The following is a 72,089-nucleotide window of genomic DNA, read 5'->3' as shown; positions in this document are numbered from 1 at the left end:
TCTCAACACTGACGTGGCGGTTTGGTGTGAGCACGGAGTGCCTGATGACGAGTCGCTGGCGCGTAGCTGTGGCACGGGTGAACCTCCTCGGCAGACGAATAGGTTTGTCTGGGATGCAGCTTTACTTATCGGACTGGTGCTTATCACGTAGTATTTTCTATCACCACTCATCAACCTCCTCTACTTTCCTGTTTCTCTCCTTCCCCTTTACGTCGCTAAGGAGTAGCAGGCCAGAAACACGTTCCTCCGGCGCAGCTCTCCACATTTCCTCTTAATAAATATTTCTCTCTCTTTCTATGGGAGAAGGTTTCGGAGCATGTCCAGTTAAGTCACATTCGCCTTCACCAGGACAGTGTCCCGGTCGATGGGGTCGTCAGGCACGTGTCCGAGTGTCGCACGGGTAGGAGACAAGTTTCCTTGCCAGGGAGTCAAGTCATGTATTTTCCAGTGACCACAGCATTGCCTGGCTTCTATGCTAACCAGACACTGTGGCAAGCTTCGTAGGCCATTCGTGCCACACTCTGTATGCAGCATAGATGCCTATTTCGCGAGTCTAGCCGGGCACAAGATTTATTGGAGGTCAGTGAGTCTGTGCAAAATAGCGAGACAGGTTATATTTAAGTGCGGCTATGGACAGGAACGCAGGCACATTCCGCTTCTAGCCCTCCTGCATTTGAAATTGACCGCCTCAGTGGCCACCCATTTCTTGAGACACATTGCGCAGCATGTGCAAAAAGGCAAATACCTCAAAAATATTTCAAGGAAATACAAGCAACCTAAAGGCTACATGCGCCAAAAGGAAATGTAGGCCAACTGCATAGGAATCTTTCAAATAATTTTCATTTGTACGCATTTAGGCACCCTCGACACGGGTTGACAAGGTTGTCCTTTTTGTGCATAAAATCACATTTGCCTAGCAGGAGCCCATCTATGCACTGGTGTCACAGGTGCTCAGAATTATTCTCTAAGAGTAATGAAAGTCGTTTTGAATTAGATGTCCTTAACTGTTTCCACTTTATCTTATTGAAAGAGTACACTAGGTGAATGGAGTTGGACGTGAATGGTTCCCATTCTAGATGGGTTATGGGTTCCGATGTGTTTTTAGAACTTGTCGTGACTGTTGCCGTGCACCGCCCCAAGGGAGTCACCTCAACACAGTAGCTAGCTGGGAAAGTCGATGAGTGCTCAGACCAGATTGGGACCTGCTGGCCGACGCTTTCGGGTCGCGACCTCTCCACTAGGTCAAGAAATAAATAAAATGCTCTCTGCGAGCTCGAATAAATTTCATAATTTCTTCTCCTGAGTCATCTTCATGATTCAAAAGTGTGGCCTCTGACAACGGCGCTGGGTAGCTGGAAAACACTTTGCATTAATATAAATATTTATACGGGCAATTCAATCATGAACTAAATTTAAAATATTTTTTAAAATTAAACTAGCACACAATAATTTTTACATCTATGGTAATGATGTGCACTCGGGTCTTGAGGGAGCGGTACTCCTTTTACATATTAAAACTACTAGGTAGAACGGGTTGATTAGTCTGAACCTAGAATAAAAGAGAATTTCGAAATCGTGGGAAAACACGGGGAGGTGGTGGGAAATGGAAATTCAAGACGATGAGCAAATCGAAAACAAGATAAAAGCGCGAGCCGACGTTTCAACAAGTGGACTTATCTTTTTCAAGGTGACATATGGTTTGTGCCGAGGAAAGCATATGTCGCCTTCAAAAAGACAAGTCCACTTCTCGAAACGTTGGCTCCCGCTTTTACCTTGTTCTCGTTCTGCTCATCGCAAAATCGTTTATCATATGAGCGCCGTGACAATAGGTAAATAAAGTTTTCGAGAGGCGACACAATCTTATGTTTCATGAGAACCTGCAAAATCCAGAATTCAAGGATGTCGAGTTCAAAAATCGCGCACGTATGGTTACGACGTTCTGTGCATTTATTTCTGCGCTAAATGTTGTCGCTGAATTTTATAGCGGTAATTAAGCCGTACGACGCGGCGTGCCGTTTTAGCTTGTGCTTTTAGTTCCCAACACAACTTTTTGTTTAGCCATTATGCATGGGAACTTCTGGCTGCGATCGCGTGTACGGGGGTGTATATACGTGTGTGTTCTTTTGTATTAAAGTTCAGTTGGTAGTCAGTGCTTGCCATCGACGTTTCATTTACGTCTTTGTCTGTCGGTCGTGCTATCCACAGCGTCATAAACAGCCAGCTAGACCAGTGTCACACCTTGCTTCAACAAAATGAAGTAGGGAATTCAAGGTCTCTGGCTCCAGCAAAAAACAGCTGCCACGCGTCGAGGTGCGGTCAGACGCACCGCTGGAATCGGAGGAGCTACGGCATTGATCTGGGCCCAGAGTATGCCATTACAGGCGTAGATGTATGCAAGTTACCCCATCGTGAATGACCCTACTGCAGTTCGCTACTGAAACGGGAGGTGCAGCTTAGGCGGGAATTCTCGTGCCCGCCTTACCAATTGCGAGAATGTTGCTTGGTATATGAAGTGGAAGTTTTGCAGTTATCATTCAGAGTACAGCAATGCTTGGATGATATATATCTCGAAAAAGTAAGTAGACCTTGCAGTATTTAGAATGCTTAAAAAATGTCGCCCTGTCTGGCTGAGCAAGATAGGTAAACTTACCAATAAATGAGAGAGAATTTGTTAAGAGAAATACAAAAATTAACCATTAGTCACAGCCGGTAAATGAACAAAAGTAGTTGACAATTACGTTCTGCTACTATGTGCTTACAGATGTTAAGAAGAGTTCAATATACGAGTGCCGTATTTTCCAGAATAACGTCTGCTCCCGCAGTTTAGACCACATGGGCCAATTTGTGCTTAAATTAAAAAGATTTTCTTGATAGTTCGTATCCTGTGTATAGTCTGTAAGGATGAAATTCGAGAGAAGTGCCTGCTTTGTTATTTATTAATCCAGTAAACAGTAGGTAAACAAACATTTTATTGTTAATCTGTAAAACGTTGACTCCTATGTTGGACTAAATTTAAGGGTCAATACTAAAATACATCAAAATTACTCACGTCAGGTCTCCCAGAACTAAGACAAGTTAAGCACGTCGTATTCGACAAATACATCAAAATCATTCTCGTCAGGTCTCCCAGAACTAAGACAAGTTAAGCACGTCGTATTCGACGAACGACTGCTCGGTGTTTCATTGCCTTCAAAATGATTAGCTGGTGCGCATTTCCGACTACGCTGAACTTGAAAATGCCGCGTAGGTGCAGCACTCGCTGGCATACTGTCACAGTATTTCAGATCATCATCCTCATCATCATAATCATCATCGTGGCTACGCCTACTGCTGGGCAAAGGCCTCTCCCATACTTCTCCGACTACCCCGGTCATGTGGTAATTGTGACCATGTTGTCCCTGCAAACTTATAATCTCCTCCGCCCACCTAACTTCCTGCCGGCCCCTGCTACGCTTCCCTTCTCTTGGAATCCAGTCCGTAACCCTTAATGGCCACTGGTTATCTTGCCTCCTCATTACATGTCCTGCCCATGCCCATTTCTTTTTCTTGACTTCCACTAAGATGTCATTAACTGGAGTTTGTTCCTTCACCCAATCTGCTCTTTTCCCTTAAAGTTACACCCATCATTCTTCTTTCCATAGTATTTTAGATATTACAGCGCATATTTGGTATGTCCTAAGAATATCCGAGCTGTCAAGATGAGTCGGAAATATTGCTCGTGCGCAACAACGAACTTTACTGAACTAATTTTGATATGGTGATTTATTACGACAAACATTCCCAGGCGCAGCCTGATCTCGTTATCTTCAAGCGCGCATCAGCTCTTAAGAAAACAAACCAGGTATAGTCCGCGCCCATGGATCGTCCACATCCTGCAAAATTCCTTTCATGCTTCTATTGTCTGCGCACTATTGTCCGGAAAATAGGGTACACATTTGTTCTGGCTGTATGCCCAAGTGGGTGGAAATTCCGCACAGGAGTGACACCAGAAAAAATAACCGCACCACCTGATAGCTCGCTCCGGTAAACAGTTTTTATTCGCTTTGTCGCTTTGCGCTTGTGTGCGGATATGCCGATCTTGTTTGCTTCACGTGCACACAATCGTTAGCCATCGGCCATGGTATGCCAAGCCGAAGCTCTAAGGCGCGACTTGCCCGGAAGCATATCGCGTGTCTTCTTTGACAGCCAACTCATGGGACTTGGCGCACTTTTTAGGCACAGTACAGAATCTATAATGACTACTTTGAACTTGCAAGTACAAACACATGTCGCTCGTTTCTAACAAACGGGTAATTACGTAAGTATACAGTTGGCTAGTAAGTCATTTATTTGTTTCACTGATAGTGCTTATTCTTGTGGACACTCAAGGTATACTGCCTTTGTCCGGAGGTACAATTTAAGAATAAACGCATTTAATGTGAATGCTTACTCCCAAACCCATTAGAGCCGCTCAGTGAGATAGCACGATATTGCAGTGCAATTTCATTTCTACTTCCAAGTATTTGAGCAGCAAATATGTATGTCTTTTTGATGTATACACTCTCCAACAATGTGTAAGAGAAGATGTGTTCTGTCCTCAGTGCTGATTTTTGTAAAATTAAAATTAAGTACGTCAATTGTTGCTTAGTTGCTACACGCAAGAAGCGCCTTTTCCTAGATTCTATTCATTTCATATCTTGGACCGTTTACGGCCCACCGACATGGACGCAGCGAAATCCCGACCATTGACAGAAAGCCGAGAAGAATCGAAAGTGAATCGCTGCTTTACCCCGACATGCTTGCTATATGGACTGCGCGTTGAAGCATATCTCTGGTCGAAGGGTTTTATATATCTATTAGAGCACGAAAAGGTTAATTGAGCGAAATTAGGTAAATTGAGCACAATTAGGCTACCAGAGAACATTTGCGTCAATAATATATAGGAATTAAAGACTTGAAAATATTATTTTGCATCACGCATTTCACAGTGCTCTTTTCTTACTTCGAAAGCCTAGAAAAATAAAAAGAATGCTCGCAAATCTTACCTGAAACGTGTCACTACTGATTATTTATCTGCCTAGACGGACACCATTTCCCCAAAACACCAAAGCAATTCATTTCTTAATTAGAGTATTTAAAATATTTAACGTCTCAGTTGCTCCCCACCCCCAGTGTATGCAGCCAGCCTGACTCTTGACGGGTTAAGATCCCTGTTTTCCAGATATCTTTCTCCCTCTCTCTCTCAGTTAGGTTTGCGACCCAGGTTCGTATCGGAGAGTTGAAAGAAATTTTAATAAAAGTCAGGTTCGTGTTTCTACCTTTTAAAGCTATCATGCAAACTGAAACTATTACGGCGGAATTATTTGTTAAATTTACCTGATCATGCACGCAGCAGTGCGAAGTGCAGCTAAAGGTCTAAGCTCTGTGACGTAGTTGGACGGCGTAAAATGAAGCTTGGCCATGTGGCCCGATACACGGTCCGTCCCACCCTTGTTGCTGAGCTGACTACGCGTCTGATCTAGAGTTGCGCCAAGTGCCAATCGTACTAAGATCGTGGAAAGAAGGAAATGTGTGACGGGAATAACCTCTTGCACCAAGCATTTACGTCACAGAGCGGTTGGACAGAGACCCGCGTTTCGTGGTGCCTGGTGCGCAATGACGTAATTTAGGCGAATATTTCGACGCCACTTATTTCGCTCTGAATAGCCATTTCTGAACTCTGGAAACTCGGACTTGGACTTCGATAGTAAATCCCTTCAATTTTAGAGTATAAATAAGGGCAAGTATAAGAAAGTCCATACTTACTAAATTACTAAATGCAATTAGTTTGTTGTTAATTCAACTGCAATGGATACTCTTGCAAAAAAAATTGCCCGTCTGGGCAGATAATTATTCGGCTCTGACGTAATTTGTGTAACATTTGCAGGCTTACTTTTAGAAACGGTGGTTTGAGTGAAAACAAAATAGAAATTAAACACGCCGCATAGGTTAGGCGGATGCAAGTTACACGAATAACGGAGCCTGGCTGCAGCACACTCACCAGCCTGCGTCTTTATTACGATAGACTTTGTTGTGGCTGCTTCGTCACAGTCGTCCAGCTCGTTGACGAATGTGACGGTGCAGTTGTACTCTGTCGCCGGTTCGAGCCCCTTCAACGTGACCGTGGATGACTTCCCTCCGTGGTCATCGCAACTGAAGTGTCGTTCTTGGTCTGGACCCGACAGCGTGCCGTAGCATGAATCCAGCAGACCATTCTTCTCCTCTGGTACGAAGACGACCACTTCAACCGACCTAGCCCCAGTGGCGATGCCCCAGAGGTTGAAATCTCCCGGTGCTGCGTGCCAGACCCCCAATGCTCAGATGCGGACAAAGGCAATGCATGAGGCCGCGAATACAGGTTATATTCATGCCCGGTTTCACGTCGTACAGGCAGTGCTTAAAACAGTACCGGACCGAGTGATGTAGGCGGCAGATGCGGAGGGGGTTTCGTGGTTTTCAGTCTAGCGCGGTGCTTAGTATAATGTTAGACGTACAGAACGGCTTGCCCTAAAGGCCAATCGGCTTGTTTTATTTTTCTTCGATTTTAACATAACTGTTTAGGGAGCCTCTACGGCTGGAGGTTGAACAACTCGCAGGAGTACGCAGAAGAATCCGACCTTCGGCCATTCTTGCTAGATATGGAACTCAGCTGTCAACGTTTATGGATCATGGGATTCGAAAGAATTGGAATATTTCAGCGCTGGGAGAAAAAATCTCGTACTCGGTGTCGTGAGCACAAAAGCCTCTGACGCTTGAATTGTTTGTAAGAGCAAATATTACCTAATCCTGATGCTGGACATTTTGTCAGTAAAGACAGCCCGGCAATAACAAATGTCACTAACGAGTGAGAATTATTGGGAATTCTGCCCGAAATTTACTGCCTGTAGAAGTAAACGCGAGTAAAATCTTATTGAGCGGTTTTACTAGCTATGGTCATAGACTGCTCAAGAAATTGACGCGTCCAGCGCTGCCGCCATGTGTACACCATTTCGGCCGAGTCTACTCGAATAAGGTAGCATAAGCTGAAACCACGATCAGTTGGGAAATTAAATATCATGGCTACTGAAGGAAGTTCCAAAAGCGAATGGCGGGCCATCGTAACAGATTGATAATATCGCTTTGTAGGTACATTTTATTTGAAGGCTTTTTGTAGTGCGTAACGTGTACTGCACATGCTCAAATAATTATTTATCTTTGGTATCAAACCAAATCAAACATTTATTCATCATCTAAGATGCTGGTAGAGCCGAGAAAAAGCAAAATTACAATAGCTTGACGGGTTATTATACACATCCTGTCGCGAAAGAAGAATGCGTCTAATGCTTAAAAAATTCCTCCTACGAAACACAAGTAAAATGAATAGGCGACAAAATTGGGAAAAATTTACTTACCAGCCCGAGCTTCAATCTGGAAGTGGTATAAAAGAAAAGAAAAAACTGGTTTTTATCCGGACTGAAGGAGGCGAACCGCTGCCGACTGCAGCTGAACAAATTATCAGTCTAAAACTTCGTTACGCCATGTATTCTTGTGAAGGCAGTTTCATTTTTTATAACTTTTTTCTGCGTAGCACAATTGTATTCATTCAGCTAGGTTACTTAAGGAGGGGAACATTACTTTCACGAGAAATCGAAATGCATAATGAAATAGATAATACGATTAACTCTAGAAGTGTTCAGCTAATTATTCTACGGTACTTATTTCAACTTGCGAATTTTAACAAGTTGTGTCATAAGCCGTATCTACTAGAAACAAATTCTGAACATGGCACCACAATTTAGATATATTCAATCCAGTGTGTGTGATAAAGAGAACTAGTGTTGCGGTTACATTCGTATTTGAGTGCCGAAAACGGCGCTCTTTAGCAGATTAGGTGAAACAACAATGAATTTTCGCACCGTAATGGGTGGAACGTAATTCAAAATAAAGCCCACGTCTTCGAGTAATCCCCATCAATGAATAATATTGCTTTATGTTGCACAGCAAATGTTAAAAAAATATACGTTGTTAGTTTTCGCAATGACCCCGGATATATCTCCTCAATCAATGATTAGTGAGATATTTTCGTTCAAAGTGGCACCGCAACTGGCTTCCAATCGGCGAAGATTTACATAAAAAAAGACAGTCGTTGTACAGATCATAATCACCGCATATGAAGACTTGACTTTCCGAATGCAGTTCATCGCACTCAAAAGCACAGATGCACCTGGCTGTACTATGTACTTGACGCCGCTTTAACGTGCGTTGCCGTGCCAGAAAGCATCACTTATTATCAGAAGAAATTGCATAAAATGTTTTTTTTAACAGCAATGGCCTGTGCTTTAGAAGAAAGGCGTGCAACACAAAGGCCTACGGAAGGCATGTTTTGTTTCCTGTCTTGTCACAATCTTCCTCATGCGGTAATAGCCAGATGCAAACTTTTCACCAAATACTTTCTAAATGTCATTGCCAATATAAGTAGTTGTGAAGAATATCACCGACATAACTATGTGACTCAGTGCTTCCAAGTGGATATTGGCTAATGTACACTGTGATATTCCCACAAGTGACGGTTTTGACCATCGAATAAACATTGCGTGTTTGCTCATTGGCTTATTTTATTCTTAAGTAACATTTTTCTGTGTAAACTATTGAAACATTTTAGATAGTTCTACGTGCGCCTGTTCTACCTCTTTGATGATGCTACCATTATTATCATAAAATTATCATCGACTTACATCAGTTAGCTTACGAAATTTAAAAAAGAATGTGGCGAAAGTCATTGACTGAAATAGTAAAAGGGGAACGGGCCCAGTACGGACCCTTTGGCAGTTATTCTCGCATACACTAAGTAAATTAAGTTATGAGATCCATGGCCACTACTCGTTCGCGATTCCTAACTACGGAATAACTCGAGAACAGTTGGTGCGAAACCAATAGCTGCTTAACAGTAGACAGCATGTCATGATAACAATTATATACATGACTCAGTAATATAAAGCTAGCCTGGTTTCGTGATGTTTCCTACCTACGTTAATCTCACGTTGCTCAATTTGATCAATAACTTCACGTCACTGTTTAGATTAGCTTGATATTTTGAGGAGGAAAACATCTGGTTAGCTCGTTTGTCCCTGTCAAACTATTACCAGTATAAGCAAAACAAACAAAGTAGCAACTCACTTTCGAAGTTCTAGCAAACGCAACCAGTGCAGTCACAATGACACTTTTCGCAGTCCATCGTCGTTTCGCAGTGTCCCGCCAAAAAGCTGCCATGGCCAAGCAAGAGCTCAGTACACAGAGAAACGCGGTAGCTGTGCGGCTCCTTTGTCCCGACTGGAGAGCTCGAGTCGCCGCAACGACCAATCTTGGCGCGACGAACAGCGCGCGCGCTAGTGTCGGTTGTTTTTACATATCCGCCGACGATCGTCACACGTGCGTGTGACGAGGGCCTTGCTCATGTCTTGCGCAGCGAACGGCCCGGAAAATACAGCCGCCGCTACCGTTTATTGCTGCTTTTTCTTCCTTAACGCTATCTAATCGCCGCGCGAACGGAAGAAAATAAACTCGCCGATGTTTTTCAGTGGTGGCGCTGCGATCGGTACTTCAATGCGACGAGTCGTCATAGAGAAAGAAATTCAACAGGAGAGGACACTCGGCGGAAAGTGACAACACGAAATACGTCGCGGTAGCACTAATGTCGACAGTTTGCTGCCGCAAGCATGGAAAAAAAAAGAATGTAAAATGATGTTTGCAGGCATTGTTTTATTTGTTTTGTTCTTTCCCGGCAAAACTAAAAATATCTGCGTATAAATTAAGTTATACTTTGCGACTGATAACCCTGTCACACGGCACATGTAATGTCATTCGCAGCGAACGAGATTACGTGCGAATTCCATTTTTGTTGCTTCTACACAGGCACAGTGAATGACATTCACCGCGAATGGCATTCACCCATTGAATAAGTTTCCCGATCCCCGGAAAGCGCGGCTTAAGTGATCTCGACGACAGGGGCTAGGTAAAAACTTACGAAATCGCCAAGTAAAAACGAAATGTAATCAGAGCAAAGGCTGCTATATTTGCAACTATGAACTTTTTCATAATTTTACGACATACAGCACGATAGTTTAAGTTTGTGCAGCTATATTCTTATTCCCAGTCTCCGACTGTGCGCTAGACCCTTTTGTTGGCCGTGTTTACAAAAGCTCGCCTGCATTTTTTTTTTCATTTCTTCATATTGTTTTCAAAGTGGTGCCGCGCTAAAGCCTATCTACTAACCGCGGAAGCCAACTCTGCAGCTTCGTCCGCGGATAATGAGAAGCGAAAAGCGCGCTGGACCGGTGACGAGTCGCACGCGCTGTTGGAAGTGTGCATGGGAAGACCACCTCACCGGTTCGCGCAGGGCGAAGCGCAACCTGAAATTATACATGTCGATGACCGATTGCCTGTGTGGTGATAAACATCGCCATGAATTGCAAATGCCCTTTTGAATACCCGTGTAGGCAAGCACGCAAGACCGCAATGACATTCGGTACGAATGTCATTTGCTGTGAATGACAATACACATGCCGTGTGACAGATGCATTACTTTTCTTGCGTTACGTAGCGACAGGCCATTGACACGCCAGGTGCATGCGTCATGCGTCATACACGCAGCCGAAGCGAGCGGGGCCGGCTGCGCATGTGAGCGTTGGCCTGTTCATGACCTGTCTGTCTATTCTTTTTTTTTTATTTAGCCTGGTTTGTTGGGCTCCCGGCGTATTCTTGCGTTGCTTCTGCACTTCAACACGACACCACATAACTCTTGGACTAAAGCAAGAAGAGAAATTTTGTTCGACAGCCTGCGACACATTTGTAGCAATTAGGCTTACGGCACGGAACCTAGCTTGCGACGTAGTTGACAAAAAACAGCTCAACGTCTTGACGCAGTTGAATCAATAACTCGTTCTGGGAGATGTTTGCAACGCTTTCTGTGAGTCCCACATTACTATGGCTAATTTCGATTGTTTTTTGAGCGCGCTCGCCGCGCCTGGTATTGTGACGCAGTTACCGAAAAGCAGTTCGGCCGTGTGACGTACTTAGTTTAGCGTGTACAGAAACTTACTGGGACAAGTTCGTGAGGGCTTTTCTGACCCCGAGAATTATTGCAAATAATTTAGTTACTTTTGGAATACTTTTGAGGCAGGCTCGCCGCGCTTGGCGTTGTGACGTACTTAGCGAAAATCAGCTCGGCCTTGTGCGTGACGCAGTTAGTTTGTCGTCTTCTAAATCTTAGTGGGACAAGTTTGCGACAATTTTTATGGCCCCGCAACAACATGTACGGTCTTTCGGTACTCACGCTCGTCGAAAACGCGACGAGCGATTGCCAAGAGTGATAACACGGCAATGTGTTGCTTGCGCCGGCAGAACGCGCAAAATATAACGGCAAGCACCTCAAACACCAGGAACTTGTAACTCGAAAATTCTGTCTTCTGAACGACTGAAGCAGACTTTGCCCCCACGCATTTTCTTGAGTGCGAGCAGAAGGAATTCTGCGAGCGTTAGGATTATCTGGTTGAAAGCCTCTGTTGTTGCGAACCCTGTGTATACGTATAGCGTACTATCGCGTCAGGTTGAAGCCGAGTTCTTCTATAAACGCGCAGTCGCCAGCGCATTTGTGCTCTTAAAGTGCAGGAAATAAGGCCCGGGAATGGGGGAATGCTTGGAAATGGGATGTTTTCGTGATATGTACGGTATATCTTGCGATGGGTCGCCTATTTTCTACGTCATAGACATAAAAGCCAACTGCTTTTGTTTGAAATGCCGCCCATTCGCCACTTTCGCACGTTTCGCCTCTACACGTATTATTCCTATAAGACGTTAATACGAAAATGATGCATGCTTGTAATTTTTTCAGCTGCCCTCGTCTGGTGGAGCTTCGTACGGGAACTACTGCTGCTTACATGGTGCCACAACGCTGGATGAATGCATAAAAAGCCGGGAACGGGCATTTATATTCAGCAATATAAGCGTTTCCTCGTTTTAGAAGGCGTCTTTCGCCTTTATAAAATTGCACGTGGCACATATTCGATGAAGGCTTGTAAAGAGCGTTCGGAATCATTTTTGCCTAATGATAAAACAATTCTGCACCAAGATCGCGTGTGATTAAGCAGTACAGGCAAAAAAATAATAAAAGGCCGCGCCGATTAGCGCAGCAGTCGTAACGCGTTCCAGTTAGCGTTCAGTTAGCGTCCAGTTAGCGTTCAAAGCGCACGGCCAGAACCGAAACCGGAAGTGTGGTTAAGGTGTAAATGTCGGCGGCTTGGAGCACTACAGGCAATCAGTTGCTAGGCTCTGTATGAGTGTGCACTCTTGTTGAATTTCTTTCTATATGGGGTCGTGTTGTGTGATAACTAGCAGGGCTCTGTGCCGGCATACACCGCTCTCTCATTATGAGCGCTACACGGTGTTATTACTGTTTCGTGCAACATGCACATGTTTGTTTGAAACGTGGAGCTTCGGCTTCCCTTTAGTCTTGGCAATAAAATCTGCAATAAACTGCAGATTTTGTGTCAAGGGGAGCGCTTCGCGGCTACATTTGCCAGGCGCTTCGAGCGCCGTGTGATACAGCCATCTTTTTTTTATCTCTAAGGAATATCTTCAATAATTACATTACACGAAATTCTTTTCAGTTCAATATTTTGATACAGGTAGCTATCAATATTATGCGCCCACGTGATACAAAAGTTACGTTAGACATTCTGTGACGATGGTGCCAATGCAACGTCCCAGTGCGAGTTGCAACTTGAATCGCGAGATACATGGGGGGGTATAGCCGGCCCAAATTCACAGCTCAATGGAGAACCTGAGTTTCCACACATAGGCCGAACGAGACGCGTTAGCATAGAAAGCGAACACTGAGTGGTATAATAGACTGCATCGTCTTGAAGATATTGCGCACGAGGCACCTGATAGTGCCACGTCCGCTGATATGTTCATTACGTTTGCGTTCCCGTTTGGTTATACTGACAACAGACAGTTTTAGAATAGAGTCTTTTGCCTTATGTGCACTCAACGCAAGCACCTTTGTGGGTTGTTATGGTGCGCGTCCCTTCAAGACCTTTAGCTTAACGTGCGGGAACGCACACGCAAGGAAGCCGTTTAGAGTTTCTCTATATGCTCTCCTTGGGGAGGGACCATTTGCATCCGCGAGTTAGTAGCAGTACATTTAGGACCCCAGAGAACTTCCGGTCAGCCGTTTTCGACAATCTTGTTAGCCAAGAAAAAGGAAGTATTTTGTCGAATAATGTAGTGTAGGCCCATATTCTTGATGCTTTCAGATATAAAGGGCGTGCGCCGTGCGTCGAGCTTATGTATGGGTTTTTTTTTTTTGTTTAAAATTAAATTATGGGGTTTTACGTGCCAAAACCACTTTCTGATTATGAGGCACGCCGTAGTGGAGGACTCCGGAAATTTTGACCACCTGGGGTTCTTTAACGTGCACCTAAATCTAAGTACACGGGTGTTTTCGCATTTCGCCCCCATCGAAATGCGGCCGCCGGGGCCGGGATTTGATCCCGCGACCTCGTACTCAGCAGCCTAACACCATAGCCACTGAGCAACCACGGCGGGTGGTTTTTTTTTTTGTTTGTTTGGCTTGACAATTAAATTCACTTGTCAACCACTGCAACTATGCAGCAAAACTGGTGCCATCTGGAGGGTTCTATTAACTTTTAGGCTATTCTAACTTGTCTTCCAGAGGGTTTAACCGGTAATGTCCTGGGAACGCGGTTTGCAAGCATGAAAAGAGCCTGTACAAACGCATCTAAGCTAAGGATATTCGTAACAAACTGTCCTGATGTTGTCAAGTAGAGGCTTCTCGTTTAGGCATACGGACGCTGGAATCGCCGTATGATGACAGAAATTGGAGCCGCCATGCGCCCACTAGTAACGCTTCAGGTGAGTTCAGAGGAAGCGAAAGCTCATTACAATAGTCACTGGCGGCCAGTGAGAGCCAGAGCGTAGCCATGACGAGGATTCCTGCTGAAGCGGGAGCCATGGCTGCCACCCATGGCTCCCGCTCGGTAACACTATTTTTATTTGTGTATGTAAACATACGAACGCTAAACTCACCAAATAACGTATGTTATCACAGTGCACGTAAACCAGAGAAACCAAATAACGTTCGGAGAACAAGCAGTGATGACAACGTTATTTCTTTATGCACGGAAAGCGCTTACGTTTGGTTCCAAACGCTATTTTAAAACTGCCTATTATGCAAATCGCATGTACCCTTGTTGAAATGCCAATAGTTTAAACATACGTAAGGGACCATACATTTTCGTATGTTGCAGCTAATACAGAAAGAAAACTACACGAAGGATTTCCCTTGCGCGGACTTGTCGATTAGCAAGATGTCGTGTGTTCTTATTTGGAGACTGAGCGCCTTTACAGCAAACAATATTGCATAGTATAAGTTAATAAACTGTTACGTATTGATGTATATGTTTTCAACCGTATTCAGGAGAAGACGCCCGATCTAAAGGCACCTTATCAAATGCGATATTTAGGTCTCACATTTAGACGTCAGACCCGCCACTACGATACTTTGTGCAAATATTGAAGTGATTTTGCTCTGGCAACAGCGTCGCATTGCAACGACTTGCACGTTTCAGACGTAGTCTGTAACAGAGCAAGCTTGCTTCTTTAGTGACCAGCAGAAAAACCATGAAGAGAAATCAGACGACGCACCTACATTAAAGACAGCCGCCGCGAGTGTTAAGATGACGAGAATTCATGATTTATTGGGCTTGCAAATTTAATTACCTTCCAAAGCGGGACGTTGCAAGCATCGTTTGGCTATGCATAGCCCATGCGTTTGAAAATATCTGACATCGCGCAGTATAGTGTTAGAAGAAACCGCAGTAGAAAAATACTCATGCAGAGAAAAATAAAATTCCGTGATTCGTTAAACTTTATCTGAACAAATCGTACTGGGTGGAGCCACTGGGTTGTAAGGTTCCTTCTTACTGAAATCTTTCTCCAATTTGTCCACGCCACTGCGATTAACAGCTCAGGTGTGAATACTAAGTTGAGTCCATGCAAAGGCACATTGCAGACACGTTTAGCAACAGTGGTGTCTGTCTTGCTCAAACATTCTCTGAGATCTCAACGGCCAAATTAATTTATTTACAACAGCAGCAATTTTCATATCTCAATGATAACTCCAGGCAGTTACGCCGTGGAGCAAAAACTTCTACCTCTACCTTTCATGGGGTAATTCCTGTGGGCTAACAGAAGCAGTTAAAACATACCATCAGTGGTCTATTAAAAACTGACACTTTCTAGTGGACGAACCCCAGCATATGCTCCCTTCCCTCTATGCTCAGAACAGCGCTTTCGTTGCGCAGTTTAATGGCATGCGACTCCATTATGTCACTTACACCTTCTTTTTTTGGCACATTAGTTTTGGTTGGGTGTGAGCACAATGCCGGAAACAAAACGCAATCAACGTTTGATCATCAGACGAGCGAAGCTTGTGGCGACTCTGATCGCATCAACAGGGGTAGCCTATATGTTTTGCAGCCTAGAACCTTCCTGAATTCGGCACTTTAGAATAACTGAAGAAAGTGGTCGACAACGCCAGCCCTCAACCGAAGGGCTGACTACGCATCAGTCGCATCTTCCGGCGATTCATGACTAAAAATCTAACGATTGGTTCACCTTATTTACACCAGCGCATTAGAGTAAATATGCGTTACTCAACGAACTCCCTGTCAAAGAAACCACCGAGGACCATTATTGCGACGTGGTGTGTTCTCCAGCGCTATTTCACACAATTCAGAAACAACTTCCGAGTTGACGCATGCCGGTTTTGAGGTCCGGATTAATCTCGCTTGCTGTCAAACGCGGGGGCAAGATACTCGTCGCTCGTGCTTCTGTTGGTGCACAAGAACGCGCCATAAACTCACTACCCGACTTCATATGCATAACTCAGCGCGTATGATACCGCCGTACGGTAGAGTCATTACTTCCGACGGCGGCTACGATTGCTAGCAACTTTCGCAACTACATCGCAGCGCCTCCTTGAAGCGTTCACCTCTACGGTCACTAATGGTTTTCAGTTATAAGAGGCCAAAACGTCGAATAGGAGCAAGAGAGATTAGCTCAAAGCTGCAAACCAATCAGTCGCTCTTACTGGGTATGATTGCCCAAGCCTTTGCCCTCATTGGACGACACTACATACAAACCTTCCGCAGGCTATAACTAGATATGGGGACTTTTAGACAAGTATTTTATTGTGCTGGACCGAAGACCGTGCTAGGTAACCTGATTTAGTAATCACACACTCCTTTAGAAGGATAAGCCTAAATAGACCCTACATAACACGCCTCATTCCACATCATTCAGCTATACACGCATTACGCGACGATAGCATGATGATACAAGCTTCCTTAACGTAGATGCCACCCCTGATTTTTGAAATGTGCGCATTTCAAGAACAAATGGAGCAGCCCTTAAAAAAAGAAGAGATTTTTATTGAACTTTCACAACGCACTTTCTCATCAGTCATTGGTGAAATGGAAAAGAAGATATATGGGACACTGAAGAAAGTGCACTTCAGTTGGTCTCGCGTCTATAACGCCATTTTTGCCACGTTTATACAGCGCATGGAAGGCATATGTGGTAATGGTCTGACTGCTTCAAGTTATAGGCCCTTGGCATTTGTAATAACACCAGGTGTTCCTAACGCACTTGAAATGAATATTGAAAAAGATAAAAACACAACGTTTGCTAACATGTTTGAAATAAAGCACAATAAGTTCATTATAAAGAAAATTATCTGCCTCGGCAATGCCATGAGGCACATATAAAAAACAAGAAACTTGGTTGTCACAGAAGAAAGAGCTACAAAACAAACTACGACTCCACAATTGACACTCCATGTGTTATCTGTCAACTTCACCTATCGATCCACCACTCATCATTCTTTGCACGTCAATTAATAGCGCCAGATACAAGGCGGAAGGCCAATTCATTTTTCCAAGTGGAAACCGAAAAAGATCTTGCAGTACACCACTGGGCACAGTCGGTGAGCTGTAGAGATTTAATACTCTTTCACCATGAACATCCCCTAAGTGAAATATAAATGGGCTTCATACAACAACATATAAAAGTTCTGACGTAATTTGCTCTTATTCGTCTTTGCCTTCTGTGGAGAAGACTTCACATGGATATGAAATGGTGTCTCATGAACGAAAAAAATGAGAGAGACCCGTCAAAGTTGTTACAACGTCAGCGGACAAATCAACGTATCAAATAAAGCAAACGAAAACGCAAGGAGATCACGCCAATGACCCCCCACTTATGATCAAGGTCAAGGTTTTCCGGGTTCCTTGATCCTTCGATAGTTGTGGAACTGCGTCACTAAAGTCGAGTGCGAAACTTTTGTCTTTGGCAGCGTATTATATCACCCTTGTACATACCCACAATAAGAAGTGGTGCTTCTTCCTATATACAATGCAATCGCCATCGCAGTAGTGCCACATTCTTTCACAAGATACCTTCATCGCGCTAACCATTGTTACTAGCGCCACACTTAAAGGCCTCCTGCGGGCACAGCGATGCGCGGCTTCGATGACAATGTGTTCTCGTTTTGCACGCGTCAGCCTATTATCTTCGGCAGCGCATTCAGTGGTGCTGTAACTGTAGCCCACGCAGAGATAGAACAGCTGCTGCACAGACAAAGAGCACTGCAGGCACCGGGAGCAAAGCCACGCCAGCGGCCATGTAGGGTCGATCGTGGGACCGCGGCTCCCAGGTTTCTTGATTCCAATCACGTTCTACCGGTTCTGCGCACAAAGAAAGGGTACACAAATCGGGATAGGTTACTTGAAGTGAGCTAAAGACTGCTCCATCACTTCGTAGGATGATAGTAGGACGTGCATCCAGACACACACGGAACATAAAGGCGGTCAATGTGCCCTCACCGCAGTCGAGCCATATTCACTGCATAGAGTTTGCGTGTTGCACTGAAACATGAAAGGAAAATGCTGACACTTGCTTTAATCTTTCGACATGGGAACGCAAGGCGCAATGCTCAGGTATTGGATCCTGCACTTAACGACACGTGAACAACAACGATGTCGAAGAGGAATACTATAATCTGACAAACGAGAATATGGTAATAATGCCTACTTAAAACAGAGTGTGCTGGAATGCGGGCAGTTATGTGTAGCTCTGCCCGCACATCACTGGCAACGCTGAAGTCATGTATATGAGAGGGCTAGAACACACTTTACCAGACGGCCGATATTTAGATGAACCGACATATCAGCTAGCACTTTCAATAACGAAGTCGAACTTCAAGTGCTCGTCGAACTGGTGCATTATCATGTTAGATAAAAAAAGATCAAGTAAAGCGGAGAGGTAAGAAGCATAAACGTGACTCTAGCTTCTTATAAAACTAACTTGTATGGTTCTTTACATACGTAAACTCATCATTCATGAGTGATAAGCGAAGGACCAGAAGGTGCAATTTAAAAGTGAACACACTGCAATTTTTTTTTCGAGATTTGGCTGTCTCCTATCTTCCAGTTAGCTAATGAACGACATATCGACAATCTTCTAATATTGCTTTGCTAACCTTGACAACTTTCTTTTGAGTTCCTTCTTCGGGATGACCACATGAGTCCTTTATATTGACAAACTAAAAAAAATTAAGTTCGCTACTACTTTTTCCCTGCTACATGCGGACGCTGGCGATACAGTCTCTCGTTACAGTTTGGTAAACAGTTATTTTCTCCCTGGATTGGCCAGCAAAAATCAAATGACAAAAAAATTGCTTTCCTGTAGAACCTGGCACACAAAAAGGACTTCAGTGCGAACACTCGGTACCTATACGATCGTCAGCAACTAATTTTCTACTAGTTCTTCATTTTATTCTCCGTGGCAGGCAAGTAGCTGGAGAATTAGTAAAAGAAATTTGCGCGAAGACGCTGAGGCCACAAACGTTTTGGCATGTTCTACATACTTCCACGATTGCTACTGCTTACATAGCAGTTATTTTTTGCTGCTACACAACAATAGTGAAAGGTGCTACGTCTAAAAGTGCCACACTACAAAGTTGACCACTCAGTACAGCTTCTCCGTTAGACTAGGCTCTTAGGAATCTGATGGTGCATAAAGGACGGTAGTTCTTTGTACCGTGAATAAAGGTGCGGTGGTAGCCTATGATACTGCGTGCGAAGCAGCATATTCTCTTTGCGTTCACACCACGTACACTCACCTTCGGGCGTTCTGACAGAGATCGATTTCCGTGTGGCCATCTCCCGACCGTCGTAGAGGTTTGCAAATGTTACAGTGCAGTTGTATTCCGTTCCCGGTTGCAGCGAGCTCAGAGTAATCGTGGACGACTTGCCGCCGTATTCGTTGCACAGAAAGTTAATTTCACTTCCTGGGCCACGCATCGTGCCGTAACATTTCTCCAAGGCACCGTTCTTAACTTCAGGCACAAAGACCTCAATTTCCACAGTCCTGGAATCGGTGGCAGTGGCGTATATCTTGAAGTCCCCTGGTGCTGTGAGGAAGAGCGAAAATCACAGGAAAGGTTGGGATAGTCTCAAAATTAGCGCCTGCTCTAGTAATCTGCATCTCTTCTAGAAGATCGAGCTTCCCTTAAACAGCTAGGGGCACAGGTATAAATCTCGAATGCTGCGAGTATTTGGTTTACTTTGTGAACATCTTGATTGTCGGAAAAAAGGATCCCACAGTGTTTATCGAGTCGCCTTCATAATATCCAACTGATATTATGAAGAGCACTGCAGGCACCGGGAGGAAACCCACGCCACCGGCCACGTAGGGTCGATCGTGCGACCCTACTTTTAATAATTTATCTCTCTGAGTGCGAAAAACTTTAGACAGAAAAATGAAACAAGTCCCAACATGTTACGAAGTGTCTCAAGGCTACCTATGCAAAATATCATCTCGCACTGTACATTTACTATTCGAAAATACAGAATTTTTAGTGCACCATTGCGCACAGCAAGTAAGCATAGGCCTGCTCTGGAGCACCACTAAGTCATAAAAGTTCTGACTGGAAAAACGAGAAGTGAGAAAGCAACCCATGGGCGAATTACTCCAGTTTACAGTGTGCCTTCCCCGATCGTCTGAAGTGTACCGAATGAATTGCACGAGCCTGGACAAAGTTGGCCATTAACTGGGCTTATTTAGTATGAGTTTTACAGCTATGCATGAAACTCTTCTCTTTTATAGCGCACCTTCGGATAAGGACTATTCCCGTGGACTTGGCGTTAAAGTTGCTTGCTCGGCTTTTCCCTCGCCCTGGCCGAAATTGGAGCTGCGTGCCGGGTCAAACTGAGTGGGGGCGCGTTGCGCACCCACGTTGTTTATGTCTTCTTTCAAGCGCTCTCTTTGATTCTAGAGTTCGCTTGGGTTCAGGAATCACAGTTTAAAACTACAGCATATTCTACCACTTGTTAAGTAAAGCAGGGAGGTCCTCTAAACTCCTTATCTTCGCGGAGTGTTTAAAATCCGGTCCTGTAGGCGCTACACTACAGAAGCGCTTGTCTCAGTTCCCGTAGTGTTCTTACGCTGTTCCCACGCCTTGACGAATCAGCTAGCCCAATGTCTAGCCCTTTTGCTAACAGGAGGCTGACTCGTTATCAGTTCCTAGAAACCATAGATAACGGGATCCCTCTTACAATGTATTATTAAAGGTGATGATCTTCGTAAAAAATTAAAACACCAACCCTTTTTGTAACATTATTGTAACTCTAATGTCACGGTACATAAGTTATTCTAATATAATTACCAGGCTATTAAAAGAAGCCAAGTGCTCCTACTTTGAGAAAGCAATCCTTATATACAAAAGCAATAGCCACTAAATCTGGGATAACATAGGATCATTTCTTCATCGGTCTTCACCAAACCGCACACTGAACGAACTTAATACAGCAACAAGGGTGGTAACGGAAGCCACTGATATCGCAAATGAATTCAATGTTTTTTTTTTCTGTCTTACACATGATCATTCACCAGATAGTATACTAGATGTATTTGCATGCTCACATGATCTTGAAAATTGCTCTTGGAATAAGGGTACTAATTTTAAGGCGCTCGCACGTTGCACAAAACATAAGAACTTCTACATCATGACGCATTTACACATTGCACTTGTGACACTGCATCTCAGTTTGAGGAAACACACATTCCACGCACATGACACAACTACAACGTTTACAAAATGAAGCCTTCAGGGTCATCAAATTTATGCAGTACTGATTTTCACTTCCTTAAAGATACCAGCATTACGTTACATACTCCAGCTCAAATTGGTTGTACTAATATACCGCAAACGATTCCATGGAATTATTTTAGATATATTTATTGTATATGCTTTTACCAACACTAAGAATACGAGATTTCCCTTTAGCAACAATTTTTTTATTCGCTCGTATAAACACTAAATATGAAATGTGTACGGCCCTGGTTACGGCCATTAAATACTATAATAAATTACAACCCCATAATAAAGCCTGCCGCACATGAAGATTCAAGAGAGATACCAAGAAATATTTAGTTACAGCAATACTGGCTACATACTCATTACTATAAACCCATCAACTTTACAAAATTTTTTACAGCTTTCAATGCTTCTGTACTTGACTAGCTTCTGTACTTGACTAATGTAAAGGCTTTAATCTCTATCTTCCATTGTCGTCTTTATATTTTTCTTTAAAATTTTTAGTCTTTATTGCATAGCATAAATTTCACTTGTACTTCGCATATTTTAAGCATATTTCTCTTTCTAATTATCTGTTGCACTAACCTCCTGTCCTTTGATATACGTCATTCCTATGTTTCCTTAACGTGTCCATTACATTTTCATTTACTGATACACAGTATCTATTTCATTTGCTTGTGTTTGACTTGAACTTCAATTATTGTAAGCACCTTTCTTGTACTTGATTATCTGGTTCATTAATTTCGTGTAATATTATGTCTGTCACTGCTACTTTGCCGTAATGTATTGATTACTATATTGTTAACTGACTAATAGGAGGTACCCCAGACAGTTTATGTAACTCCGGTACCTCCTTCTGTAGTAATGATAAATGATGGAACAAATAAACAAATGGCTTACACTTGCTCAAGTAAAGACAAAAAGAATTATGCCACCCGCTATCACGCTCTCATGGCGACCAGGCAGAATCGTTCAGTAGTTCTACTTCAAAATATCATCAGCTCAACCATTTCATTTCGCCTCCTTTCCAAGTTTCGTGCGATGAAAGTTTTTTTTTTCCTTGAAGCATCGCGCATGATAGTGGATACAATATGAAAACCTGAGATCAGTGCGGCTGCCGAACATTCGCGCCTGCAAAGGCGCTAAAGTAATTCGTATTACAAGCGTCGCTATCTTCATCGTTCCAGTGGATCCTGTTGAATAGTTCCCTAGAAATCAAGTGATCCGGAATTCGACCAGCATATGCGTGAAATAGAATGCGCTTGCGACACATGAACTGGTGCACGAAAACTGTCTCGAAACACAGTTAAAACAAACACACACTGTAAGATCGCCCAGCATCAACGAGATAAATCATAGGCTCACCGAAAGAAGGGGTACGAATTTGGGCAACCTCCGGCGAGCTTCTGAGGATGTCGTTGCCGCAGCGGGCGGTAGTCGTTACAAGGACGCAGTAGGACGTGTCGACGGTGCTCTCGAAGTGTAGGGAAGTATCAGGTGTGTTAAACTCCCGGCAGGTGGACACTTCGGCTCCAGCGTCACACGAATCGAACGTGTAGCACACTTTTACTGCGTATTCGTCGAGCACGCCCGTGTAGGCCACAGGCGGATCCCATGAAATCCGGCTCTGCGAAGGCGATTCAGGAGCCACGGTGATGTTTTTCGGTGGATCCGGATCTACAGGAAGTAGAAATGCAACATGGTTTGTGGGTTACGCGTAATCCTTTTAGCTGCAAACATTTGTTAGCACGTGTCTACTGTAATATTTTCTGCGGCAGTTAAAAAAGTGTGCGTTTGGTGCTTGTACAGCAGCGTTCACTTTAAACAGCTAGTTAATACTTCTCCATAGATTTCAAATTATGTATAGCATTACGACCCGAGGGTAATTTTTCTTGCGTGAATACGTGCCTATCACATGATTAAAGTAACTTTTCTCTGATGAACTTGAAGAAATGCTAGAATGGCGTTGCATTAACAGTTAAACATACCGCACATTAAATCAGAAACTTAGACATGGACATACTGTGGCTCCTTTGACACGCAACACGCTTTTTGACATTGTTAAAGCAATTTTTTTAACAAGGCGAATGGTTTTACTCGTATTTTAGAGCCTTTTTTGTCATTCACTGATATGCCAACAACCGAAATTGGAAATCATAAATGCGGCAACTTATGAGGCATCTCACTGCCAGCTGATATATGGCACTATAAAAAGTACAGCACGAACGAAAAATGTTCATGTTAAATAAATAACACATCACATATGTGTAACTAATACAAACGATATTGTGATCGGCAACTGAAAGTGTGATATACGAAATTCTGAAGAGCTGTGTATGTCTTAGGAATGTTTCTGGCGCCACACCAAGATTGTTACATCACTGAATCCGCGAGAGGTATTTCAGTTTACGTTCCGTCGCCAGGAACACTTATGGAAGTTTCACTGCCTGAGCTTCTCGCATTATATTCGTTACAATAGAAGCACGACAGCGCCTTCTCTTATCCGCTATAGTGGCTTAGCGGGTATGGCGTTGCGCTGCTAAGCGCGAGGTCGCGGTATCAAATCCTGGCAGCGGTGGCCGTATTTAGATGGTGGTGAAATGAAGAAACACCCGTGACCCGCGCATTTGGGGCACGTTAAGGAACTCCACGTGGTCAAAATTATACTGGAGTCGCTCATAACGACCTCATAAGACCTCATAATCCAATCCGCATAATCCATAAGACCTCATAATCCAATCGAGGTCTTGTCATGTAAAACTCCAGAACTGAATTCAATTCAGCGTAGTGTCAGGCACACATTCTCTGCTAAATATTTGCTACGCAATCTTTTTAGACATCTCTAAGGGGTGAAGTACCCTCAATAGTTTTGCACATGGCTAAAAAGCAGTAAATAAATGAAGATCAACTTTAAATCGAGTTCGCAATGGCCAAAAACATGTTACAAATAGTTCGAAAGCTCTAAGCAGAGCTACGATGGCCACTGCTTATCCACGCTTGCCCTCTAATTTTCAGTGAGCTCATTCACATGACTGTAAAAGCATTGCCAGCAACGTTACCACACAGGAGCATGCTGAGCTAGTTGTCTGCTAAAAAAATCTTGCTTAGATGAAAGGGCTATATATCCATGCAATACTGCTGCAACGGTGGATAGTTCAATGGAAAATGACTTTATTTAATAAACGGCAGAGAGATCGGCCTTAAGGGAACTGATCCAGCTTGCTACTCTGTACTTGTAAACAGGAAAAAGGACAGGAAGAGTGTCGTTTATAGACCCACATGAAACACGACAAATCAAATGCTGCCAGAAAAAGAAAACCAGAAATGGAAATTGGCAAACCATGAACAGAACGAGGCGGCGGAGGGATGCGCAAATGACACTTCCCTACACATGTCTGAGGCTGTGCCATCGCTTTCTGTTTGTTAGTCATAATCATACAATGAAACATACCCGCATCGCCTGCAAAAGCGTGCAATTCTATACAAATCAGTAACAATGAAGATCATCCTCCTGTCCAATTTCTTGTGTATTTGTGCATGTGTAACCCATTACTCCTGAAAGTGCTAGCTAACGGCCCCTAATAGACGAAGCATCGGATATTTTACCACAGACGTCGCGTAGTACGAAAGCTCAGAAGAAAGCAATTTGCCAACAAACGTCCGACTGTTACCTCATGGCAACGAAGTGCTCAAATTTGAGTCCTTCACCATGCACTGAGCGAGAACATAGGATTATTCTAGTGGCTCGAGTTTTTTTTTTCTTAGTCACAATCGTAAGACGAAACTTATAACAAAGCCAAAAACTGCAATGGAAAAAAAGAATTGTCAAGTCTTACTGTAACCTAGGAGTCATAAGTTAAAGGGAGCTGAAAGTGGTCGACAGGATGACGTGCCGCAGGTGAGATCCACACTGCGACATGCCATATTTTCGTCCAGTTTCATATTCATTTTACCGTAGGTTCTGTGTTCTTAACTAAGCCGTATGGCCTTCTTAAGAACACAACATAGATTTCCTAAATTCAGAAACATTCCTCACGATCTACGAGCACGAAAAAAGCCAGAGAAATTCGGTGACAGCTTCACTTCAACACAGAAATGGCTATTCTGGAGACAGTCAACTGCAGCCTAGCTTAGATTTCGAGCCAATCAGAGTGGACGTAGCGAACCCATGGATCAATCAGAAATGACAAAATGCTCAGTCGTACAATTGGGTGGAAAGTGACTGCGGGTAGAGCTCATGCAAGCTACTGCTATTCAAAATCCCCGCAAAGCAGGGATCAGATAATGTAAATATTATATTCATGTTCCGTTCCTTCTCCTGCAGACTGTACCAATCATATTATAACGGGATCCTAAGGGCGCACTTCTAACGTTTTCACACGGATCGGCCTGGCGTAAGCCATGGATGGTAAAGAGGAACGGAATACAGCGCAAAGAGTCGCTGCGGTATACTGGTCCAACGCACCTTCGGGGCCCCAGTGCGATAGTGTCAGTGTTGCGTTAATAGTGGCTTAGTCCTGCCCTTTCTGCTTAGGCCTAACTAAATGAAGCATTCGCTTGCACAGCAGCTACAGTGCCTCAGTGACATCAAAACAGTAATAAAAAGATCACGGCACGCAAGCCCTCGCCGGCACGCAGGTGTTGCGGCGGTATGGACACATACGCCTGCTTGGTTGCAGTTCTTTTAAAGCGAAGCTCTCTTCGTGTACCCTCTCGGACTTTGCTTACTGCAGCTGCTGCCTTGTGGAATAGCTCACACAACGACACGGCTCACAAAACGTACCGGCTTATGTCTAGCCTTATCAGCGCTGCCCGCGTACCTACAGATGCGTCTGTGGCCGGTTTCGTTGTCTACGCATTCGAGCAGTGAAAGAACAAAAGGTACTTAAATATTGTTACTGCAATAAAGAACATGCCTTCAAGTGCATATAATCTAGGACGTCTTTCGCCAGATTTCGCGCGTCTTCGCGGTAGGTTTCTTCGCGCCAAAATGGGAGCCGTGCCTGAAAATAGGGCATAAGTAAAGTGGACCGACCTTAGAGGAAATATTATAGCAAAGTGAGCTGAGACCAGAGACAACGTAATCGAGACAAGTGGTGGGGTGTCTCCGTCTTTCCGTCTTAACAGGAAGAGCGTAACCTCTATGCTGCAACACGCTGTAATCAGTTTTGTCAGGGTAAGCGCGAGGTCGCCGGATCAAATCCAGGCCGCGCCAGCCGCATTTCTATGGAGGCGAAATGTAAAAAAACAAACGCCTGTGTACCGTGCATTGGGTGCACGTTAAAGAACCACACGTGATGCAAATTCATCCGGAGTCCCTCACTACGGCGCGCCTCATAAACAGATTGTGGTTTTGGCACGTGCAAGTTCATATCTTAATTTGATTAGTTTTATCTCTTGACGTGATCAGTTACTGATAATGTAACAAAGCGCTTTACGAGAACTTCAATATATATATATATATATATATATATATATATATATATATATATATATTGCAATGTGTGCGTTCGATCTGTATAATTTCGTTTTCTTGGCACAAGCTGATTGGCGTAATACGCCGTCGTTTGAGGCTAGCGCATCGAGTTACCGTTTGCTTACTCGGCAACCCACTGGCGTGACGTCGAGCACACGGAGAGTGCACCTTCTGAAGTTGAAGGTAGGGACGGCTCTCGCCACGGACTCAGCCAGTGTAGTTTTTTTGTCGCACAGTAGCGCTCTTCTTGATCGCCTCGCCGTACGCTTAACCAAAACGTACGCTCAAGCTTCCCGGATAATGATGTCCAGAGCTTACTGACACATGTGCTTAAGCGCGTGCTTCACCTTATCTACGAGTCTGGTTTTATTTGCCAGAAGGACAAGGAAACACTAGTTAACTGACCAAATGCTGACATTTGCTGCATGTTTGAAGGTGCTACACACAGCTGTGATAACACTACCACATCAATAGCGCCCTGTCTGGCATTGTGCATTTCTTCCGACGCTGAGGAAGGAGCCTGTATGAGATGACTAATTGGGAGCCTAACTCCTTGCGCTAGACGTGTACAGAAATGCGTTTTATCTTTTGGAAATTCTAAACGCGTCTAGAAGAATCTGATAACGACACCGCCTTTTTTTAAGAAAATGAATAAGTCTATAGGAGAAGTCGGTATGCTGGGCGATGTCGGATAATCTTTCTCGCTCAAAGTGTACAATACATAATTAGGTTGGGCCAGTTCAAACAGACGAGGAGGGATACACACACCGCAATAACACATTTGTCGTACCCACACTGGAATATGGGAGCCATCCCATATATCGGTTGCACGGCGTATTCTTCGCATCCGGTGTTGCTAACTGAATTTCAAATATTATAGCTGAGATCCATTTGTAACCTAGCTTGATCAGTGTTGTTACAAACTCTACCGTAACCAACTCTAGGTATATCAAGGGAGTACATAGTGTGACAACTAAGTAGTCATTACCGCGACCCCACTTTTTCTTTCGGGAGTGTAATTTTGACCTGCAACAATCACACTCACCTTTTCCTGGTATGAAGATGCCCTGCAGGACGACGGCCGCTGACGTGCGTTCCGGTGGACCCGTGACGTGGGTGCGTACGTTCAGGCTCACATTGGAGCAGGCATCGATGTGTCCGCAGGTGACCTGGGTCCGGTCCGGGTGTATGATGGTGCCATTGCTGCAGGTTCCGACGCGGTGCGGTGTCGTGAGCCCGCCGCCAGCTGCGCCACTGCCGTCGTCCATAACCTCGATCCAGTAGTAGTCGAAGCGGCCCTCTGGCCGGTCCCACGTCGCGGTGAACGAGTCACCCGCAACGGCCACCAAGCTTAGGTTGGCCACTTCAGGGGGCACTGCGATTACGGGCGCGAAGGTTCAATTGAATCGATATGCAAGCGGTTCGTTGCATTCCTGCTTACCGGTTGGTTCTCGAATAATGCGCTCGAAATTGCCTCGAAATACCGAAGATCAGATAATGAGGTGATTTTTCTCTTGGTGACTTTTGTCACAGAGGCACGCATTTCGAAATGACTATGTAGTATCTGCTCAAGCAGTTATGCAATGAAGAATAAAGAGCCTTGTAATTTGTTTCGATGGAAGACTTGAAGAACACCATCTGAGTAGCTCGTAACAGTTGCAGTAATCGCAAAAGCCTGACGCAGCTAAGTTTTAAAGCTTAATGAATACCGATCCATTCTGATACAGCAAAACAGAAACCAGGGATCATGAAGGCGCTGTGGATTTAGTGTTGGGCTGCTAGGCTCGGGGGGGGGGGGGGGAGGGGATAAAATCCCGGCCGCAACGGCCACATTTCAATGGGGGCGACACTTAAAAACACCCGTGTACCGTGCATTGGGTGCATGTTAAAGAACCCGACATGGAAAAAATTACTCAGGAGTCCTCCACCACGCCGTACCTCGTAACCATATTGTCGTCTTGGTCGGTAAAACCAGAGAAATTAAATTTAATGCGAAAGTCAACAGCAGAATAGCGCAACTGTGACGCCCTTAGCAGAGGACCACGAGTGGCGTCATTGCTTCCGCTTCAAGGCTGGGCAAGTATCAAGCCAGCGTCCTTATCAAGCTGCGATCTCGATTCCTTGATCCTTGACCAACGGTGAGGTAAAAGCATTCAAGTCACACATGGCATTCCAGTGAGAGCGTAACAGCTGCGCTCTACAGCTGTTCAGATTCGTTTCACTGGATGGAATTTGCCGGAATTCATTACACTATAAAAATCTTCAGAGTCAACTTTGTGAAATTCTTGAAGCGGTTATGAGTTTATCGGATGGCACCCTTGAAGTCTCCCATTGGCACCGGTCGTCTTTGCTCCTTTGGTAAAAAAAAAAGTAATTAGCCTAATTGCTTGTGTAGCTACTGCACCAAGCTATATTTAGTGTAAGCCTCTGTGGTGAGAGCAATCTTGAGGAAATAACTTAAACGTTGCATCATTTAAAACCATTTCGTAAAAGGTCCTGTATATCCTAAATATAGCGAGTACAAGAAGGGCTTGAAAGAATAATGTTGCTTCGAACATTGCATGAGCCTGTCAGCCGAAAAAAAATCAATAAACAAAAATAATTGACTCGTAGATTTCACCAAAGACACCATGGGTGCCCCGTATCACCCAGATATCCGGAGAAAATTAACTGTTTAGTAATTATTTGCAACGATCCTAATTACCCCAGAAGCGTCAAGCTTTTCCCACGTATAATCCATAACAAATGGCCAATTTCCGCTCAATGTAAACTCTGTGCCACTGGCACTCCTTTCAGGACATCGTGAAACATAGCGGATCACAACCGCATGACGCTTTCCGGCACTTGTTTAGTTGTTTCTTTTTAGAAATCTCGTATTGAATTAATACTTTAGAAACTTCGGCTACACAGGAAACGTAAGTTCTATTCTGCGGGAACTTTCTTGTCCAGTATTTTTAAGCGGGAACATGACACCCATGGCAAAATTTTCTGATCGTACCGAAAAATATGTTCGCTTATAGGCAGTGCATGTTCACCTTTAAATATATGAACATACATGACATGCTTATTCGTCCGTCCACCCACAAGGGTCTCTAAAACTTTAAAAAGAATGAAGAAGACCCTTCGCTGAAGTTCAGTAGAAGTGGCATTTCGCTGCGGACCTGCATGGCGTGAATTTGATTTTGCCCGCGGCGGCTGCATTCTGACGAAAGCACAATGTAAGAAAACTCGTGAACCGTCCATTGAATGCACGTTAAGGAAACCCGGGTGGTCATAATGACGGCGTACCTCATAATCAGGTCATTGTGAAGGCCCGTAAGGCCCCAGAGTATTTTTCTTCTTTTATCGCGAGCAAGTTTACCTTCCCAAGAGCTCCACGGTACAATACACGCAACAATACAGAGTTTGGCATGTGTGGTATTTTGCTAAACGCATGCGGACTGGACGATTTGCTGGATGGGCGAAGACTGGGAAGAGAGTGGCCTACACGGCGCAGCCACCTGGTAGCGCAATGCTCAACCCGAAAAAACACAGAGCTGGTATCTAAAGAAGTGCGTTTTACTACACTGCTATATTTAGGTTTCAGCAGCTGCCTAACCGTGTTCATAATTACGTCGCTGCTGAAAAAAGGTATACCACCATCGAAGTAGAATGCACCTGGTAATTGCTGTAATAGCTGTGTTTGACTCGTTGGTCTCTGCGCCACCAAGTGGGTCCACCACGCAGGCCACAGACGTTTGCGCCCCCCTCCCCTATCCTTCATCTGCCATTGCACCCAATATGCCTGCGTTTGGCGGAATACCGAACAGAATAAAACTATAATCATCATCAGTTTCACCTGCACTACGTAAAGGTAAGTGAAAAATAGACTTACTTGGGTATTCTTTCTCCTGAAAACAGAATAAATAAAAGCGAATATCAGGATATGTTTCGCGGCGCTAAATACATCTTCGATCAGTACCCTATAAAGAAAAAAAAAAGGATGTGCACTTCACTTCGTAGAAGCACCCGCTTAACAGAAAGTAGAGCTAAATGAAATCTTGCTGTTTTCCTTGATATGCGTCACCGGACGTTTTTCTTTATTTTGCAGCATGTTAGTTATTTCTGCCAATTGAAGTGTTTTTTTACCTTATTTTTACTGTTTACCGTTTATGAAGGCTTACATTCAATGCAGTCAATTGTATTCACAAGTTTTTAACAATAGTTGTGAGAATCCTATCTATTCAGCGAGGTAAGATTTTCCACAGAAATCGCTTTCAGTATCATTGAAACATACCAAAACCATCTGCATGGTTTCCCAGGAATCTGCTAATGAGTTAACAGGTGAAGTACAACACGGAACAGCAGTGGCCCTTTCCTCTCTGAACCATTTCATTAAAATAAAACAAAATTATTTTGATCAATAGCAACGCGTCCTAAATGGAAAGCTTTTTCTTGAGGCATCTAAATGGAAAACGGTGAGTAAATCAAGGGAATCAACATGTAAGGCGTGGAAGCATCAGCAACCACTGTCTATACTGCATCTCACAAGTCGTCTGCACCGCTGCCGAAGCTACGATGGGTACACAGGCTCGTTATCCTTGCGCCGTTAAATATAGTGCCAGGCGTAACTGTCTGACTAATGACCGGATCTGAGAGTATTCTTTTTTTTTTTGGTGAATGGTACATGATCTTGGAGCATGATACGTGTGACATATTAAGACATTTGCGCAAGCACGTCGTGTGGCGCGAATTAAGAAGCCGCTGAGCAGTCAACGCCGCGCGGATGTACACTTCTCAAGGGGCATTCGGTTTTACTATTGGATAAGGAATCGTGCAGCTTCCATAGTGCTACGAACGACATGCCACATGCAGTATATATAAGTAACCTGGGGCCGAATATCCAAAGCTCTTCGTTCGTGAATACTTTTTGCCGTCGGTGGCCCTCTTTGGCTAAGAGTATGCCAGGCATCAGGGTTGGCTTGAATTTGCTTTTGCGAACAGTTCGAGCGTAAGAACATGCCGTGAATACAAGCCCTAAATCCTCTCTTATTCAAAGAGCATTCACGGACACTTTGCGCTAAACTTCGAGAGCAGCGAGCCAGAATCCTTATGATCCTAATTTGGCGACGAACTTCAAGCTTCATTGTAAAGGCTTATTTGTATCAACACTTTAGTCTGTGCCTGCTCGTGAAAAATTGATATAGGGCCCACTTGACAATAGAAGATTCTGTTTCTTTCGATCTCCAGTGTGTCAACTTATGCACGTATTACGTATGTTCATCTTAACCTTAATTAACGATTCGCTAGCCAACTAGCGTCTCGTATTTGCAGACATGGATATTAGATTATTACATTAAAATAACGAGACTTGCGCCAGTTAGGCTAAAACAAGCTACACGTCGGAAATTAATACCTCCTGCAGAACTATAGTTTGCAGATGCCCTTCATTTGGCGTCCTGCAGAGATTTAAAAGTAAAATTGATTAGGATAAATTAGTTAACCAGTAACGTTTTGTTGCGAACTCCACGCGTGAGCTACTGGGAAAGTGTACGGAAATTGTTTGTAACTGGTGTTCGTAAACCGTACCCGTAAACCCGGAACTGCATGCTTTAAATTGATAAAGCGATGTCAGTAGAATATCAAGAATATTGTGACTGTGTTTTTACACCATTTCAGGACCGTTACCAGGCGTCAGTGGGCAAATATGACACTGACGAAATAATTCTGTGGAAATCCACAAGGTGGAGAGAGGCAATTAATAAAGGGAAAATTAGACATCCACCCATTTGTAGCAATTGCTACAAAGAAAACCCATTCGGTTTCCTCGAAAGGAAAGCCTCGCAGTTGAAGAAAAATTCGTCCTGGTCTGGGACTCGATCGAACCCGGGACCACCGCTTTTCCGGGGCAGCCGCTTTACCATCTGAGCTAACCAGGCGGCTAGCAGATCGGAGAGCGAAGTCGAATTTGTCAACAACTCGAAGCAAAGGCAAGGGTTGTTGGCAAAGACAATGAGAAAGACAAGGCCACTGAGCCAGCACTTAGGCCTTACAAACGTCAACAAAAATGTAGCGAAAAATGCAATACTTATGGAGGGTGAAAGGCGCACGGAGGAAAGATATTCTATTCTAATAAGGCATGCGAAGTGCATGTACAGGCGCCGACAAAAGTGGTATACTCTATGCAGCGGGAGCCGGAGCAGCCACAGAACACCTATACAAACTTAGAGAAGAGAAACTGTGCCTTCCACAGTGCAACGGAAATATGCGTAGCGGTGGCGTCGTGAACTAAAGTATGCAACCACTGAGGGCGCTGTACAACAGGAAACGTAAACAGTATTGCCGCTTTACCTGGTGTTCTGAGGCTTTACTGGGTTTCTGGCTGCTGCGCCTCGATCGTGCTCCCGCCAGTTTGGTTGCTGTGTGGCAAACGTAGCGCCTACATTACGTTTGCCACACAGCAACCAAACTGGCGGGAGCACAATCGAGGCGCAGCAATTAGTAACCCAGTAAAGCCACAGAACACCTGGTAAAGCGGCAATACTGTTTCCGTTTTCTGTTGTACAGCGCCATCTGTGGTCGCATACTTTAGTTCACGACGCCACCGCTACGCTTATTTCCGTTGCACTGTGGAAGGTACAGTTTCCCTTCTCTAATTTGTATAGGTGTTCTGTGGCTGCTCCGGCCCCCGCTGCATGGAGTATAGCACTTTTGTCGGCGCCTGTACATATATATATATATATATATATCTATATATATATATATATATATATATATATATATATATATATATATATATATATATATATATATATATATATATATATATATATATATATATATATGTATATATAACATCCACTATAATTTCTTTCAATTAAATAATAAGTGGTGTTAGTTGCTGGATTCTTAAGGTATGCCTCATAAAAATCGGGCGGCTCAGATTCCTTTCTTCTTCTTCATACCTGTTGTTGTGAGCATAGCATTGCTGCATTCAAAGCAATATTTACTGCCTTCTCCAATCCTTTTATCACTTATTGCGTCACACTATGGCGCCAGCTCTACATCTGCACCAACACCCACCGGAGATGAAGCCGGACCAACCGCGTGTGATCGCTTTAATCAGCCGAGATACGGCAGTCGATAGAATCGACAAACGTATCGCCCGAGCCCACGCCTACACGACTCCCTCCGCCAACGTCACGAAAGAAATGCGTCTCGATGCGGAAGATCAAATCTACGTGTACGCCCGCGAAAGAGACATTCACGCCGCTGCCCGATCGCGGCTCGTGCGTATGCTGCACACGTCTCGACTTCGGTGTACCGCGACGTTATCGGAGCATACATCGCTCGACGGAATGTGACCTCGCGCGAGTTGGAAAAGAGTTGTAGAGTGCAGCAGGGGCCCCGTACGTTCCTTCGGGTGCCACGGCGTGGGATCAACACAGATGCGTGGCAACAAGGCGGTCCCACTGCACGTTCCCACGCGCTCCAGCGGTCACACAATTTTGCTAGCAAAAATAAAATAAAAAAAGAACGTGCCGAAACAACGCACATTATAGAATCTATGCGGAGCGAAACTTTTGTTTTATTTACTGGGACATTACATAGGAATTCGGTAAAAGCTGACTACCCATACAAATATTCGAAACCAACACTGCAGGTTATTCTCTTATAACTAAATAAAGTATGTTAGCTTTAACGGAAATGCTTATGCATAAAACAATAGGTACACAAGGAACTTTGTCGCACCGGCATGTCATCATTGGACAAGAAAGGCAAAGCAAAGCAGCCGGAACAAAATTACCCACGTTGTCGTCATTCTAATTATCCTGGCGTCACAGCGTTCACTAAAACCCTGGACTAAGGCTCGTTGCTGGGTAATTGCCATCCTGCGTTTATTACTTCCGCTAATGAGTGGTGTAGCAATGCCTACAGATCAGTACAGCTGCACCTATCAGAGAAGAATACATTGATGCTCAATGACGCAGAAAAAGCTTGTTGACAGTGTAAGCTGAACTTGCCACAAGAACACACCATCCCGCGGGAACTTTCTCTACTAATAAAGCAATGGACGTTACAACGGCAGTGTATTAAAAGTAATGTGATTCTTCATCTGGATACCCCATCAGGCAAGGAATTAGTTTACCGGTTCCACTTTTCGATGACAAATTATTAGTTTTGAATTAGTTTTATTGGGCGAAACTGTACCCACGAAAGCAGGCTACACTCAAAGAACAACGACAGCGGCAAACACACTCGGCGATTGTCGAAAATCCGATCAGCGGGTCAAGAGCGTCGGCTTTTATACATCAGTCGTGGAATGTTCCAGAGTAATCACTGGGACCCGCGTGTCTTCCACAAGGTTCTACACTATTCGCGTCGCGCATACATGCAATCAGATTACGCAATGTTCGGTGACAGACAGCGGATCGAACCATCGACAACATTCCAGAAACTTCCGATACATACAGGCGCGTCCTGCGCTAACATTTGTTAGGCGGCGAAGCGGGGTCGCCCGATAAAGATAAATGAGTACACGTATCAATATTACTTCCACGACAGAATGTGTAAGCTCGACTCAAAGAGGACATAGCACACGGAGACAGCGCAACTTTCAACTGTACATTTTATTTTCGCACGCATCGATAAATGTATACTGCACGAGCAGAAACAAACGAGACAAACGAGAACATTCAGTGGTACATGTCGGTGAACTGTAGACGCGTCTAAAGCATGATAAAAACACATACTGCAATAGTTACAGCAATAAACCGAGGAATCTTACGTTTTTCAGATAGCAACCTTGATGGCTTGCTCATGCACCTTTCTTCTAATTTTGCAAATTCATAGACCTGCGCAACCTCCCTTGTTATCCTGCTGAGGCCTATGAAATTGCAAAAAAAATAGAAGAACGCTGCTTGAGCTAGCCATCAGTGTCGCTATCTGAAAAAGAGGTACCATTGCTTGGTTTATTGCTGCAGCTATTAAAGTGTATGCTTTGATCATGCCTTAGACAAGTGTAGAGTTCACCGACATGCACCACTGCATGTTTTCTTTTGTCTCGTTTCTTTTCGCTCGTTCGGTATATATTTATCGATGCGTGAGAAAATAAAACGTACAGTTGAAAGTAGTGCTGTCCCTGTCTTCATTTCTTTGTACGTCTTCATTCGGTTGCGCTTACACATTCTATGATGGATTTAAACCAACTAGCTCGCCAACGAGTTTTAAACAAATTCTTTCCACGAACTGTTACAGACCAATACTAGAGTCGTCGTCGCATCTACACTAAAGTAGTTTGCGTTCAAATTTGTTTAATTGATCTTGGAGTTGTGTATGAGAAATGCGGAAAATCCTGGGGGCCCGACGTTTGTTCGTCGCAGCCACATGAAGCGAAAAGATAATTTAAAGCCAAGGATGCAAAGAGCAAAGCACTTCTTGCTTTGTTGACACGTAGAAATGAGAAGCTAAAGGGAAATGAGTGTGAACAAAAAAAGCAAGTTGCTTCCAGTGGGAGCCCTACCCACAACCTCCACATTACGCGTGCGACCTACCATTGAGCTACGGCGACGGCTGTCCTGCCGTTCACATTCTTGGACGTTTCCTACTGTTCATGTACCTGCGCAACATTTGACCCTGAAAGAATTTTGGCATTTGCAATTCTTACTGCAAATCGTACTGTTTCTTACTTCATGCAAGTATTTTTTATTATTTTATTCATGCCAGCCACCCTGCTAGGATTTTCATCGTTTGAATTGAAGCGTATAATAATAAATGAATAGAAAGAAATCTGGATAATCCAGTGGCATGATGAAAAGGCTGTTCAGAGCTATTACTTTGTAAACTACAGTGCGTAAATGACAAACCGCGTCATTTCTTCGTGATGTCAAGGATGTGAAAGGAAATGCACCTCTTCTGCCAGCCCGAAAGATTCAGCCGAAGGAGCACAACGGCTGCGGCAACGAGTATACTGCCAGTTGGCTTAAGCATATGCCCCGTTGGCTGCAATTCAATGCCACCAGCCAGTAATTTATTCAGGCCGGCATTACCAACAACCCACTGCTGCTCTTGGTCAGACGTCCACGATAGGATCTCGCTGGCCATGGATGGCCTGCAAGTGAGCGCACAGCCTCCGATCTCTTATCGGTCGCATGACAACGAATACAGCCGAATGAAGCCTGCAAACTTTTTTAGGAGAAGTATACCGTGTAGTTCTTGATATCATTCGTGCCAAGTACACTTGGTGGTTATCCGTGTATCTCGGAAAGGAGGTCTCCATTATTATGTTATATTAATTAGAACGCAGCACTACTTGGCGAAAAACAAAAGCAAACACACATTTTAGCTATCTCGCATGAAGTTAGTTCGTAATGGTGGTTCCTGAGGACCCTGTGAAGTGCCCAAACAGCTCTGCATGCTCAAGGGAGGCGATATGTCCCTTGAAAAATTTTACGTCCGATTGCGTCAGAATCACTATAATTGGCGCCGACCTGATGGGATTGCGTCAAGTCCCCAATTCTGTTGACATATAGCCAAACGTCGGAAACAGAGGAAGCTCGAGCGCATCCAAAAAAGATAAGCTGGTCACCATGATGAATAAAACGATAACATCGTTCATCGTGTCGCAATAGTTCTTACTCTCCCAACGACATTATACTCTTTGATGGGACTTCGCCTTAGAACTAACGCTTGCTTTTTTAAAGTTGAAATCGATATTCTAGTTCAATTTCGATCAACACTTTGGATCATGTTTTTCCTCAAAGGGCCACGCTATGTGAGAACCACTTTGAGAAAGCTCACATACTCGACGAGTGCCCTAGATGCAGCCGATGTTCTGGATCCAACTAATGCCTCCATTTGCCCATTGCAAATGTTCTGCGTGTTGCCCAATCTGGGATGCGTAACTGTGCAATTACAAGAAACGCGCTAACTCTCAAGTGCCGATCACCGGAAGTTACCTTAGCGACGAAAAATAATGCCACGCCCTCACTGGTTGCGGCGTTCGACTGCTACGAATGAAGACGAGGACTCGATTCCCGGTCATACCGGTTGCATCTTGCAATGAAGCTCAGTGCAAAGAACACACGTATACCATGCTTTGCGCACTCGTTCAGGAACACCACGTTGTTCAAAATAATCCGCATAACCAACTGCCGTGTCCTGCTTAGCCCGCCAGCTGCTTGAGGACGTTATACTAATAAATTTTCCCCTATACTACGCCTGCGTGCAAACCAGAACGATGAAAATCCTATGCTAGGCATCATTCTTAGGCTTATTTTGTATGTTCGGCACTTATACGCTGTTTGTGTTTTCGTTTACTCGCTTCCTGGTCATTCCACTCTGTAAGATATCCTGTACGAAGCGGTGAAATACTGGCAAGACGCATCGTGGCAACTTTTATAATTTTTTTTTCTTTGTGCAAGGCTCCTCGGTTTTCCGTCACCGTTAGACCTACAGTTCACGGGACTAGCGTTGCTGTGTACGGGTGTACGTGCAGTACAGGCCGTGACAGCTGGCGCGTTTTTTTCTCGCCAAAGCCAGCTGCATTGTTCGCCTGACTGAGCTGGCATGTTGAATTTATAGCTACCACAAGGGAGGGAGGGGGGTGGCGAAGGGGAGAGTATTTGCCACACTAAGTTGTGGAGATGACGAAATTTGACTTGTGATTTAGTCTCGGGCTGCCACCTGCAACGTCATTAGATCTGCTTCCACGTAAAGCAGAACCTAAATTTCCGCAGCGAGCACAGGTGAAGTCTTCGATAAGGCAGTAACAGGTGGAAACCCGCACGCTGCGGCTCAGGTTTAGTGGCATGTGGGATGTTTCGACGTTCTCCACAAGACTTCATATGTATAGCTTGCGTTTTCTGCATGACAGAAAGAAGTGAACGCGGATTTCACATCAGTTCGACATGATGACTGACAAAATTGTCAGGGACAACATACACAGCCGAAAGCCCGAACAAGAAGCGTTTCTCGTGTGTTAGCGCCGAAATTAACGCGGCATGAAATGAAGCCCACCTAGTCTGGCAGCTTATACTTCCCTCGGAAGAGAAATACGTATATTTTACCAAGTATGAAGGCTTCTGAAAAGCCAAGCAAAAGAGCTAAACAAAAGACTGGTGGCGAAGCCTACCGCAACCTAACGCTATCTACGTTTCGTGACGTTCCTGACTGACAGTGGTTGCTGGCAGCGATTTAACAGATTATAAGTGATGAATATTGCATTCTAATATGATCAACATGGTAACAACAGGAGCTATTCATTATTACACTGCTGTGCGCAAGCTACAAACGAGGACCTAATGGCAATGTAATGTACGGTATCTTGTGTCCTCGTTTATATGCGCGCTGCAGTATCATAGCGATTTGTTGCCAACTTGCCCATCTTTCAGTACTGTTACAAGAGCCTTTCATTTCTAAACGTTGACCAAGTGTGTAATATACCAGCAACAAACACGAGAACAAACTACGCGACGTACAACCGCCGTCCGCGCAGACACTTCGGCGCCAAATTAGGTTGTTGCAGTTTGATCTTCGTCAACTTCGCTAATTATGAAACCTGCTAAGGAAAACAAAAGGAAATAAACTTCCGATCGAGTGCACCACAAGTGCGAGGTGATTAGAAATTCCCTTTGGTGTTTCTGCAGGGCAGATGCACCTACTGCTCTTTTGTGCGAGCAACCCACCCTACGCACCAACATCGCACGTGCTAAGCTACTTGGCATGTCCTTTCCTTCGACGTTTCGCTTTCCCTTACACGCAGTAGCCAAGGCAAGAAAGGAGCACGTGAAACGCTGAACTAAACACGCTGGCGGGTGTACCAACGGCTATGTAGCCGTGTGCTTATCGCAGTCGCTGTAGATATCGCGGCGAAATATTCTGTCGACGTGAGGCGGTCGCTTTTATCTCACTTGCTCATCCGTCGGCGATGCTGGCTGCTACGAGAGGCCGTTTTCTCTGATAGTGGCAGCGTATCGCGAACAAACAATGAAACGTGCCGTTGTTGCATTTTGTGCAGGCGATGCAGCATGCGACCTACGAAAGTGCTAAAGGTCGCTAGTGCATATGCCATAAAGCCTCGTATCAAAACCGGCTCTATATAAGGCGATGTATACGTTTAGTCGTAAAACGATTTACAGTTGCAATGAGTTAGCTGCAAAATTTTCGTAAATATTCCGCGATTAGCATATTGTACCGAATTTCTATCAACCGGATGAATGAAACACGACGCTAGACATATACCTTTTAAGCTCCTTGCATTCTGCAGCTGACACCTTTCCTAGCATCTTGTTATTCACAATTGCCACTGTACGTGCAGAGGCACAGTAAACACAAACGGAGAGCAAAAAAAAAAAAAAAAACGGAACACAGATAAGCACTGATATTGCTACAGTTTTCCGCAATTATGGCAATAACCCGATCTTGATAACGAGTTGCCTTGTGAATCTGTGTAGTACTTTGTTTCAGGAAAAAAGGAAAACTAGAAGAAAAAAGAAACTCCTTCATTTTTGACATTCTATATAGCCAGACAAGCGTGAAGCAGCCTTCACCCTACATGAATTGATCGGTTGTGCATATTGTCACGTGACCTTTGAGAGCAGACACGATTGACTGCAGCGTGTCTATACGTGTAGTGGACGTCTTATAGTGACTTTAATTTGTAGTACCTTGAGATTATGAAAATATATCTACCGCTTTTTCGGTATTTACGATATAACGAGCTCAATAGCTTACACGTCTCACTCCTTACGTTCCAGTCCATAGCAATACAGAAGACAGACCTTGAATCCATACTAACGCTAAATTTGGCGCCACTACTTTGCAGCCGCGAAAATAACCACGCGCAGTGATGTACATTTCTGCGAGTCATCGCCTCTTCGTCGAGAAAACATCTTGCAGGTTTTTGAAACAGTTATTTTGTGGCCAGTTTTTCAACCTGGCGTTGTAGTATTTGACTAGAGCAATTGCTTTTGTTACGTAGGCTGCTAGTTCATTTTAGCCAGTAGTTTATTTCTTGGAAAGTAATAAGAGCACACTCAAGTAGCATTACGACTTGATATTTCGCCAGAAGTACGCGCGCTATTCATTTTTATTTGCTTTGGAGTCCAACGCGGCATATTATAGTCAAATGAACGCGCGTGTCTTTATAAACAAGATGCACAAGTGTATTTGGAAATTATTTTACAAAATTAACCGCTGGTAGTCTGTAGGCTGGTGTTTACTATTCAATTGCCTGCAAACACTTTCTCCCCTATCGCCTTTGTTCAGGCATGGACACAACCATAGCAGATGGCTAGAGCCCGCTTCAAACGCGAAGGCAGAGCTCTTTGGGCACTTCACAAGGTCCTCAGGAAAATGTTAAGCAATCCGCGAGTACCGTTGCACGATGAAGTCTCCATGTAGTTACCAGGGTAGGTATTTTCTCATTTTTAAGCACTTAATTAGGTTATGCTGGTGAAACTAGACAATAGCGCCAAGTTTACGCGAGTTGAAAGTAATTCGAGGTGGCACAAAACCTCCAAGGTTGCTAACGTAAGAAACAACAGCAAACACAGAAGGCCGTGCGAATAAGAAAGGAAAATAACGTGAAAAGAAAATCAAGGTGTTCTATATCAATCTCCATTTTGGCAAATCCGCACTGCCGGCGACTCGCACATGAACTACAACCAATAGTTCTTTTAGTTTGCTTAGTGCAATTCACGCTGCCGCAGACGAGGACCTTTCTCACCGCCTTTGCCAACTAAATGTTGTTCATAGTACCCAAGAAATGAAGTGCTTCACCTAGAGTTTTACGAAGTGGGAACGAGTTAGGCTTCAGACGAGTATAGGTGCTGCCTCAGGCCCGCAGATACAAATAACATGACGTCAACGAGAACGAAAAATGCGCATTGCATTTACTGATTATTGCATTGATTATTAGTGCTCTTGCTGCGCGGCATGTAGGGGTACGCTTCGTGGTGCTTCAGTTGCCGAGCGTCTACATCACACATCGACAAAGGCCGCTTCAGCGTGCCTCTGTACCTTTTTACGGTTTCCTGTGGCAGCCTGCGAAAGCTTGACAATTCTACGGTATCAGCATAAGCGGCACACAAAAGTACCTCCAATGTGAACAAAAATCTGATAACAAAAATGATAAATGTAGATGTACACACGTTGAATTGAAATGAAAAATATTTTTTTATACATGCCATCTTGTTATTGAGGAAGTTGAACGAACTAAATACATTCAGTACATTTGCGGCAAGGAATACAAATTCGTGCATATATTTGAGATTTGAGTGAACCACACGTTTTGAACACTTTCGACCCTGGTTTGATGTGAAACTATAAAATCGGAGCGTTGACCGCAAAGAAGAAGCCCAACTTCAGCAAGATTGACAGGCTTTTTAGGAAAGAGACATTTTAGGGATCAATGACATACGCTTCAACTTGTTTCGGCGTTGCTGGATGTTCTCACGTAGGCTGGACCGTCATCCATCTGTTGACATGTTCAGACTTCGACAACACATTACCAGTTCACTAATACTACTAGACCAAGTTTACACACATGAAGTATAACAGTGAATGTTGCATGCCCGCGCTGTTTTTGGGTCTCGATGGGACTTCCGCGTCAAAACCGGCGTTCATCGTGCTCGGTGAAGGCAAGATACGCAAAGCGTCTAATGACTTGGAAACTCGTGTCTAATACTTGAAAGCATTACTGCAGCATATTATTATATTATGCTATTATTCCAACAGTAATGGTACAGAGTATACACCGATGAATTTAAGCATTTTTTTTCGTCCTCATTTATTCTGGCAAGCGGCTGGCTCTTTCTAATAACGATATATGTCCCATCGTTCGCTACAGATTGTTTATCGGCTGTCTGCCAAGTACGTATACGTCTGCCATGCATCTGCGGTAAGCTGTTTGATTTAACAACTCGAAGTTGCATGCAGCCAAGAAGCTGCAAAATCTTTATAACCTGCGCAAAATATATGTAATACACACACAGACATAGACATACACGTTACGAATAATGTCTAATCGAAGTGTTAATCCCAAGAATAGACAACATCACCAACCATCGGCGAACTAATAAAAACAAATTTATTTTGCCACTAATGTTGCCTGCAGTTTCGGCCAGCTCATGTCTTATGTTTATTTTTATCTTAATAGCATAAAGATATACTTTTCTTCAAACAGCAACATCAGAAGCGATAACGAATAAAGCACACTCACCTTGACAAATCGCAGAAGAAGCAGTATAGCCACGACGGCAATCGCCACAAAAATAGAAGCGAACACGGCAGATTTCACAATCGTTCTTTTCGTCAGTCGGGTTGTTTTATGCTGTGATCCTTGTGGGGGAACTACTGATGACGCAGGGTTCAAACCACCGAACCTATTACCGGATGGTCCCGAAGGCACATACTGAACATACGGCGGCGGTGTTTCCTTCAAGTCTGGATACGGCGGGGGAAGTTCGGGGTAAACTGGTGGAATGTCCGTCGCCAGTGCAAGCTCCCGTTCTTTAGAGGTAGCCATGGTCTTTTCTGTCAGTCGATTAATTTTGCAATCCAAATGCCGGGACAGTGGGCAGTTTCGTGAGTAAGTGAAAGATGGTCTTATTTATGAGAAAGGTACAAACACAAAACGCGTGATCAGAACCGGATAAAACTTGAACAAGTGGCTAATAAGAAACTGCACCACGCCCACGCAGCTTGCCCGGATGCGGCAGAAATCCGAAACTATGGCGCTTCCAATAATGCAGAAACTCCGTGGGCAACACCGCCGAGAGGCTTCCGCAAGAAGTACAGGCGATGTAGGAAATGTGGCCACAAGGGATCACTGGCGACGAAGCAGCACACACGGTCAGGTCCCGAGAGGTTCGTCGAGCTTCGGAACACTTTGCGCGATGCGAGCAGCAACAAGGCTTTGATCAGCGCGCAACCCGAAACGAGAGCAGACGAGCGAGCAAAACAACGCGTCTGTTGCGTCTGCGCCCGCCCGCATAAGCGGCGGCTGCTGCTGCTGTTGCTGCTGCTGCGGCGCCTGGCGTAGGCAGGGGCAGGCTCGCTGGCCTCGCACCGCGAGCGGATTCCGCGGTGGTTGGGAGAGAAGGATAGTCGTAGGGTAAAGAGCGCATGCAAGGTTTCGTGATATCGCAGCGGCGAGAGCTAAACGCAACACCGGCCGGGCCGCCGCCTGCCGCCGCCGCCGCTGGACGATGTATGCGCCCACTGTGGCAAAAGCGGTAGTTTCGTCACGTCGCGCCGTCGGTTGCTTGGCGGGAACGGGAGAATCAGTGCGGATGACGGCGAACGGCCGCGGAGGATGTAACCTGGTTTTCCGGTCGGCTCTATTTATTTGCGCACGAATCTGCGGGGGCCAATTCTGGAGAATGCCTTTGCAAGTTTTTAACCCTATGCAAGATTCTTCGAGGAGTTAGCATGACTAAACGAGAGGGGGGCGGGGAGCGTAAATCAACGCAAGTCAAGCGAAAAAGGATAGACAAGACGAGAACCTGTATATGTGTTGTAGAATTTCTTTTTTGAGTTAGAAAAAGAAATGAAAGCTTCCAGCAAATTATTTATTGCTTTAAAAATCATCTTCATCGTTAATATTATGATTAGAACTATCCTTACTGCCGTTCGGGCGTAGTTTTTTTGGTAAAAAATAAATTTACTGATAGGCAAAATGCTTCCATCGGTGCCAAGTGAGTGCAGTGATACAGGTGTTTTCATAATGGAGCCAAAACCAATTGTGACCTCCTTCCGGCCATCAAAGATATATATTTTTTCTTTAAATGCGATTAGAAGAGAGTTTGAGGCACGTGACTGCAGAAAATGAGAGAGAGAGCAATAAACTAGAGTTTAAGAGTATGTGACAGGATGCTTAATGCGGCTAGCTGGTAAGACAATTAGTAATACGAGAAAATGTTAGCCTACTTCAAGAATCTTCAGCATGCCTATCTATCTATCTATCTATCTATCTATCTATCTATCTATCTATCTATCTATCTATCTATCTATCTATCTATCTATCTATCTATCTATCTATCTATCTATCTATCTATCTATCTATCTATCTATCTATCTATCTATCTATCTAACATTTTACGCCAACCCACCGCCCATGCCCTAGGCCACTTTTGCAAGCGCCGTCCATAGGGACCTTGGCCGATACCTGAGAACAGTGTAGGTGCACATACCCGCAGCAACGCGTGTTACTATAAATCGCAGAAAAACGTGCCCTAAGCAACAGGTTGTGTCGCTAAATTGCTTAAGTGCTAATCGCACAACGGTCAAAGCCATCGCGAGATGGGTTCGTCGCGAGGTTTTTTTGATTATTTATTTCAGATATGTTTAGTCTGAACGGCCGAACCGAAGGAAGCGCTGTGGTAAGGCAAGGCTCACAATGCAGACAACATGCGGTGAGTATAACTATGAGCCTGAACTTAGTGTAGTGTTTACAACTTCCTGCCGGAAGTCAACGCTTTTAGTTTTATTTTGTGTCACATATTTCTCTGCCGTTTATTTTGCACAATCTGTAACAGGCTATTGCGCTTGTAAAGAGGCAGCCGATCAGCTACACTATTGCTTTGCGAAATGCAATGTGTAAAGAGGGCGGCCCTCGGAAACTTTCATATTTACAGACGGCTTTTAGGCCTTACACACTTAACGACAACAGGCTCCTTTGCAGTTACGTTCGGCTGAGTTAACAAAGCGAAACTAAGGCATAATTGAATATTTACCTAGGGGATTCATTATATCTAACGCAAAAGTTATTCTGGCACTCTTCTCTTAGTACTCTGCCGCATTTGAAAAGTAAATATTTGCAATACATTTGCTGCAATGCTGCCGTACATAAGAGTGTTCCAATTTCATTTGATTTATATTGTCTGGGAATCGATGGATCCACTATGTGGTATTAGAACAAAATTCATTTTACCAGCGTATGAGGGTTAAAATAAATTGTTAATCATGGTTTTCTTCAACTCTTTGGCATCAAGGATAGAAACGATTCAAGACGGAAAGAAATTCCCTTAAGTGCTTCGCGTGTTAACAAAATAAATCAATTGAGAATGTTATAAAGTAGTGTAACTTTAGTACGCTGTGTAACATTCTGTAATAATAATAAGTAAACTTAAGTATTTAGGAGCCGTTCTGATGCAGACCCGGGGACATCGCTATTAATTCATGTCAGATGATTTCGAGTGAATTCATTCTATCACTGGTTTACATGTATTTCATAAGCGGAAAGATGATCATCGTGCATTTTAACAGGAACAAAATTGTTAAGTAACGATATCAATTCATGGTTACCTTTCACGACTTAACAGTTCCTTGAGGAAATCATAGCCCAGTTTCTAGTTTGTTCATCAACTGCTCTCAATGGACCATGAAATGACGGATATGAGCGCACGTGTCCGCACTTTAGAAACTCACTAAGAAAGTGTATTTATATATTTACACTGCGCAGTGATTTAGAGAGGATTCAAACCACTGCAACTGAAACAACTTGTTTAGTTAGTGTACCAGAGGCTCGTCTGGATGGCGCGTAAAATCGATCCCGGCGAAATTACCTACATTTCTATGGTTTACCTGATGATAACCCATCTGCAACTTATTCTTAATCAGAACACTTAGTCATTCGCCACTGTTTTACCACCTAGACACCCAGCTGAGCCCTAACGGTATTCAACGCGCACCTCGCCTCCGAAGACACTCTACGGACAGGCAACTCGCGATTATCGTTCAGTTTACATCGTTCAAAACTAATGAATCACTTCTTTCTAAAGGCCCAAAATTCAAACGTAGCGTAGGTGAAGACCTTTCGCGCCGTGTTCCAAACCGCCGGAAACACATTGTCGCTTTTGCCAGGGCGAAGTCCACGTCTTTTTCCCTGAGATCTAAAACTCTGCATATTGGCCCAAAACATAACATTTTTGATGATACTTCAGGATCTGTAAAAGCAATATCTTAACAATAAACTCATCCATGCTGGCCACCACGCTATCCCCCGCGTACTCCTCGTGCCAACGTTTCTGTATCGGTAATCTCTACTAACATTCACAGCTTCCTGCCGAAACGCGATATCATATCGAACCTTATAGCATCGTGACGAAGCAATGTACTTATATTAACCGAAACGCGGTTGAACAAGGATATCACTAACTCGGAGGTTCTGTATGAGCTGCCCGATTTTCATCTTCGCTTGGATCGCAAATATTCTCGCGGAGGAGCAGTTCTGATTGCAGTCAACGAGCAGTTGTCTTGTTCTACCAATAATGTCGCGTCAAATTTGGAAATAGTGTGAGCGATGTGCCGTGCTTGACCACTAATGCTACTAATTGGTGAGTGTTATAGGCCACTTCGCAGTAATCCCGACTTTCCCCGCAAGTTTCACAATATTCTAAAATCAACTAGTTTCGAAGAACACTAAAGCACACGTCCTCCTATTTGGGGACTTCAATGACCCCAATGTAGACTTGAGTGACCATAGTTAACCAAGAAGAGCCGAAAGACTTCATTGATGTTCGCCTTAATTTTAACTTGACCCAACTTGTATCTCAACTGACACGAGTCGCAGGGGAAGCAGCTAACAGTCTGGACCTCACACTCACCACTCATCCTGACTTCTTTAAATCCCCTATTTGCCTTCGAGAAATCAGTGACCATAAAGTAATACATGCCCATATTAACTTGACACCTCCAATAAAACAAACTTTCCAAATATCTATTAAGCTATATGCTAAGCGAAACTACGAAGCAATCAACACTGAAATAACTGACTTTTTGTTGGTTCTTAAAACGAGCTTTCATTCCAGAAGTGTAAATGAAAACTAGGCACTTTTCAAACAAAATTATCGAACTAACAAATAATTACATCCCAACATGCAGTTTTTCAAAAAGTGTGTTCAGAAACCTTGGTTCACAAGGGCACTAAAAACACTTGAAAACAAATAAAAGTGCGCATTTCGTACAGCTAAGCGCCATGCAAACCCGCACGCGCGGGAAACGTACCATGAAGCTGAACAAGAATACTTGGCCGCGATTAGAACGGCGAAGCGCTCATTTTACGAAGTATAGCTACCAAAAATGATAATTGATAATCCTAAAAAATTCTAGAAGGTGATAAAGCGAAAGGAAACGCGCACTATCCCCCTCCCTAACAATGCTGGTGAAACCATGACCGATACCAACTGTGCAGACACCCTTAACGCTGAATTTTCATGATTTTACTCATGAACCCGAAGCACCATGTTTCACGACACCACTTATTACTACAGCCGTGGTATCCATAGCGTTTAGCAGGAGTGGAATTTCGTGCGTAATAGATAAAATAAATAAATAAATCACAGCAATTCAAAAATTTAGAAAAACGCTAATTTAGCCTGTTCGAGATATTCTGTTTATTGTTTTTACAATCACTGTCTAAAGAATTAATTCCAAACCATTGGAAAATGGGGAAGGTCATCACGTGCACAAAAGAGGTGCTACTATGTTCACCTCATAATTTTCGGCCCATTTGATTAACAAGTCTACCCTGCAAAATCATGGAGCATGTCATTTCTCTCAAACTATGGCATTCTTAGATTCCAATAACTTTTTCCATCCGCACAGCATGGATTTCGTAAGGGTTTTAGTGCGAACTCAACTGGCCATTTTCTTTCATTACATTCTTGCCAACCTTGATATTATTCTACAAACTGGGGTGCGATCAGAGATGGTTGTTCGGCGCGTTTCTTCTGTTTCCGGCGTGTGCGATTGGCTTACTCCGCGGTGACGTCGCCAGCAGCGGGGCACGGCACGTTTTTGGTGACGTCGAAATGACGACACGCTCCTGTCAATCATCCTCCCACCGAGCATTTCGTCTGCTAGGCGCCGAACCCCGCGGGAGTTGGGAAGTTTGGAGCGATCATCGCTCGTTACGAGACCGGCTTCGCATGGCGCGTCTGGTGGATTGGATTGCATCCAAACGGTGGTTACGGCAGCTGATTAGCACGTTCGGATCCAATCCAAAGCTTAATTCTAGAAAAATGGCGCTTGAGTTGGGAACTTCGGTGTTTCCACTGGCGTTGCTCGAGGAGGAAGGAGAGCGGGTGGCATTGCGAAACGCGTTTGAAGAAATGGCAGAAAGCGAATTCCGGCATCGCTTTGGTTTTTCGAAACAAATAGTGCGTTGGTTGTACGGCGAAGTCGACCCCATCATCGGTGCCAGCGAGCCACTGGGATGTTGTTGCTGTCTCTTGAAGAGTGCGCCACTGCTCTCGTAATTTCATTTTTCTTTCTTTGTTCTCGCTTCGCGCGACACCACCTAGGGACGACGCAGAGAAAGTAGTAGGTATAAATTGTAGCATTCACACTTATTACTATTTCAAAACGTGTTTAAGCTGGGGAAGACAAAGTTTAGATAAAGATTTGATGCATTGGAAGGCGAGAAACATGTTGTTTTGTAGTATACTGTCTGCAAGCAGACGACAAACGAGGGAAGTAAACTTCCGGGGAGTTCACCGCTTGCCGATTGGCTGCTCTCTCCGCCCCGTTCTCAGAAATTTTGCATACTGCCACTTAGTGACGTTGCAGCAACCGAACAGAACGCGTATCGAACAAAGATCTCCGATCGCGCCCCTGATGCCATCTTCCTAGACTACGCCAAAGCATTCGATAAAGTACCTCATCAACGCTTGATTCTTAAACATTCCCAGTGGCACCAACATCCAAACATCATCGTGTGGATTAAGGAAGTCTTCACGCATGGCTGTCAGTCTGTCTTCATTAATAACCAACCCTCGAATCCGCCTCCGGTCACTTCCGGCGCCCCGTAGTGCTACGTCCTCGGTCCTTTGTAATTCCTCATTTACATTCACGACTTACCCCAGCACGTATCTAGTCGCTTCCGCTTGTTCGCCGATGATTGAATTATTTATTGTTCAGTCTCTAACCCTTCTGACCGAGAATTCCTTCAGGCAGACCTAAACCATTTGCTAAACCGGGGTTCGTAGTGGATGGTGACATTTAACCATAGTAAATGTAAGCACATGTTTTTTCACCACAGTCGCAAACCCTTTGTTTTCGAATATACCGTTTCTAGCTGCCCTGTTTACCTCGTCCAGTCTTACAAATACTTAGGCACCACCATTTCTGAAGATTTATCCTGGCGTCTACACGTGACTAACCTTATATCATCGGCTAATAAACAATAGGTTTCCAGAACCGTCACCTACGGGAAGCTCCATAATACGTCAGGCTACAAGCTCACATTTCACTCATCAGAATTAAACTGGAATACGCATCGGCCATCTGGAAGCCTCATCAAGCAAATTCAAAAAATCCCATCTAAGCTCTACAAAACCGGGCTACCAGGTTCATTCACTCTTCATACTCATACGATATTACTATATCATCTCTGAAATTCCAATCAGGTTTGTGTAATATTTCTGCTCGCTGTAGCATTTCCAGTCTTGTCTTGCATCGCTAGTTCTTTTCTTCATCACTAAGGCAAGAATCATCAATCCGCGTACCCCCACCACGCAGATCCCATCGCATTGGTCCCCCTTTTCATTTGCGTCCACGAGCTTATACCACCACCTTCATGAACTGATCTTTTCTCACGAGTAGCCACTGACAGGAACGGCCTTACCCATCATGTCACTGCTGTAAATTGTCCATCAACATTATCGGTCGCTGTAAACGCCTGCATTTTGTAAACCCCACCCTCTTATGTAACACCCCAAAAGTGGTCTTTAAGGAAAATAAAAATGATGTGATGTGATGTTTACAAATGTTCACAGTTTACTCGGCGTGGTTACTTAGCCGCGCTGCTTTTTACTGGACCACTCTTTAACTCCTAGCCAATGAGGTCTAGACGTGTCCTGTACACAATCAGATGTCGGTAACATGAAATACATAAAATCATGTGGGAATGACCAAGATTATTCTAAAGGTGCGCGCGAATGTAGCAACCTCAACTGGTTAAACATTCGTCAGGGTATGACGAAGAGACGTTTCGTTGTCACGAGTTTACCTTGAAAACGATTCTCTTGTACTCACAGTTGATCTCTTTTAATCAACATCTTCTGTTAACCCTTCGTACACCTGATGGGACAACTAAGTGGCACTTCAGCGAAGTGCTTGAACTCGGTGCTCTTTATCTCTGAGTAACTTAGACAAGGGTAAAATACGTTTATTCAAACTACCCTCGACAAGAAGCAGTGCTTTACTGCTGGACACAGCTCAGCCTCAGCCACACGACCGTGGCGCAGCGAGCATGTTTCAGAAAAGTCTTCGCTCATATTTCTATCGCCGGCTTTTCTACATCGTGCAATGCGGGCGCATGAAATGTCAATGCCACGATTTTCGGGCCTCGATAAAATAGCAGAAAGCCTGAGCAGTGCAGCAACGTGTTCTGCAAGGCTTACGTATCGTATTTTCATGCTATTCATTTAGCTTTCCCCGTTTATTTCGCAATGATGCGACGCGCCGAGTTGTTCATTAGGGCAATTGCACAAACCCGGCTGCATCATGGCTAATTGTGAAGGGCGATAATGGTGGATCAAATGGAGGGATCCATAGATAATGCAGCTTCAGAAGCGCACACACTCACACCATTTCTCTGCAAACGCAGCGTCGATAATGAAGCTGAAACACAAGTGGAAATGATGCAACAATGCCGCTGTGTGAGTCATTTCTTGCTTCGCTCATGCAGCGCGATAAGTTTCCCGCCCGGATGATGTGGGAACGAGTTAGGAAGCGAGAAAGTGATAACGCCAGCTTTACGGCGCATGCTTAGCCTCTAAAAAAAACGGGGAAGCAATTAGTGCAAGGGTAAACAGCAGATTTGCGCTTTAACATCGCGTCTTGAAGTGGGAGACTGCTGGACAGGGCAGCCGCATTACAGTTTTCTTTACGATTCTTCTGGGACCTTCTTGGTCGTGGCTGTTGGGGGCTGCTGCCACATTTATGAATAGCTCATGCTTAAAAGAAGATTAATTATATGCTCAATGGTCGCAGTACAGCAATGCCATGCCCTAACCATTAGGCTACAGTCGCATGCACACATCCTTCATGCCAATGCCATGTAGCTCTTGTAAATGAACACCCCGTGTTTCATATTGCGTACCACTGGTGTGCGACAGCATATGCGCGCGCGTGCGTTTTCTTACAGCCAAAGAAGAAGGAATGATCAATGGGCAAATGTATAGTATATATTACCCGCTTAAAGAAAGCTTCCCTTCCCATAGGTTCCAATGTAAGCGTTCGATCTCCGTGATTACTTGACAGCGACAAACAGACAGGGTTGTCGATTTGGTGCGCATCGAAGTATTTACACCGTGATAGCATAGGTTTTGTTTGGCATCCGCACGACCATCCGTTAAAAAAAGTAAATTAGATTATAAGGCCTTACGTGCCAAAAGAACAATCTGATTATGAGGCACGCCGTAGTGGTGGATTCCGGAAATTTGGAACACCTGGAGGCTCTTTCCCGTGCACCTAAATCAATGTACAAACCTGTTTTCGCATTTCGTCCCCATCGAAACACGACCACAGCAGTCGAACACAATAGCCACTATAAGCAACCACGGCGGGGAGCATCTTTTCAAGAACAACTTGTGTGCAAGGTGCTATAAGTCGGCTTGATGGGACCGTCAAAGGCTAGCCCGTCATCCGGAGAAACAGGGCCAACGTTTTTCCAGCATTGAACCAAATTGGTTCTACTTTGTACAACCCTGTCTTAAGGCTGACTGCTCATACAGTGCTACATCAGCAGCGGCAACTCTTGGAAGCTGCTGAAAAGTTGATGAGTAGTTTTGTTGATACGGTTTAAAGTAGGTGTAAAACTGCGCCAGAAATCACAGCTAGTATATTCTGACGAAAAGCTGTCCCAGAGGTACTCTTAATGGCTCAGGAAATATCTAGGAGCAGCCAATAGAGGCATCGAAGCCACGCGCAAATCTGTTGTCATCTTCCGACTGAGATTTTGAAGTAGAAAAAGATGAATAAAAGCCGGCTATCTTTTTCCTGTAGCGCTCTTTTGATATATGGAATCCTAGATTAGCACTTCCTTTCGTGGTCTCACAGAAAATGCAGTTGCTGAGCTATTGCTAATGCTGTTTTTAGAGATAAATATAATGCGGCCACTACGGCCAGATGATATTGAATCAACGTTAATTAATTTTTTTACCTTCCTGTACTTCGAGTCACAGGGGAATCCTGGCTCGTCTAATTACTGTTTTACGATGAGGTGGTGCGTCGTCTTGTCACCACCGGAGTGAAAAGATTGACAACACAAAGGCATAGTATAGAAGGTGGTTATTCGGAAAGTAGAGGACAGCAGCAATATACCAATATTCATTGCTGTTCACCGTGGTCGCAAAATGGCGTCTGGATGTTTATTTCAGTAAAAGTTCAGCATGTTTTTTTATTTTGTCGAAAAATTACCGTTATCACTACTGATGCGGACATCCAAAAATGAAACGCTTCATATGTAGACCTTCGTTCGACATTCAAACTGCTTTCAAAACAACGATACTTCCGAAGCACGTTGCTTTAGTATGAGCACTCACACGCATGCACGCACATGCACACGATCATTCAATAGAGCCCGAAAACCAGATGTATGGTGTGCACAAGCCAGCACTAGGCCTACAGATAACAGCAAGCGCTCTCTCTTTAAGGGAATGCTAAGGCGTATATCAGCCGTCAGACCATCGGTTTAACCAGATATATTGATCCATCAGTCTGTGCTGGAAAAAGGGCAAAGAAAGGGAGAAGCAGGTTCACGATGTGAAGAAAAATGCTTGACTTCTGCGCTCCATTTTGAAATGTATGTTGGACGAAGAATGTGTTATCATAACAAGCCAACAGAGCATCGCACGCGTAATGCGAAGACGTGGGATCGTTCCCCACTTGCGGCAAGTTGCTTTTTCATCCGCTTGCACTGACATTAATTTATCATTTCTTTATTTCAATTAGTTAGTACAAGTATTTTCCGCTATGTTGTCCTTGGTGTTTTTGTTTGTGGCATTTTTATGATATTATTCGCAAAAATCGGGCCCCTTGGTTAACCCCCTTTTCCTCACGAATAAAGTCTGTCATATAACGACTGTCCGACAGATCTCAATATGTTACCTTGACTATAAACAACTAATAGCCTAAGCATTGCTAAAGCAGAATTTTGATGGCAGCCGCAACGTCTTTCCCGTAAACAACATAATGTCTAGGTATATATGAAAACACACGGGTTTTAAACAGGATAGTCATTCAATTATTCATAAAGAATCATTTGATACGGCTCACGTAGATTATTTTTAATGAGATGTAACGGCGCTGTGCCTTGTCGTGGTGTTGGAGCAGCGCTCGGCGTATATCAAAGCAAAGAGTGAATAACACATATATTAGATCTTGTTATTGAACAAGAAATATACTGTGAACCACTGCGAGTACGAATTTTACCTGGTTTTTGTTATTGTGTAGTAGGGAAACACAAAATCTTGTTGTTTATTGCAGTTTGTCTCGGCTTTTTATAACGGTGTCTTAAGCTTCAAGAGTAATAGAAAAGACTCTCAAAATAAAAATAAAGCAGTTTTAAAGCTTTTAACAACTGGAGGCTCAAAAATTTCATAGCTAAAGGTAATGAGATAAACTCTCACCTTCAGATTAGGTAAGATGAGTATCACTGTCACCACAGTAGCCACGGTGAGAAAAGCGGCTGGCAGAATCACTTTTACAAGTTTGAAACGAATCCACCGATGAACATGCACTTTTGCTGGTGTGGTCCCTTGAGGCGTCGTCTCGTCGAGATCGAGATCTTCGAACGTATCGGAAGAGGTGTTCACTGGCACGTATTGAACATATGGTGGGTTCCGTTTATCCTTCATCATTTTGCGCAGATACATAGGAAACACCCTGAAACAACTGATTCGTGTGAATTAAAAAAAAAGAGTGTTGTGTCAGTCAACCTCCTTGCCCGTCGCCAGGCGCTCGTCCATCAACGCACGAAAGGCCCCATTTAGAGCTCAGTCCACAAAACGTCCACATGCACACCGTGCCCGCCGCTGATCTTCAAACACGCGCTCCGCAGTGATGCATCACCGTGTACTTGTATACGTCAAATGAGGGCACCACAAGCCACAGCTTGTATGCCTCTTTTCAGCCTTTGAAACTACACTTACATACCTTAGGTTCAGACTCAACGAATATTTACATATGAATGCGCGCACGGAATGCGGGAAAATTAGGGTTGAAGCGCTGACATCAGTTGCTCTGACGAACAGGACAGAAGCGTTTGGGAACAGCACCTATCGTCCTCTCAATGTCAAAGAACATGTGCGAGCAAGCACTGTTACAAGAGAGCCCTGTCTGCTGGAGAAGGAAGGAAGAGAGTGAAAGAGAGGAGGGGGAGTAATAGACTACGTAATCAGTTGAGACAAAACACCCTAGCAACGATAGACGGATGTGCCTGTTTGCGACGTTGCGGCGGAACTCCTCGCAACTATCAGGTTACGCGTCGTCGCACGCTCAGCTGATGTCGCCACGTACGGTACATCCGGTGTCGAACTTTTTTTTTTTGCGTCAACTAACGTGGTCTCTTGCTAACGTTAACGAACTTCCAATTTGTGTAAAGTCGGCCGCTTCCTTTCATTTTAACTTTGACCGAAGACAAGAAATCAGCGAAGGGGATGCCATTCAGCGAATAGTCGGAAAAAGAAAACAGGTGCGACGTAGAATTCCGACTTGGAGCATGAATGTAAGTTATTGGATCAAACAAAACAGAGTTCGACGCAAAGCATTCCGAAGGGTTGTCCACCCGCATATATAATTAAGAAGCTTTATTTCTTACAATACGGCTGGAGGTGGCACACATAGCAAGAAAATGAAGCTGGCGCCTCGTGCTATCCGCATGGTATCACCAAATTTATATCTGAAGTGAGCTGCGAGTCAAAAATAATTAAAGCGGTATCCAACGCAAACAGTTTCGTGCAAAATGCTACGTAGACGAAAAAAAAAAGAATCGATTGTCGCTTCTAAAAACAGGAGTAAGCGCCGATAAGCGCTTTAGGGTGGACATAAAAAAAGTAGCCTGTTGCTCAAAGAACCCGCTCAGAAAAGGTCGCAGCCCTGTCTCATATTTTCGCCTTCAGATAAATATAAATTACGATCCTGGAAGCCGCTTGCAAAAACAAAGCAATAAACTGTTTCACGTAGCATTCCGGCGTCAATGTGCTGCATGATATCACTGTTTTCTTCTTTTTTTAAGGATCCCTGCCCTTGCCAGAGGCGAAGATATATTTCTGGCATGAAATACTTACGAGATGCGCTAATATATTTGACAGGGACACATTGAAGGGTGCATACAAGATGAACTGCCAATTTCTCATGCAATGAAATAGCGCTCAAAAAGTCACTTCACTATAAAACGTGTTAATGATTAGTCATAGGGCCCGGGTAAATTGAGTGCATCTGCACTTTGCAGACGTAGGCGGGCCATCGCGATGGCCTTTTGTTACCGGGTTGTAATGAGTAGCTGTCCTAGTCAGCAACTACATCTTCACGCTAATTTTCTCGACAGACAAGCAGACACACACACGTAGACATACATATACATCTTGAGTTCAGTGATAACAATGGCCATCTGTGAGCTTCCATAATAATAAATACCAAAAGAGCGAACGCATCCACATATACTAAGAAAATTGCTTATGGCCAACAAGAATTATCGCATTTTTAGCCTTCGTGGCTACAATATTTTCTTTATTTTTCCTCCCAAATTTTCGGTAGTTCAATTCAACACGCACAGAATATACATATAGACAACCAGTCACAACGAAGTAGACACATGAAAGCGGGTAATAAGCAAAACAAGGACGTCACCATACAGGCTTTCGCAGCAGTATTGTGTTGTGCAATGAAAATCTTAAAGCTGTGCTTCTGCAAGCAGGTAAGTTGAAGCCCCTTGTAACACAGAATTGTTTACTTAAAATATTTTTACGGCAATGCAAGCTGCAACGTGTGCCTTGGTTTGCTGTACATAATGACTTACTTGCTCAAGGCTCTAGATAAAAATTCAGATACGCCTCGGTAAAGCTTGACGTCATGACGCCGCGTTGAATGCGCATGACAGTCCTATAACACTTTTTTTTAACGTTATTACATGACCGGGGAAGGGGGATTTCATGACTCGAATAACGTTTCCCTTCCTGCTTATCTAGAATGTCCAATATTTTGTATACTATCTGTTTAAAATAAAGACGCAGTTATTAAGCACAACATCGTTTAATGATCATCAAGAAAACGGCCAAGTGCAATGCGCTATCCCAGCCTGTATATTTTACATCATGAAGTCACAGTATTCAAATAATAATTAATTTATGGGGATTTACGTGCCAAAACAACTTTCTGATCATGAGGCACGCCGTAGTGGAGGACTACGGAGATTTCGACCACGTGCGGTTCTTTAACGTACACCTAAATCTAAGCACACGGGTGTGTTTCGCATTTCGCCCCCATCGTAATGCGGCCGCCGTGGCCGGGATTCGATCCCGCGACCTCGTGCTCGGCAGCCCAACACCATAGCCACTGAGCAACCACGGCGGGTTATTCAAATATGAATGGCTGCAGTGGTATTCACAGTGTTGATAGAAATATTTTTATGGCGTGTTCGCCGGAGACGTTTGCTTTTTCTTTAACAAATCAATGTGCTACCTACTTAATTCAGTGATGACATCTTTCCTTCCACGGCGCCTTTGTGACATACTTGCTTGGCGCATCGTCCCATGTGTACATTGTGTTTCGTTAATGTTTTTATAATTTCTAGAAATACGGGCGGCTGCAGCACCGATGTGCTAGGTGAAATCAAAACAGAAAACTAAATTTTTTTTTAATTGGGCGCCATCTGACCACTTTCACCGACTAAACGCTCTTTCAGGGGCCCAAGGGAATGACGAAGTAATTTTGGCGGTCTGCAGGCATTGAAGCGCTAGGCCAACGTCGTCGCAGCCAGCAAGGAGATAACGCAAGCTGCTCGCGGGGCCGGACCGGCGGTGACTTCAGAGACGTGACGAAAAGCGGGGTGCGACGTCATCGATCACACAGACGCTCTTTTTCCAGGCAGTATCGGTTTCAAGGAGCCTGCGAAGGGGAATTAATTGTTCACATAGCTGCCACATGAAATGAGCTATTCAAATTGTTATCGTTGGGATAGGTAGCGTCGAGTAGGGGCCCCAAAGTACTCATTTGCTCTAGTCACCTATTTTGGATAATTAGAAAGTAATTGCCGTAACCTCGATAATTAATGATGCGAGCGCGGAAATTGCTCTTTATCTAAAGGCTGCCAATCCGTACACTCTAATGGTAAACATCACGTTAGCCTAATTTAGAGTTTTCTCATTTTATAAATTTGGTGCAGCTAAAGAAAGGCACATTGTATGGTCAAAATTAAATCTTAGAGTTTGCTGCAGCACTTCATTTCGGCAAGGATATGTGGATTTACAATGCGCACGCCTAATAATTTGTTATCTGAGATGCTGCTCGAGGCAGCTGCCGGGACTTGCATGCACTTGGCACTAACTGTTTCTGCCAATTCTGGATAGGTGTCGCTAATGTACTGCAGCAGTTCTAAAGCCGACGCCAAGCGGGAAACTTGAAATGTGGACGTAATGAAGTTGTAGCTAGGTAGCGTTTCATGGCGCAAAAGCAACTTAGGCTATGATGTGCCAACGACAAGGTGAAATGTTATAGTGAGTGGTAGAGCAGCCAAATTATTATTCCAGTTGGTTCAACAAGTCGGTTGCCTCCAAAAATTTCAAAACAGCTTCAGGGGATAAAATTGTGTTTTTAGAAAGGATCAAAGCGGGATGCAGTGGTGTTAATGTTACTTTTTAAGTTCGCGAAAATACTTCTGTGTTTCCCTCTCCAGAGCGGGACACGTTATTAGAATGTGGTTCATATTAAGGAGTTGCTGGCACGCATTACACAACGGTGCGTCTTCCTTCATTTCTCCCTAAAAATTGTGCGTGAGATGTGTTTGTCCAATGCAAATGGGGACATAAAATTATTTCCTTAAGACGACCTTGGTGGTTACATTCCTTTCATTCTTTGAGGGTGGGTTTGATGAAACAGCCCTTGAAATGAATCTTTGTTTCCATTAATATTGCGTGCACCGCCATAGATGCACACTTAAGTGCATCTTTTTTTTCATTTCAAGGAATGCGAGCATCACTTTGGACCCAATAGAGACTGATTTCTCGGGCATTTTTTTTTCGGTTTTGACCAGTAAGCCCAAAATGCCGTCCAACACAGGTTGGCAGTCTGATTTTGTACAAAGAGCCCTCAGTGCATTGAGCGAATCGGTGTACACGACCGCCTTTTTATAGTTCCCTGTCCAATTTTGTATATAATTTTGTCCAATGCTGTATACACAGCACATACTTCACTTGTAAAAACCAAACAAACTGTGGCAATTCGGCCCAGTTTCCTGATTGTTCGGGCACAATCGCACTACCGACATGTTTTTCTGGCTTTGAACCGTCGGTGTAAAACTTATGTGTAGTTACTGTACTTTCCCTGCACTTTTCAAAATCTTGTAATATGTGCTTTTGCAGTTTCTTATTTTCCGTGTGATATGTGAGTGCAAAATCACAAAAATGTTTAAGATCATACCATGGAGCAAGCATGGAGTTTGGGCAACATAAAGCGCGCCTCGTTCGGTAAATTTTATACCTCGCATATTTCTTCAAACATGAGAGCAAGTGGTCTAATTCTGATTGGTTTGTTTATGTAGTGTATTCCATTTGTGATGTGAGATAAAATAGTGTGGCATATGTGCTCCGGTACGGCTGTAGTTCTTAAGACATATGACATTGTGAGCAATGCTATTCGGTGTTCCAGGCAGGGTCCATTGCTTACGTTGTATATACTTTTCACAGCCAAACTTCTGTACGCGCCGGTGGCTAGAAGCAATCCGTGATTATGTGTGGATCGAGCTGTTTGAGGCAGGACTGCCTTGCCAATCCGTAAACTACGTAGCCTTAATCAAGTATAATGTGTTCTACAGAGCGGTAAACGCGTAAATGGCACGTTTGATTGGCTCCCCAATGCTTTCGTGATAGAACCTTCAGGATATTGAGTGCTTTGTTTCCGTTGTTTCTGATGCTCTTGATTCGGGCAAGAAAGTTTAGTTTAGCATTATATATTCCCTAACTTTTTTTTTGTTCTGGCTTTACTGTGTTCCGGCTTTCATTTAAGTTTATTATCGGGTCTGGTTGCAAACCGTGCTCCTGCGAAAACAGAAGAGCGACAGATTTTTGCGTAGACAATAAAAAAAAAAAACATCTTCATCTGCCCATTTTGTCAGTTTATTTGTGGTTATCTGGACTTGCCTTTCGCGCGTAGACAAGCTAGAAGCTTGCCGTGCAATATGAAGGTCGTCGACATATAATGAGTACGTGTTGCAAGACAGTATTACTGCATTTATAGAGTTCATATACACAACGAAAAGTGTAGTACTCAGCACACAACATTGTGGAACGCCATTTTCTTAACAAAAGTGCGCGAGAGCATTGAGCCTAAGCGTACCTGGAATGTTCGATTGGACAAGAAGCCTGACAAGCAGTTAAGCGTCCCACCGCGGATCCGTAGATTTGCTAGGTCTCGCAAGATACCATATCTCAATGTATTACCGTATGCCTTCTCTTGCTCAAAAAAGGCTACTAGACAATGTTCTCGTATAAAAATTCTTCGCGCATGGTGTGTTCAAGATGGAGAAGATGATCGGTTGTTGAGCACCCTTTCTTGTAACCACACTGCTAGAAAGCTAGTAAGTAATCTGTTTCGATCACATATGTTAGCTTAATGTTTACCGTGCTCTCGTATGATCTTGCTAGACAACCTTTCAGCACTATAGACCTGTAGCTACTTGGTGAGGTTGGTGGTTTTCACGTTTTCAGGAAAGGAACGATGATAGATTTTGTCCACTGAGCAGGCATTCTTCCTGTTTCTCAAATAATGTTAAAGAATAGCACCAAAGCCTGCAAAGCGGTCTGAGACAAGGGGGCGAGCATTGTGTAGTGGATTCGGTCAGGATCAACTGCGATATATTTTCCTGTGGAAAGCACTATGTTTATTTGGTGAGGTGCTAACGGTGCATTGTATGATTTATCTGTACTTCCCGTTATCGGTAGCTTCTGCATTTCTGTTATTTGCTTTTGTTTTAAAAAGCATTGTGTGTAATTGGCTGACCTGGATGCGGTGTAAATGCCGTCCCAATGTGTCAACTTGTTCTTGCAGGCTGATTTGGGTCCCTGGACTTGAGAGTACGGGAACTGTTCGAGGGGAATAATGAATCACTACAGAACTTTCAGACCATACGTCAGATTTTCTTTGATGTGGTTGAGCTACTGATTGACCATACGTACTTGCGCCACGGTACTCTTTCTGCTTCTCTGCGAACGTACCTTACCTTATATTTCGCTTGTTTGAAGCAGGGAAGGTTGCTCTGTGTCGTGTATCTTCGGAATATACACAACGCTTTGTTTTGCTGTATCTTAGCGTCTATGCACTCACTGCTCCACCAAGGTTTTAGGTTTTGTTTTTACCAACCAGTCCTGTAGAATGGGGAATAGCCTGTTCTGCCGCTGCAAGAATGCCAGAAAAAGACCTGTCATTCATCTCGTGAATGCTCAGCTCGTCAGATAGTTCTTTCTCAAGGGTCGCTTTCTCTGTGAATAGAGACCAGTTTGCCAGGTGGAGTTTCCAACGCAGAGGCCTACAAGGTATTATTCGAAGTGGGGATGCTAATTTCACAACAGCAGGCAGATGGTCATGGTCATAGCGGTTCTCTAGACAGCTCATAACTCCTGTATCTTGGGAGTAACATGTTCGAGTCGTGCTATTTAACAGACATATGTCATTACTCAAAAAGAAATCTTCCTGTACTTGTCATCCTTACTCCTCCACATTGTTGTGGGCGTTAAAATCACCAGCTAATAAAAAAGTTGAGGTAGCTGTTCGCCGATTAGTTTTAGATCTTTCATTGGGAATTTTGTATGGAGAGGGATGTAGATCAAGCAGATGGTAATAGTTTTGTGCGATAAAATGGTGACGGAAGCGACTTGTACAAAAAATATTTACGGTGACTTCTCTGGCAACGATGTTGCTTTGAACTACGACGGGAACACCGCCCGATAGTCGGTTAGCCGGGACGTGGTAGCAACGATTAAATCTCTAACCTTTTAAGAAATTAGTGTTTTTCGAAACTAGATTGGTGTCCTGCAAGCATAAAGCTACAGTGGTAAAGACAGTTAAAATATCCTTTATGTCGCCTAGGTTGCGAATCATGCCTCTGGAGTTCCAGTGCATGATATATGCAATGATGTCAATATGTTGTAGAAAAAGTAAACGCTATCTTTAAGTGGCTAGTTCATTGGCTGAAAGGCTACGACTGTTGTGTGTTCAGGTATATCTCTTGGGGGCCGAATAATGGTTTCGACCCTCGTTTCCGCCTCCGCATGGAGTAGCAATTGGTTTCTGTGCGGCATACTGAATGTAGCAGGCTCTTCCACGCCTTGAGTGACCAATGGACTAACTTCCATACAATCAGCACCAGCAAGATGGTGTTTTCTATTGATTCTCCATGAGGCTGCTGGCATCTTAGAGAGAGGCTGACCCCTCGGCACTGTCAACGAGACTTGTTTTGCCTCTCTAACGCACTGGCTGCTACCAGTGCTGGTCGAGGCTTGCGGGGCTCCCTGCGTAGAGGCACCCTTTGTCTTTTTTGTGTCTTTGTTTGGTGGGTGGACTGCGGCTACTAGTTCCCGTGGCTGGACATGTGTACCCACATATACTATCGACAGTGCCTGCCCTCTTTAACGTTGGTGCCTTTCTGTGCAAACTCCGTGCGTTTTCCTGCTTCATGATAGCGAATGCTTTTTTTTTGTTTTCAATGTGATGATGCCTTTCTCTTACCACTCAGGACAAGTTCTTGAATACGCTGTGAGGGTGCCTTTGCACTTGACACATTGCAAGGGGTTTTTGCATTCTTCATCATCTTGATCACTGAGGGCGCACTTTACAAAAGTCGAGTGCCCGCGGCATGACTGCGACACGTGTACGTACCTGTGGCACCGGAAGCATCTGCGAGGGTTGGGCATGTAGGGCCTGACGCGAAGGTATAGGTAAGCAACATGGACTGCTGTTGGAAGTGTTGTCTCGCAAAAGTCAACACCACATTCTTAGTCATGACTTCCTTGTTGTGGCTTCGGATAATTATTGTGCGTGCAGCCAGGACCCTTCGATCAGCTAAGGCCTCCTCTATTTCAGCGTCGGTGCTCTTTATCAGTTCCGAGTACGACATGCCTCCTCTTGAGTTATTGAGTGAACGATGTGCAGTTACTAAAACTTGGTGTTCTTCGATCAGTTCTAATTTTCTGATTTTGTGGCTTTGTTTTGTGTTCTCTGCTTGAATTTGTAGGTCTCCTGAAGTCATTTTTTGCTTCGTAGTTGGTTCCAATGCATCCTGGAATTTGTCGGCATGTCTTGGATATTCCGTTTCTATATCTCCTGTTTCTCATTCTGTTGGGCAAAACGACTCTTTCGTTGCTTCGGTGCCGCCCTTTTTTCGGAGTCGATTGATTCTGTGAGGGGGGATGTTGAGTCCCTGAAAGAAAATATATATTCGGCAGCTATACTGGCCACCCACCTCCGATCCCAACAAAGAAATGCATTACAGACGTTAGCCATACATGACCGCTATAACCTAGTAGTCCTGACCAAGTGAGGTCATTCCCACGGGGTTAACCCTTGCTACCAGCAAAGTGGAACGAAGAAGAGAAGAGGAAAGTAAAGATTGAAAGCAAAAGAAAAAGACTAAGGTAGGAGAGGGGAACAAGAAAAGGTGACTGCCGATTTCCTCCACGTGGGTCAGTCTGGGGTGCCATCTATGTGAAGCAGAGGCCAAAAAGGTGTATTGCCTGTGCCGGGCTTTAGAGGTACCAACACGCGGCATCGGCTCAAGCCCCAGTATCCCCCATTCCACAGACATGGACAAGCTGCGCACAGCTACACACGGCAGGGTCCAACCCTCATTTGCTCGGGTACGTGGTGTCGCAGCCCACTGAACGCCTGCTGACGCAGACATCCCCGCGGTTCGTTTATGTAATGAGTAAAATTTGTCCATATACTTATTTTCTCTTTTTAATTCAACGAAAATCCATAGATAACTTAGCAACTGCATTGCGCGCGATCACAAGGGAAAAATAGTTTAACACAAGATTGAAGACTGTTCATTACATTTCCTGCAGTGCAAGAAATGCACGTACGAAAATGCCTTTTTATTTACCTTTCATGGCAATATACCATACAGGTTGGTTCAGGATGGCAAGTTATATATCAGCAGAAACCGCTAGCTCAATACAGAGACAGGGCTTATGAAGCGTACGTCCCTAAATAAACAAAACAACCGCGGGCCCGTTCTTCAGAAAAAGCAGGGTATATTATTCCTCGAAACCTCAATACTGATTGCTCATTGGCATATATTGAAGTTTACGCGTTATTTGCGGCGACATCAAACGTCATATCCACTTGAAATCAGCTCGAAGGTTTCCAGCAGTTTTCAGATATGAGTTGTCAAACCTTGCGTGGGAATGCATTGTTGTTTCTGTAATTTTTGAGCTTCAATGCAGAAAAAGGGTTTCATTCAGAAAGTGAAACGGCAAGTGAGACAGCGCCCCGCCCGAAATTAGGGATAGTTCTAGAATTCTTTTAAAGTGAACGTACATAGCTAAATGCCAATAGCTTCATTTTGTAGATTCCGATATGGGCGCTGATCTTGTTAGTTTCAATGTTGATAACTTAATATTTGGTAATCTTTCGAATGCGCGTTTCGAATTTATTACAAGCAATGTCCTCAATTCAAGTAATCCTGATAATTGTGTGCATGGGTGCTTTTCTCCACTTTAAGAACATGAACATGAGAAATGAAACAGGCGGTTTATTTACATGGGGTTCTGAGACTTCGGAGTCAGAAACATTCGCTTAAACAGTACCTCTGAAATTGAACTGATAATTGTTCGATTTTGTGCCAAAAAAGTAGAGCAACGCAGGAAAAAGCTGAAGAATAGTTTACTCTCTTTGAGGCGTGTTTTGTTTTCAAACAATAATCATCATCTGTCGTGCTTGCGTTTACTTTTCGGAAACAATGCACTGGCTATTTTTCTATCAGGAGTGCTATGTCACGCTGATAACGCTCAAGTCGTTCATGGCCAGGAAATACAGCAAAGGCGCGCAGCGTTAAACAAAGGAATGACGTGCAAGACGGCTGATGATTATTGTTTCGTGACAATATCAGCCACAAGAGGTGCAATATTTTCTTAGATTGAATGACAACCAGGATAATGGCGACCATCGCCAGGGGTCACCGAATCAAGTCACACCGCTCGATTCACTCACTATTTGTGCATGTCATTGTTCTGCTCTTACAATCAAGAGCATTCCATGGGACTTGTGTTGGTTCGAGAATTTAATACTGAAATCTAGACGTGTTACTGAGCAGATCAGGATGAGTCCATTCTGTTTTCGTGGAAGTGACGACCATATTTGCGGATGTTGTGGTGCAGCAGGCATGCCGGACGAAATAGCTAACACAAATGTGTACGGCCGGTTCGGTGAATGGAATGGCTAGCCGAATTCAAAGAGAGCTCATGAGGCAATGCTTATTGGTCTTTGAGGCTTCATCTGAAAGGCAAGCTTTAACAAATATGAATTTTTGTTCATGGCAGAGCATTCTACTGCACGAAGTCCAAGAAAGTGGGCCCTCCATAACACACTCGTCACCGGCACACACCACACATTCGCAAATAGTTTTTAGTCTGATTACATTTTTAAAATCACTTGATGCACGTGGCCAGTCCAGGTGAATTGCATTGGCATTGAAGTTCCAGCAATCTCAATTTGCTTGATGCACAAATTTCAGAAAGTGCAGCAGGGCACGTAAGTGCGTCTTGCAGCGCATTTCACAAGTGTGTATCTCGAAGTGACGCTTCTCTCAAAAGTTTATGGCGGTCACCACACTATTGTAATGGATGTCACCGAAGCTGGTACAGTAAATGATGCTGTTCTGAAGGATCCAACCAATTTTCTAGACAACGAATATGTGTATCTTTTTTCTTCGTTGATGCTGGGCTCTTGATTCGCACGTAATTGACTTCTTTGTCCGTAGTGTACTAAGGTCATACGCTAGAGTAATTTCTTGGCATGTGCGAATATCAAGGGAATTTCCGAGAAATCGTTTGAATAAATTACTGCAAAGCCTCAAAGCAGAATATAACATTACTCTTGAATTGAATAAATTGAATACAAATTGAATAAAAACATACCTTAATATGCATTTGTATGGAGATACGTCAACGTTGGTATTTCTCATGCAAGTGATTTGTGTATCTTCCAAAAATTCACTTGAAAGGTGGAGTAGCGCTCTGCCAGTGTTAGATTCCAAATGAGGTTCACATGCTTGAGAAGATTTCCAACACACACACACACGCGCACACATACACACACACACACACATTATATATAGGAATTGCAGCAGGTGGGGCCCATTGCGCGTGCGACGCTCTTACCTATTGAGCGACTGTGGCGCTGTTTTCTCATCCGCTCTCTGGGGTTGTGTATATATATATATATATATATATATATATATATATATATATATATATATATATATATATATATATATATATATATATACACGCAGAGAGTGAGCGACAGATCTTGAAATGTTGCAGAATTTGAGCACAGCGGTGAAACCGGTATATTGAACACGCAATGCCCATGTGGCCAACATTTTGACAACTCTTGCACTGTATACCACAAATCTTCCTAGTGAAACGCTGGCTACAACGGCATCTATTATTCAGTCACTGGCAAACATTTGAAATAAAACGGTAGTACGTATAATGTTATTTTAATACGAGGACGGTATATTATATCGTTTGTATGTTCTTTGTGCTCATGGCTGATGTATATTGCAGAAGTTGAGGGACGCCACATAAGTCGTTGCCCAGATAGTTGGTTCTCCAAGATTTGTTTCGTTCGTCAGATTATTAGCGATGCAGCAGTTCCTCTTCTTTTACATGCTACCACAGTGTTTGTTTTTTTTGCGCCGTCTGCGTGGTCGCATGCATTTAAGGAGGTATCGGATGACCTTTAAGAAGACGGCAATAAGACCGGCCACAAAATATGCCAACGCTGCGTTGTTCCTCCGCTCGCTGTCAGCATTCAACGGAGCTGGGGAAAAATAAAAATGAGGAGGACGTTCATGTAATATAGATAATTAATTATGCACACAGAGAATCACCTACGCGGAGCATTCTGGTTACCACAGCCTTAAAAAACATTTGCATATGTATGGCTAAAAGCATAGGCACTAGCACTTTCAGTTATATTACTACATCAAAAGTTGTCTCTCTGCAAATCTTCGTATCGCGTTTTCATGGCGTTATCTTTATTGGCATTTTATTGGCATGGCGTTATCTCCTTTTGTCGAGTTCACTTAAAAGTTTTGAAAGCTCCATGAGTAACATTTCATAGCAGTACTGCAGACCATCGAAATTCGCAAAATACAATAATTGAGAAAAGCGTTTATGTATGGTTAATGTCTAGTCTATAACTGCTGCGCTGAGCGCATGATGGACATGGCATTTTGGCGTCTGCTTGCGTTTGCGGGCAAGCAGCTAGTTGTAAAGCTTTTGTCAAGATAGAATCTTTTCTCTGCACGCAGTGGTCGTTGTAATTGTGGCTCTCTTTCTTCGCGTCCAATTTTCTGTGGACGAATTTGGACTATAGTGAAAGTAGTATTTCTGTTTTGAGCTATCTCCTTTGGCAGTACAGCTGTTGGCATTGAAGCTTTCTGTTCAAACCTTGTTGCTCTTGTGAGGTCCTCTGTGTTCAGCTACTTGTATTCTGTTTTTTAATGCCACGAGCTTTTGAAGCGCAGAAGTAGAATGAAGGGAAAAAGCAATGCATTTTCTGGATCGAGGGGGATGGTAGATATAGACGTATTTGATTGCTCTATACCACTGGCATCTCGCTCATTATAACGAATGCGCATCGTACTCCTAGCTGCCTGCGTATGGGGTACTCGCTTGTAGCATGCCCAGCCCTGCCGTCGACAGAATAACCGCTAAGATAATGAGTTTCGAACAAAAAACATGAATGTCGAGGGATGCGTTGTTTGTGGTTTTATGCCACTGCCTAATTTCTAGCACATTAGTATTATGCTTGTTTTCTTCATGTCTGGATATGCACATTTCTGCCTTTTGATTGAATGGTAGGCTAATATAGCTGTCATCGGAGAAGTACTTCGTTAAGGAAAGGCAATTTAGGAACAAAGAAAGCCTATCCTGCTTTGAAACGTTGTAGATAAATCAAAAGAGAGGAATTCTCTGGTGAAGCAGTATTCACCGGAAACACCAACAATACACGGTCATTACGATTTGGCATGCTGAACGAGCTCACAGAAAGAGAGAGAGAGCGAGGCGGGATCTTTGTATGGGCAACAGTAAGAAAGAACGGCTGAGTGTGGAGTAGATGCATTGACACACTGCTTCTGCGACTGAGCTGTGATCACTACGCTGCGTTTTCAACAGCCGGTCTTATGATAGCAGCCATGATTTTATAGCTCATCCGTAGATATTAGTATATATGTTCTGGCAGACACGTATTCTCTGCTGTTGTATGACTGAATAATATCGCCGTATTAGGTTTCCAGTCTAAATACGCTTGTAGAAGCATTGTCGAAATATTTTATGCAATCTCTATATATGTATGCGCAAAACAAGGCCACTGTTTTGTAGCTATAGCAAAATAATATTTATTTAACGTTTTGGGCATCTTTGCTTCTCAAAATCATCGCAGGCGATTGTACCGTGCGCGACATGATTATAGTGTGCATCCCTAAAGCTAGCGATGTAAATACCATGGCTTCATAGGATGGAACAAGCTTTTTGACATCGAATGTGTCGAGCTGTTATTTCTCATGACACTTACAAAGCACGTAGGTAACCGTTTTTGCCGCGCCACTAGGCAACTGACATCACGCGCTAAATTGATTTGGTACCCGGCAGGAGTGTCCACAAAACTTCAGGACCGTGTTTGCAAAAACGACCAGACGCGTTCTTTGCATTCCTTCGTAGTACTCACCTGCCGTAGTCGTGACTGAGATCACCTTGCGAGTGCCGATCTCCCAGCCACCGTGCATATTGGCAAAAGTGACGCTGAAGACGTATTCTCTTCCCGGATCTAGCCCCTTTAGTGCAAGTGTTGACGCATTTCCACCGTGATTGTTGCAGCTGAAGCTCCGTCCACCATCGGTGCCGTTTAAGGTTATGTAACAAAGGTCCAGGGCGCCATTCTTCACAGGTGGCACGAACACGACCAAACGCACCGAATAAGGGCCAGTGGCAGCCGCTGTGACTTCGAAGTCTGCAGGGGCTGCGAGCAAACGAACACAATTAACCTCGAGGTTTTGTTTTCTGACGTGGACGTTTCCAGACCACGCCATTGAAAATGTGTTTCAGGATCAGGCCTCTCAAATCCTGGTAGTCTAGAGGGCTCGCGAGAGGGCCGTCAGTTTACACCTGATGGTCCCCGAGTGGGCCTAGCAAGGTGACGCTGAGTTTGCACACGTCTATAGTGAACCAAATAAAGTTGTTTCACTCACTCACTTCCTCAGTTATTCAAGATTTCAGTGAGAGCCTTCGATGATCATGGGGGCTTGGGCTTTCGGAATCGAAGCGCGTGGTGCGTCCATCACTTTAGATGTATACTTCCGCTGGAGCATTCACGCCATGACTACAAATGAACAGGGATATGATTGAGGAAACTGCAGGCAGGTAGTCACCGCGGTCACCTTCGCCACAAAACGCAACGTCATCTTCGTCAGTTTTACAGCGAAGCTATTAGGGGCTACTTTCCCCAGGATCCTCTCCGTATGTTAACACAAAAGTATCATCATTTCGATTGGCTACCGCGTCATCGTCTTCTTCCACAGCTGGCTCATTGGCAGCCCTCGGTGTTAACGCGTGAATGCGCTCGTACCAGTGACCCCGCGTTCGTCATCGTTGTTATGAATTAATTGATTAGCCAGACAATGACGTAACCAATTTTACAGGGAAGCTGTTAAAGGCTAGTTCCCCCAGGATCGTATCCATGTGTAGACACGAAAGTCCCCGTTCGTGGGCTGATCCCGAAGATAGTGGTATGCCGGGCCAACCTGCGGCGGAGGTGAAGCAGATGTTTTATAAGAATTTCAACGAAATGCTGGACATTGCAGGCTATTGCGTGAAAAATATTGCTCAGTTTTAGAGCAGGTGCATATTTGCGCATTATAGAAAAGTTTGGCGGTCACGAATTGTCGTATAAACTAAGCGGACATACACACTAGAAAGGGAAGATTGAATATGCTCTGGATAGAAAATTGTGGCTCACGCACATGCTCCGAAAAGAAGTGTTGAATAAGATGGCATGGCTAACTAGAAAGATACATATTTCTCACTAACATGTCTGGCTCCAAAGAGCACTTCACCAGTATAGAATATTCAAAATCAAATTCAGTGTTACCTCTTATATTCCTCATAAAAGCATATCATAGAGCTTAATCACACTATTCATAGATGCGTTGTGCGGATAAAGCCTCACAGGAGCGTTCGACATTGCAGTGTTATACGGGGTCATCATTTTTAATTTTTCTGGTATTTTAAAACTGGCCTGAGGCAGACAGTATATTTCGTGTCCTTGAGTTGGCAACTCGAAGAGGCGGATACTACTAGCACGGCACATCAAAACACACAGTCAACTAACCAATCAAGCTTCACTAATTATTTAACAATCAGTTTCTGGCACATATTGCACTTTACGAACTGTAGCCAGCGACCTTGCAATGCGTATGTACTTGAAATGAATCTCCAAGATGACACTAGTTTTCAGGTAATATTTGCCAGAGTGTGAGAGAAAATACAAAGACGTTGCTGGTTACTTTTCTTCTTCAGTTCATACAAGAGTGTTTGTTAAATATGTCAGTAGAACAACACTGCATTTTTTTTCGGTAAGTTTTATGGCGGATATCTCGAAACTGTTGCCATTCGGATGCCATTCTTCAAGGATATGCCTTGCAAGCTCACCGCGTGTACACAATTCGTAAATTTCATTATGTGTCGCAAAGTAATGAATAAGGAAGTTAATAAGTAATTGTTTTTTAATACTTCAATATGTGTTTTGATTTCTCGTGCAAGTAATGTGCGCCTCTGAATAATCCAGTTGAAGGACAAGAATTATTTTTTCTGTAGCCGGCCTTTTTTTAAAAACTTCAAAGAAAGTTCAATATGATAACCCCGTAAATAGATAGCTGTGTTACCTTTCAAAGAAGGGGTGTCTTAAGATCGGAACAAATGCCATCAAATCAATAAGTACTGCGTTTCTGTGTTTTTTATGTCTGTTGTTTAATTCTACCCAGCGGATAATTCGAATGATTTCGGAGTTCCCTTCACGGTCCAAGTAGCATATGTCGACAATACTGTATTCTATTTATATTGCTGCCATATTTTTTGAACGTTTGATGTTTTGCTGATTGTTTTCACGAGCAAATTCCTAATGTTTCAAAGGATGTTCCTTTTCACACGAGGAATCATGTAGATTATAATCGCTGTACTTAATGCTTTGATTTCAGTTAACGCGCAACATTGCAGATTTCTTTTGAAACAAAAATATATATAAAATAAAAAATAGAAATGCTCACCATACAAGGGTGTCTCGATTTCTTTTAAGGCAGGCTCGCTGCTTACCAGCTGGTCACGACACAGTGCACAAGCTGTCACTTGTACGCAGTACGTGGTGCCGACGTTGCTGTCAAAGTCGAGCCAAGAATACGGTGTTTGATGTGTCGTGCAATGCCGGCCACTCGATCCGGCGGCGCATGAGTCATAGGCCACGCAAACTTTCACGTCGTATACAATTTGACCCTCCCACGTTGTATTAGACGGCGTCCATGCAAGTCGAGCCTTTGACGGCGAGGTTTCAACTAAGGTGATGTTCTTTGGAGGTATCACATCCGTTTCTGAAACAGAGGAAGATATAATCATGCTAACCCTCGAAGAATGATCGGAAACTACTTCTCGTCAGGACACTGAGGAAGCAAGTGAGAGCTCAAGCTTTGCGTAGCAGGAATGAGTTGGGAGTCGGCCGAAAATTTTAGACTTAGCCATATTTCAGACTTTTTCAATGAGACCAGAAACTGTACCTCAAACTTCGGTCCCGCTGTTTTTCTGGGCGATTAACTGACTGACGCGCCACCAGTAACCGACTAGATAAAACTCTTCAATACTATGGAATTGTCAAACTGGGCTTGCAATTGTAAATCTAACT

At 43.9% G+C, this 72,089-nt stretch overlaps 2 protein-coding genes across 2 annotated transcripts in view; both read right to left on the bottom strand.

Moving 5' to 3' along the window:
- The window catches only part of LOC126544302 (uncharacterized), a 12,270-nt gene extending 2,785 nt beyond the window's left edge, over positions 1–9,485 (bottom strand). Inside the window, exons 1-3 of the mRNA XM_055062521.1 lie at positions 9,175–9,485; positions 7,410–7,425; positions 6,020–6,313 (exon numbers count right to left, since the gene is read on the bottom strand). Of these exons, the coding sequence (XP_054918496.1) occupies positions 6,020–6,313; positions 7,410–7,425; positions 9,175–9,267 (403 nt within the window). The 5' untranslated portion in view covers positions 9,268–9,485. The remainder of the gene's footprint in view (positions 1–6,019; positions 6,314–7,409; positions 7,426–9,174) is intronic.
- A 7,002-nt stretch (positions 9,486–16,487) lies between these two features.
- On the bottom strand, positions 16,488–43,839 carry LOC126544301 (uncharacterized). Its single transcript, XM_050191563.3, has 6 exons — positions 42,913–43,839; positions 30,586–30,601; positions 27,757–28,086; positions 22,601–22,912; positions 19,259–19,549; positions 16,488–17,822 (listed from the first exon to the last, which is right to left on the bottom strand). The coding sequence occupies exons 1-6, from the start codon at positions 43,216–43,218 to the stop codon at positions 17,662–17,664; spliced, it is 1,416 nt and encodes a 471-aa protein (XP_050047520.1). The 5' UTR covers positions 43,219–43,839; the 3' UTR covers positions 16,488–17,661.
- Between the last annotated feature and the right edge of the window lie 28,250 nt (positions 43,840–72,089).

This window comes from Dermacentor andersoni, chromosome 10, assembly GCF_023375885.2.
Source record: "Dermacentor andersoni chromosome 10, qqDerAnde1_hic_scaffold, whole genome shotgun sequence".
Classification (NCBI taxonomy): domain Eukaryota; kingdom Metazoa; phylum Arthropoda; class Arachnida; order Ixodida; family Ixodidae; genus Dermacentor; species Dermacentor andersoni.
Note: the sequence above shows the minus strand (reverse complement) of the source record. Positions and strands in the feature narration are given on the sequence as shown.

What these genes read in the sequence shown, in the direction of transcription:
- LOC126544301 (XM_050191563.3), bottom strand. Translation starts at nt 43,218, where the DNA reads ATGGCTACCTCTAAAGAACGGGAGCTTGCACTGGCGACGGACATTCCA. An exon ending in CATCTTCATACCAGGAAAAG is followed by an intron (nt 22,913 to 27,756) that starts GTGAGTGTGATT and finishes TACTTCCTGTAG; the next exon opens with ATCCGGATCCACCGAAAAAC. An exon ending in CTCTGTCAGAACGCCCGAAG is followed by an intron (nt 17,823 to 19,258) that starts GTGAGTGTACGT and finishes CTTTGTGCGCAG; the next exon opens with AACCGGTAGAACGTGATTGG.